This window comes from Stegodyphus dumicola, chromosome 2, assembly GCF_044657685.1.
Source record: "Stegodyphus dumicola isolate Sdum_Otavi_A_Nest chromosome 2, ASM4465768v1".
Lineage (NCBI taxonomy): Eukaryota > Metazoa > Arthropoda > Arachnida > Araneae > Eresidae > Stegodyphus > Stegodyphus dumicola.
In genome coordinates, this window is record NC_140769.1 from 254,776,754 (window position 1) to 254,831,971 (window position 55,218).

The 55,218-nt window shown below is 33.9% G+C and overlaps 1 protein-coding gene across 1 annotated transcript; it reads left to right on the forward strand.

Annotated features, from left to right (window-relative positions):
* Window positions 1-5,413: 5,413 nt before the first annotated feature.
* On the forward strand, window positions 5,414-42,325 carry LOC118196681 (uncharacterized). Its single transcript, XM_035368130.2, has 4 exons — window positions 5,414-5,559; window positions 10,199-10,285; window positions 29,902-30,022; window positions 38,232-42,325. The coding sequence occupies exon 4, from the start codon at window positions 38,299-38,301 to the stop codon at window positions 41,971-41,973; it is 3,675 nt and encodes a 1,224-aa protein (XP_035224021.2). The 5' UTR covers window positions 5,414-5,559; window positions 10,199-10,285; window positions 29,902-30,022; window positions 38,232-38,298; the 3' UTR covers window positions 41,974-42,325.
* Window positions 42,326-55,218: the final 12,893 nt, after the last annotated feature.

The following is a 55,218-nucleotide window of genomic DNA, read 5'->3' on the forward strand; positions in this document are numbered from 1 at the left end:
ATCACAATTTACGTTGAAAGCGATGGTAAAAATATACAGTTCTGTTTGAATGGCACTGAAATCTGCGTTCGAATTCAAAATGCAGTTTTTTCAAGCCATCTTCATAATTCTTATGCTTCTCTTCATTTACTGAGGGTATTGAATTTAACCTCGAGAAATGAGACAAATCGTTCTTAAGTAGATGTCCAGCAAACAGATTAAATTTGATTAAGTTTTAAGTTAGGATTAAGTTTTTTCTAAAAGAGGTCTAATTCACCTATATTGGATTCCCATACGTTTGCTTCCCGAAAAAGAGATAACGCTGGTTGGCGCATATCTACAGCTACAACTAACAAAGAACTTCCGCCTTTAACACTTGGCCGATTGAAAGCTGTCTGTGCTTGCAATTTCCATCGATTTACATTTTGTAGAACATAAATAGAGAAAGTAAAAAGATCATCAGTCCTTTAAAAAAAAGGAAGGAAAAAAATATTTAAACAAAGTAGAAAAGGAGATGGATATATACTTCTTTTAATTAGCCTCGGACCGGCAAATTAAAATTCTATCCGTGGGCCGGATAGAAACTTCCGACGAGCCGTAGTTTGCCCCTCCCTGGGCTAGACCAATAGATGACACAAACGACAGGGCCGGCGTTAGGCATTTTGCCGCTCCGTGCCATCTCGGCGGGTCATAAATTCTGTTTTTCGATGCCTGCCTAAATTCTAAAATCTTTGCTGTCCGTAAATTCTGCTTCTTAGCGCTTTTCCTAAAACTGGAAAAATTTTAAGCTGCTCAGTGCTCTAAAAAATTTTTAAATTTTGGCTGCTCTTAAATCTTTGCCAAGGCCAGCGGCAGAGACGGCATAACCGGTGTGAGCTTTTACTACTCTCATTTAACATTTTTTAAAAGGCACTTTAAAGATAACGTCATAATACTATACGTCATATGTGCTATACTATACGGTGAAACTTACCACCCTATGATACGCAGACTTTACTCTAATACTGCGTGGACCTTGGAGGCCTCTCTTTCACGCTCAGCCCCTTCACTGCAAGATTTGTATTTAACCTCACCACTGCATCTTCGTAATCATATATGAATAAAAATCTCATGACATCACTCCTTGTGAAGCAACACATTACGGGGGATAGATGTGAAAGTCCAACACCCTTTTTCTGCTATCACCAAATCCCTCCAAAGGACTTTCGACTCGTCTGTTCTTCAAATGCCCTCACTTCACCGCGATATTATACACTTACTAAAATATCGCGTATCTCCAGGATTCGAACCTCCACTCAGTGATTCGACAGCCCGCTTTGCTAACCACTATGCCGTTCAGGGCGGTGGTCAAACTACATTCCGCAAGAGGCAGAAGTATATCCTTTCCTTCCACTTCTACTTGAAATATTTTCTCTAGCCTTCTAAAATGCTCTGTGTATGTACGCAAGTAGTTTACAGAGCAGAAATGTTTCAGCCAGAAACTTCTCATTCAAATTAGTTCTGGAAGAAACGCGTTTCTCAGAAAATGTTTTCATAGCGTTGCGCGTTGTTTTATCTGACAACCCGAATATAAATATGTATTTCGTTTCAATTTGTCTTTTCCAGACGATCCACGCTAGAAACGCTGATCTGGCAATATGATTTTCAAAGATTAATGCAGCGGAATAATAGGTTGTGAAACGTGTATGAGAGAATGGATAATATTATTTACTTAGGACATCATTCAGGAAGCAAAATAGCGCAAGTTTACATGCTAGGAAATGATCTTATGAGAAAATCTTATCAGTCTACCAGGAAACAATCACTGAACGAAGGCTCGAAATTCAGCTGCATTCTTGTTATCTGTATGTGACCAAGAAAGAATATTATGGCGCATAAAAATTCTACATTTATTTAAAGTTGTGTGATTTAAAATTTTTCTCTACCTAGAAATTAATGTCTATAGAATTGGAAAAAATAATAAGAAAGAAAATATCTGCCACTGAATGCATTCTAATGATTTGCTTTTCATGTGTATTAATTTTTGAAAACGTTTTAAACCTTTTGGAGCAGCAGCTCTTGGTAACTTTTAGGCGAGCTTTCTACAATTTTTATATTCATTCTAATTAGTTTATCTTAACATGTTTTTTTCCCCAAGAAATTACAGTCATTCCAATGGCATAAGATAATGTTCAGTTCATTTAAATTTCTTTTTGATTTAGAAGTCATGAGGCTGCTAACAGTACAGGGTGTGATTTGGAAATAGTTAAAGATTTTTAAAAGCATTCTCTGAAGACTAATGTTTCCTGCTATCCGGTATGCAAAATCAAAAATTCGGCCGTCATTTGACCGAAATTGTGAAATTATTTTGAAATTGAACAAAACGAACTAAATAAAACTTTGCGATAAAAATAAAATATATCACTAAAACAACAACAACAGCGCTTAAGCATTAAATGTTTTGAAAAGTTTTTGCAACTTTTCATATTAGAGGGCGTTGTTGCGCCGAAAGAAAATATTCTGTGTGTTTATATTATGTATCTATAGGTTCGCCATTGCGATGCTACTAATACTGTAATATATCTTGTTGGTGTTTCTATTAAAATATAAACGAAATGTCGTCATCCATTTGTGTACCAAATCAACATCACCAAATTACCACAGTTCCAAACTACTCGAAACAAAAGTAGCTTTGGTATCTTCAAGTGTCGTATTCCCTTTCGAAATTCGCATTCGTATTTGGTTCGTAACAAAAGTGAGCTAGCACATATACTTGGTTATATTCATAATACGCATTGGTTTTTATAAGTTAGGAATACGACCGTCAAATCGACAAAATGAAAAAAATAATTTGTGTTTAATTAACACAAATTGCACACGAAGGTAGCAAATGTGTTTAGGCATGAAAGAAAACAAGTATTGGATCAGAAGATGAAAACAATATTTAATTTTTTTCAAATTATGTAAAAACGTCAATTTAGTTATTAACAAATATTTAAAGCTGATTCCAAGCAAACAAAACTTAGACTCCATTTACTCAAATTTTACAGTGTTTGCCTATGGTTTCAAGAGGTGATCAACTATGGCGGATGCTGCCAGTTCTTCATTAGGACAGTTTCCAGCTATCTGAAGACTGGCTGAAGGAGGCAAGTATGTAAAAACAATACACCAGAGGACATTCCAAAATTTTTTCAATAGGACTGAAGTCAGGGAATTGCGACGGCCACTCAGTGCACGGAATGCCTTCATTTCTTCGTACTTGTTAACGATGTTGGCTCAATGGGAACAAGTATTATCATCTCTAAGAAGAAAATCGGGACCAATTGCTGCAGCGCAGAATATCACTGTGAGGTTCCGATACTGTGCAGCTGTCACAGAATCGTTTTTAAGATGTGCAGCTGGGTGCAATATTCCATGGAAATTCCAGCCTACACCATTGTCTTGCCACCTACGAATGCATTACGTTCGATGATGTCCTGAGTTTGATTCCGTGTGCCTAGTTTTTCCCAGATCTTTACACTCCAGGCAAACATGGATTCCAGGGCAAATCTGGATTCGTCCGTGAACAGGACACTGCACCAGTATGAGGATAGCTTAATTGAGATGCTGACGACTTTACTTAAACCTTGTCCCTCTGAACTGGGTGGTCAGTGGAATACAAACACTTCGTATACTGACGTAAGTTGTTCTCAAGTGAAGTCTTCGGCACAATACCAGCAGATACCGAGTGGCACTGCAACCATCGATTTAACATTTGTAGGGGTCTCTCATTTATTCCGCTTGAGTAGTATACCAATATACCAATCATCAGAAGGGTTGATAACCATTAGTCGACGGGCATAGTTCTCTGGAAAACTGTTTGTTTAGTTTGTCGTCTAGACGGGATATAGTGGCTACTGTCGGTGACAGCCGAAAAGGAGCTGGGTTAGAATTCTGAAGAAGGCAGGGATGCTTGTAAGCGCACAGGGTCTGTGCGGCAAGGAGGTGATCAAAATACAAGGCGAGCCGAAATCATTTCGAGAGATTGATGGTAGGGGAAGAGAGGTGGGAGACTCTCTGACCGCATCCCTCGCAATTCCATGTTCTACCTCGGAATTCTGTCCGGGGCAGAAACTCAGCAGTTAACAAGGCTCGGCGATACCTAATATGGCTACTGGGATGTACAAATGCCGGCTTTCTTTCAACCCGTATCAGTTCGGAATAGTTATCACATTCAGGAAATTACCGAATGATCAACACCAAAGAAAATGCGACATCATATTAATTTTTCTTCTTCAATGCGTCTGACAGTCTACCAATGTTCCCTATCTGCCTTTCGTCTTATTTCAGCTACAGAAGCACGAATATAATCAAATATTATCCTACGAAAGTTATAAGCATTTAGTATCATCATTTAGAAGCCCATTATTTTCTTTCCAGTTTGATTACTTAAATTTGCAAGAAACTCGTTGGCTTTGACAATATTATCCACTGTTATGGGTGGAACTTTATTCTTTTGAGTTTTATTTTCAATGAATTCTTCTTGGTAGTTTTTGGAATGGTGGCGCGTATAGTTGGTTGACTAGGAGTGAGAGATGGTCATCTTCAATATCATCCAAGTTCACTGGGAATTTATCGATTTGGAGAATTTGAAATTTGTTGTTAATTTTAAGATTTGGTTAGTCATTTTCGATCTCAGAATATGAAGATTTTTCTTAGTTGGCCTTTCCGTTCTTTACGAAATTCACCTCTAGTTTGATTAGCTTCGCAGTATTGTTTCAGTTCGTTTATTTATTTCTGTAAGATTTTATTGATAGTTGCAGTAGCTCGAGCATTTTCTTGTTCTCTTAATTGGTTGACGACTTTGCAAGTAGCAGATGTAGTTCTTTGATTGTTTCAGCTGAAAGTCCAATATTTGTTTGGTTTATTGCATTTTCAATGTCGAGAACAACTTGCCTAGTGGAGTTAGCATTGCTCGATAAAGTTATCTTGTGACTGAGGATGTGAATGAACTGAAGATCTGATCAAGTTTGCGTGTAATCATAATCAGAAGTCTCATGTGAATGTGCAAAATCCTCCGTGTTCGTTTTATGCCCAAACACAGGATCTAACTGTATATTCAAAATGACATCAGCACAAGATGTCATGCGCAAAGAAAAAGAGAGTAAAAGAAGTTGCAGTCTATACTAGAAGACTCGAAGAAGCCTAGCAATTGAATTTCTCGCGAGACCTCTGACCGCACTCGACGCCGTGACTTGGAGAGAGCAAGCAAGAAAGAGATCCAATGAGTAATAATAGCCTGGAAGCAGACACTGCAGCTGTTACCCAAACGTAGAACGACAGATATGATGCTGTTATCCAGACATAAAAAGACAGGTGTGCTCTGAGTCTTCCATAAGGGCGAAGCGACGCAGACGATAATTCCTAGCCGGAGTAGCAGCCGAGAAGAAAACAACCTTCGCGTACGACGGCACAAGCTCGAATATTTCAGTATACAATATGTAACTTAGCCCAGTTTTTCAGAAGAATGGCAACAGCGATTAAGAATAAGTTTTTCTTATGAGCTGAATGGCAACAAATAGTAAACTAGTTTTGAAATGATACGTAATCGCCATCATTTAGGTAATGTAAATCTTTCCTTTCATTTTTCAAATATTACTTAGTTCAGTAGGCTCACATCAAATGCTAGATTTCGTCTTACATTATAGTAACAAATCAAGAAACTTAATGATAAACTGTTAATTTGAATTGCCAATAATGTAGCGAGTGATACTTTCGGTGTTCCGTATTCTGTTGTTAACTTCAAACTTCCCGAAAATTAACATTTCACGACTTCAGCTAATTTTTAAAAAGAATGTCATACTCTTTACCTTCATTACTTGTGTTAATTGTATGTATAACTTGAGTAAATTGCATGCAAATTGATTCTAATTATTAAAAACTTATATTTTCAATTGTTTTGGTTTCTTATACTTGATGTGAAAGGATAACAAAATTAAATTTATTTATTAACTTGTGTGATATACAGTAGTACTCATAATAGCTCAAAGCATGGCTAGAAGCAAGTTATATATCAGTGAAAAGGATTTATGAACATAGCTATGGGAAAATAGTAGTGTTACATGCGACTGCGACAACAAATCGAAAGTCACATGTAACACTAGTATTTTCTCATTACGCACCTACCACACGTTTTTTCCTTATGAAAAAGAAGGTAAATACACGTACGTTAACCGCCGTTATAATTACTAATACTTTTAAACTCTTTTTATAATTAGAAATTATTTATAATTAAAAGCTCTGCCAAAATGCTTGGCAGATGCATAACGGAAAACTATCGTAGCATTATCAGAACAAAAGCAATTACTCAGATGATTTAAATTTACTATAAATGGCAAATGATTCTTGCTTCCAATAAAACCTTCATAAATTTTAAAGCATGGAAATTTCTATTTATTTTGTTTTGAAGAAAAGCTACAAACAAGCTAAAAGCAAAGTAAAATTTTGCCATTATCTGATTGTCAAATGCCACTTGCATTTATCGCATGTTTTGTTTTTAAGTGTGATGAAATCCTTTCGTACCTGGCCGACATTCATAATATCAGAATAAAGTTTATGCATTAAAATATAAATACGTATTAATCCTAGTATATGGTGCACACGGGGATTTGGCGACATTATGATAAGCAGTAAACGTGTCATTTTAGTGTTGGCGACAATTTTCAAAATCGCGCTAAGCCCGTACCGTATACTAGGATTTTTCCTATAAGACAATAAATTCATTTCAAAACTTGAAAGTCTGGTACGCTTTTGTTATCGGGACTGGAATAAAAAATGTATGTATGCATGTACGTGTGTATACAAACACACATACATAGCATGTATATATATAAATGCATACATGAGCACATACCTACATACATTTCTGAATCCGGTCCCGATAATGCAAAAGTACCGAAAGTTTTAGCAAGTAGGCAAACAATGTTGATTTTGAGACGGCATTTTTTAATATTTTACGGCAGTTACGAATTTCAGTGGTAAATTTAATAAAAGCAATATTTCTTGCAATGAAATATTTTTAATGAAATAACAAATGTAAACGTTTTTCAATAAGTGTCTTTTGAACTGCCTTCATTTACTTCTGATTTAGAAAGCTATTTTTAGAGAGATGTGGTTGGTGTCTGGAGCTACGAAAGCACACATAGGAAGTTTCGATTTCATTGAACTAATCCGACACTATTGATTCATAAAAGTGAAGTTACAGAAGACTAAAGTTAGTAAATAAAATAAAAGCATTAACCTTGGTTTAATTTAGCCTAAAATTTGAGCAAGAAATGTTCGATTTAAGATCTTTATAAGCATTTAAACCATTAATATCATTAATAAAAGTCGCTCCTAATGCAGAATGTTGTTATTTTGACGAGTTTGATGTTACTCAATACTGTTTGCGCATCGCATTAAATGAATATTTTTTAATTGGTACTTCAGGATGACAGCGGCTACCTTGTTCAATCGCCAAGATCGGGAGATTAGTCGCTAAGCTTATTAAATATATTCTCCAGATTTTTAACCTGCTTCGAATTTGAGTTTCAGATTATTTTGATTTTGTTAGAAGATTCAGATATTTCATTTTCAGATTATTTTCGTTTGTTGTTCATACACATAGGAAAACACCATGCAGTCAGCCCGTTCGTCTGGAATCGAGCTCCGCTTGGCTTCTGTTGGGCCTCAAGAAAAAAGGCAAAATCTATGTATAAAAGTCTGAAGTATAAAATCTAATAAATTCAATGCGTCAAATTAAAAGTTTCGAAAAAACAAGCCGTATGCCCAGAATAACGGAAATGGTAGTAAAAGAGGCAAAGCATAATTAAATATTACATCCGGTCGAGATTCAGAATTAGTAATATATCAGACTCATTTTTATTTTTTATAAGCTGGATTGACGGCAGCACGAAATGAAAAAGGATGAAGAAAACATCTTTTAGTCCAAATGTGCAATTTGCCCAGAAAGGCTATTAGTTTCGTTTTGCCATTTTGCATTGGTTCACTTTTCAAATTGTTGCCATCAAATATTAGAGCCCTGCAGTATAGTTAAAGAAATTAAATAATGAAGAATCTGCTTGAATGTATGTATCTGGCACTGTGAAAAAAACAACGGTACCTAGAGACATCAAATTTTGAACAACGAAATTTGAATAGTCAAATTTTGAATAGTCCTCCACTCCAATATGGACGTCTGGAAGCCCAAATTTGGAGTTTATTTTATGTATATCATATTTTGTAAAACTTTAACGAATTTTGAATTAACAATCTCAACGATATCAAAGCGAGCAATGGTAACACTGGAGGGGGGGATTATCTCTAGTTTGCGTGACTGTATCGAAAATTATAAAGTTATGCTCTTTCAAAATTATTTTGGGATATTGTTTGATATTTAATAAATAAAGGTAATACACAAAATGTTAAAAAACGCCCCTCTGGGCGTGATATAAAATATGCAAGCTTTCAGATTTTTTTTAATGTTAATAGACGAACGAATTGCGTATGATGATGTGGTTTTTTTGGTTTTATTTTTTACAGGAACAATTACTGAGAAATATACTTCCGGTTAAAACTTATAAAACTCTAGGCGCATATAATATATCACCAATCTTCTTTAAAATATGTGGGACTGTTCTAAGTGTAAAAGAATAAATGTTTCAGAAAATTTTGTAATTTAATGCTAATTTCTTGACTATTTTACGAAGTTGATATTATTCTCGAATTTGTTTTATAATTATGTTAACTATTAGAAGAAGTTTTGGTACTATTCGGTTTCGAGGGCCGTAAAAAATCGCCAAACTATCGTTGATGCCAGTGCTGCCAAAAGTAATTGCGGTAACCCTAACGCAAGAAAGGAAATATAATAGTAAATAACTATCTAAATATTAATGTTTTAATTTAGATGAAAGGTTAATTTCATATAATATTTCGCTACCGAGTTATCGCTAAAGCATAATGTCATCTCGTTGGTTGTTCAAACATAATTTTCTATAATGAATGATGCCTTTTCTTTGAAAACATTTTCGGTAAAGTGCTGAATCGCCCGCTTATTTCTTTGCCGCGTTTTACAGTGGTAAAAACAATTGGAATTGTGTCAATTTTCTTTTACTTTTTAAGTGACAGCAGATCGATGTGCACATAGAAAATCAAGAGTGTCCCATTTTTGTGCAATTCTAGGATTTTTTTTAAAGTGAAAATAGGTCGATGTGCACATGGATACCGAGTATGTGCAATTCTTAAAAACGCGTCAAGCAGTGGGTGATTCTGCACTTTACCCCAAATTTTATAGAAGATTTTTCATCATAGACAATTCCCAAATTGTTAAATCCATAGGATATATATATATATATATATATATATATATATATATAAAGATTAAAAAAAAAGATTAAAAATTAAACTAGTATTTCAATTGCGTCTTAAGAAATATAGAACTATATAAACTTACGCAATCTGAAATCAGCGCGTATGCGAGATTTGGCACGCTGTTAAATGGGCGTGTTTGCTAGATTTGGCGCTTTCATCCATACATTTTCGCTGCAATTTTTTTACGGCCCTCGAAACCGAATAGTACTGAAGTGGTATATTAATGCATCCTACCCAGAGGTCTGCATTGTTCTTTGAATGGTATTACAAGAATGATTTGCTTTAATTTATTCAATTCCCATTTGCTGATAGCTTCTGTGGTAAAATCCTAGTATACGGTGCAGCCTTGGCGCGACTTTGAAAATTATCACCAACACCAAAAATGATCCAAAGAAAGTCTGTATATATATACTATACACTATATGCTATGTGTGTATATACATAGTATATATACTATATACATAGTATATACTATGTTTAACTATATATTTTCTTTGAATGACCCGTTAACTACTCATCGTATATGTCCTGTTTTTACTGCTCATCATAAAGTCGCCAAAAGTAGCCAAATCCTATTTGCACCGGATACTAGGATTAAACCGCTTCTGTTCTTTGATGGTCCTTAAAATTCCTTCCAAATACTTAATTTCCATATCCAGAATTATGTATGATTTACTATATTGCTTTACTGTTAAAATTGATTTTCATCGTGTTTTGATAAATTAGGCCTTCTCCCGTACTCGGGATTTTTTTCCTATGAAATTTTAAGAAAATTACAGAATCGAAATGTAATTAGCAAAAAATTAAATTCAAATTTAGAATAAAATTAAATTATGAATGTATTTTATTATAGGAAAATACGCGCCAAACAATTTTCTGCCGAACGATATGCACGCCAGTATTGCCTATTGACCTTATCTCTTAGATTCTTATTTTAAAGGTAAGTATTGCCGAAATATTTTTGTGCCATTCTATTTCATTCTTTGTTTACCAAAACATAAATAACCTGAGATAGGTGTTTATTATATTTAGGAATGAAATCAGTTGATAACAAAATTGTTTTTCTCGCTGGAAATATCAAGTTTTGGATTACATGATTTTCCAGAGAAAACTGTTTGCCTCGTATTGTTCCATAACAGAAAAGATCATAAATTAATATATTTTATATAAAAGTCATGATATAATTAGTTTAATAATCTAAATTATGCATTATGAAGTGAATTTCATCAATGCAGGCCATTTGAAGTTGCGTCGCCGCGCAGCGCGGAAACTTCGGATTTCAGTTTACTCGTCAGCCGCCAAAGTGCGAAGTATAATAGCCTGTTTGTATTCATTACCTGTATGACTGCAAGCAAACAGCGAATTTTAATTGTACCTTTAATAATTAATTTAATTTGAATTGTATCACCAGTTGTAACTAATAAGATAGTTACAGTAAGCTAATCTCCAGTCGTTTTAAAATGCTGTAAATATGTTCTTCGTTAAAAGTCTAACGCATATGAAAAGAAATTTGATTTTTGTGAAGAATCCACAAATATACGAATTGCATAATTCATCTGTTTCAAAAGCTTTAGATCAAGGATGTCAAACTCGTGGCCTGCGGGCCGCATGCGGCCCACAAAAAATATTTTTTGCAATATACCAATATATCGGCAAATAATAGTATATAATAATAAAATAACATATCGACGAAGAAAAAAATGAAATGTTTACTTCTAAATAATTAACGGTAATTAAAATTCATTGAAGTGGGCGTGCCTGAATTTTACAAATATTTACCAGCCAGGTTTGAAAATACTCGAAAATTCGCATATGAAATTATTTCCATGTTTGGTAGCACTTATTTTCAGTCATGAAAGGTAATAAGTCTCCTATTAGAAACCGTATTAATGAAAGTTATCACTGCAAACAAAATTTCTCCCGAAATAGGAAAGATAATAGCAGAAAAGAGATGTCAAGTATCAGGACGTAAACATTAAATTTTTCTTGTTCTTTTCTATATATATATATATATATATATATATATATATAATATATATATGTTTATTATTGTATTATTCGAATTATTCGAAATAAATCTACGTTTCTATGAATATTTTTTTTTTTTTTTTTTTTTCCTCGGCCCGTCTAAAGTTAAACCTTGTTTGTTTGGCCCAAGTGTACCTATGAGTTTGACATCCCTGCTTTAGATATATACCTAGTTCCATGAGCAATGGTTCATACAAGCATAGCTATTTTTCGGAGACCAGAATGAGAGCGCTTGCTAGGAAGCTCACGCAAAGTGCTTGAAAGTGGATAAATGTACCGATAGAGTCTTAGTGGCGTTGATTGCCGTACTCGAATCCTTGGAGAAGGCATGGATGTTTGTAAACGTATTATTTTATGTGGAGCAAGAAGGTGTGTATTTTACACAGCGAGGTGAGAGACGTTGTTGGAAAGACTTTGTATGGAAAGAGAAATTGGTAACCCTCTGACCTCCTCTCCCGAAGTAACGTCTCTGAAAATTAGATCGAAAGCTTAACAGTTGGCTAGGTTCAGCAATAGCTCGATTACCTATTGGCTTAGTTTCCTGTACTTATAACTAAGTACCAGCATGGATCTGGTATACAAATAAGAATATATATTCGCTCGGTCTCATTCGAGACTGTATTGAAATTGTTAAGAGCATTACTGACAAAGCTGGAATAACTTCCTTGTTACTTTCCTCCGACACCATGCCGTCAGCAGTTCGGCCTATATTTAGTACATTAATGTATCGAATATCTTGTTTTGTGTACTTTTACTGTATAATAATTATCTGCTTTTTAATAATACTTAATTTTTTGAATAATCCAGTTTGTATTGTGAACACTTACTTGCAGTTAAATTTATTGTCTATACCAAAATATTAAATTTTGTACCAAGAAATACCTTACATAGTTTTATTTGTACTTAAGTTGAGCAGTAACATGTATTAAATTTTTATTACTTTATGTCTTACTATTGAGCATTCTGTTATAACTGTATGTCACCAGATTTATCTGTACTAATGTATGTTTCGTAAATAAAATATTTACATATATTACATTTTATTTATTTTAATTAATTCATTTAGTACGAACATGGCATTACCTAAATGTAGTTCTATGAGCATTAATTTGCTTTCAAATTCTATTCATCGGGGTATTTCAGTATTTAATGAATCGGCCTGATTTGAAAACTTGTATTTTTTCCCATCACTTTAGTATCATAATGTACATGCTAGACACCGGTATATACACTGCGGGGGGGGAGGAAGGTGACAGTTCTGTATCTCCCGTTCTACTGGACCGATTGACGAAATCCAAATTGCGTTTTTTATGTCTCGAAAGAGCGACGTAGGATATATATTAGATTTATATATCGCATTATTCTAACATAGGAATTTCGACACAAAATCGGAATTTTTCTTAAATAACATATAAATTTTTTTCATATTTCGATTCTACGGCTCAAATTTTGCCTAGATATTAAATTTTTTAATTTTTGGTGAGAAATTTATGGAGAAATTTTAAAATTTATTTTGGCGTATTTTTTTCAGTTTGCTCCAAGAAATATTCACTTGGCGGAATTCTTAATTTATAGTAACCTACTTTCCTTTTTTTCATTTATGCACGAGAGGAAAAAAAAGGTCCATCGTTCATTCTTTCAAATAATTTTAACGAACTGCGTAAACTACATTTTCGTTATTATCGCTTATATTAAATACGCCAAATTTCCAAACGGCTAAAATGTAAATTAACGTATATCTTAGAAAATTTTGAATAAAAGAACTCTATATTTTTGCAGGTGTGCCTAGAAATGCATACACTTTAAGAAGATGTTAAACATTTTATAGGTTATAATACAAAAAGTTTTTCGAAAATTTTATAAAAAATATTTAAAAATACAAATCATAAAAAAATATGCGAATTACATTTGGATTAAGCCTAAATTTCGAATTCTGGAAGAAGGAATCAGTTAAATTAAATAAAAAAAAGAGGTATTAATAAATATATATCAAATTCAATTAACATTGAGCAGCTAAAATTTTGAGAGCTAATTTTTTAAAACCTACTGGTACGATTTTTACAAAATTCGCAGTTTGGCATAATTTGAGTCGTAGAATCGAAATATGGAAAAAAATTGGCATGTCATTTAAAAAAAAAGTCCGATTTTGTGTCAAAACACCTATATTAGGAACAGTGCTATATATGAATCTAATACATATCCTAAGTCGCGCTTTCAAGACAAGAAAATCGCAGGTTGAATTTTGTCAACCGGCCCAGTAGAACGGGAAATATAGAATTGCCCCCCTTTTTTTGCGCAATATATGTTACTACAATTAAAATTATTATTTTGCTGTACGTTAATATTTGCATGAAAGCAGGGGTTTTCATCCGCAGAGAACCCGTTGGCGCCGTTGCATTATTACTCGCCGAGCCGAGCCGTAAACGTGATATTTTGTAAACATGATTTTTAGTGAATGTAAATTCAAGTTAGCAGATAAAACAATATATTAAGCATATGGTAGTAAAAATTCACATATAATAAGCATGTAGATGTAAAACTAAAGGGTTAAACGTGATATACGAAAATAATTTTAGATGACAATAACCAATAATAAAAATAAAAGCATTACTTAATTATTTAAAATGCACATTTTTGCGGTCTATGAAAACAAATTATTTTAGATTTTGGAAACCTCATGGTTAGAGCTGTTAATAATTAAGAACACAACGTGAACAGCCGTGTTACAAATTAGCATTCACCCCTCCTTTCATCCCGAACCAAGAACCGGCATCTATCTACGAAAATATTTCTATCTATTCGTTGTTAAAAAATTCAGAAAAAATAATAATAAATAAGAGAAGAATAATATAAATCTGCAAATGCGAACAACGACAGTCTTAATTCAACAAAATAAACGCAAGAGGAATGGTTGTAAACTTCGAACAAGCGAATGGGATAAATCCGAAGGGTTACCAAGTTAGAACTATTGTCGCCAAAGTTGGCGATGTTTACATTTATCGGGTTCTCTGCGGAAGTGCTTCCGAAAGCAGTTATAAGTCTGTTGTCTTTAAGTATGTTCTATATATATATCATCTCGCATTTTCTGTTTAACAAGTTTTGCTTTCAATTTTCTTTCATTTCAAGCCTGTAATAATCTATTGTTTAGATTTATGTATATTTTAATGGGCCAGTTGTGGTTATAGGCCATGGTAACATAACCTTTCCAATTTAATAATTATACTGGTCGAGGCATATCAAAACTGCATTGGCGGTATAAGTATTAATTGCCTAGCAACATGTTTTCTTGCATTTTCCTTTTTATTATTCCACTAGTATGCCTTATAGCTACCATATTTGCTGTGTAAATAAACTACCATATTCCCCATAAATACCTCACCCCTCCAAAAAAAAATTGTCATGCCTAGTATTTTCGCGTTTGAACTGAGGTATTGTTTTTTTTGAAGTGTTTTGGTTTTAACATTTTTAATTTTTTTTTTCATTTATTGGATTCAATTTTTGGTCATTGTGAAAAATTGGTTCTAAATTTCTTACTTTATATATACATTGCAGTATATGTTTAAATTTAAACAAATTTAAATTCTTAACAAACACGTATAAAAGTAAAAAAATTTAAATTCTAAAAAAAGAAAAAAGCCAAAATAATTTAAAAAAATGTGCAAACATGTAAAATATGTAATTCTCAAACTAATCTACAATATCATTTAAATTCAGAAGCATAAGCAAATCAAGTGCAAAATCTATCCATGAAAATAAATCTACTAATTTAATAAGTTAAAATTAAATTAAACAATTTAAAAAAAAATGCATATGTGAATGACCGTAGAGTAGGCAGGAGACAGACTTATCAAGGGGAAGTTGCCTCCAAACCTAACTCTCCAATCATTCAATTCGTGTTTCGTCATTCATACAGGCAAGGGCTAAAAGTCAAAACCAAAAGTAATTCCAATAAAGTGGTACCCTTAGAAATTAACATTTAAGTATTAACATTTAAGAATTAAAGTTCAAAAAGGAAAGTCTTTTGAGTAACAAGCAAGTAAAGTCAAGAATTAAACTTTTTCTTAAAAAATTAAATTTTTTAAAAATTAATTTTTATAAAATAATTAAAAAAATCTAGAAACCAATGTATTTTAGAAATCCTTGTCTACAGAAACTTCCCCTACACGAATATGCATATCAATAAAAAGAAACTATAAAAGAACTATACAAATTCCATATAAACCAATAAGAAACAAAAAGAACTAATTCACAATTTTTAAAAAACAAATATATATTTAAAAATATAATTTCATATTTAGAAAATACTTAGATACTATATAAAAAATTAAAAAAAATTTTTTTTTTAAATATTAAAAAAAAATACTTAAAGCAAGTAAATAGTAAGTTTTAATTCTAACTTACCTACTATATGAGTGTTGGAGTCTGCAAAAGTGTTGTGAAAGAGAAGTAAGTGTGTTCTTCAAATTATATAGATGGCGCTTATGTAGGTAAAGTTGAGTGTCAAACTGTTATTTTTGTTATAGTAAACAAATTTTTGTAAACATTAATTTTAAAAATTAAATTAAATTAAAAATCCTAAAGGTAGTAATATCAATTATTTAGGGAGTGAAGTAACTGAGCTAATCAAGAGATGTAAGTTTGCTTGAAGGAAATTAAAGTGTAGTGGTATGTGAAAAAAATGTAAACTGTTTGTAATTTGAAATGTGTGTTCTGTTGAAAAATTGTGAAAATTGTTAAAAAAATTAAGTGAAAGATATTTTGTGTGAAAATTGCAAAAAATTAAAGTAATTAAGAAAAACTGAAATGTTTTAATATTAAAGTTTTAAAGTAAAATTTCCCAAAATTTTTTTGAAATGAAGTTCTTAAAAAACTTCTAATAATTCCCAGAAATTTCTCAAAAATTCTTTTATGAAGTTAAATAAAACTGAAATTTGATGAAAGAAAATATTAAAAGTTTAATGAATTTGATTTCAATTGGTATATCAAAACTTAACTAAATACTGGCTAAAGTATGGAAAATTAGAAGAAGATTAAAATCTTCACTCAATTCGGGCTATAATTGAGACTTTTGAAAAGAGTTGGCCCTTTATTAGTAAAAGGAAAGAATCCAGTATTGATTAAATATACATATTTACAAAATATTTACAATAAAAATTTACAATAATTTCTCTACTCTTTTATATCCTTCATTACCCTCCAGCTAAGGTTTAAGGTAATGTTAACATATCCAAAAGAGCCAAAAAATTATAAAGCTAAGTTAAGATATATATATATATATATAGAGTGTAGCAGTATATATACCGCCGGTAATCCTCCCACCCGAAAAAACACGAAGAAAGACAAGAAATATCAACGCCAAATTTATTTCGGAAACTACACTTAGTATCAATGTTAATCGATTTGAAATACAGCTTTCTTTGAGGTGAGGAAGACGACAAAATCAGTAATGAGTGTTAACAGTACGTTTATCAATAACCACTGCTACACTCCGCGACATTGATTGGAAGAGGCTTTGGGCGTGTTGTTGGAATAACAGCTCATGCTGCTTCCACTGGTGACAGGAAAGGACGACGAGAACATCTGGTGGCTAACAGAGGTAAGCAGAAGTACGTGCCACGTCCTCCTCTGACTAGAAGCAACTTCTTGCAGCTCCATGGGAGCATCCTTCGGAGGTTTAAAAGTACTTACGAAGTCCTTGGATTTTTTGGAAACGGTTTTTTTAGTCCTTAAGAGTTCTTAATTTCGGCCAAAAGAGTTTATAAGTTGACTTATTTGACTTTTTTCCGTCTTTTTTTTTTTTTTTTTTTTTTCCCACGACTGCCATTTTAAGTGTGAATATTTTTTGGAGATGAATTGAGAAATATGTATTTGATGGGTGAATGTTTGAACTCTTTACTACTATTTAGCACACTGGGTACTTGAGTTTCAGGCACGAGACGCTGCCTCGATTGAAACATAAACATTATTTCTCTTTTGGGAAGGAAGAGTTCATAAATATTACATAAAAAAACCTTTCCTTTTTTTTTTTCTTTGAAATAAGAGTTCTTTTACAATGCAGCGCTAAATTTGGCGACTTTTTAACATTTTGGCGATTTCAAGATCAGTTTGAATATAATTTTTTTTTTTCTGAGATTTGTGAACTTTTGGACGATTAATTTTACGGAAATAATAATATTGATAAATGTCATAAAATAATGATAGTATATTAAAATAACGTTAAAATAAAATATTTTTATTTTCTCCTTATTTTAAACTGAGATTATTTTGCATTTTTGTGAGTTCGGAATAATTTGATTTTGAAAAATAAACAAAGTAATAAATGCTGTAAATATAAAGCACAGTTTCCGAAACAGAGAATAAAACAAAAAAGCTACTGTTTTTATTTTAAAATTAATTTCATTTGTCTTCTTTTATATTTTTTATGATAAGAGTTTTTTCCCGTGCAATTGTGTCAGAATATTTAAATGTATATCAGTTTTCTCTTGAGAATTCACTTTGAACTTTTCTTTTCTGAACTTTTTTGTTCTCAGAAAATAAACTCGCTTCTGGCTTTTACAGAATTGATAGGGGCTTTAGACCTAGCGTTTTAAAATGATTTAAAGGCAAAGTTTATATACCTACAATTCCAGAAAAATGTGACGAAATGAAAAAATGTCTTCACGGTATTAACACGCAATGGACGTGTTTCATAGGTACTTTGTGATGAATTTCTTAGCTTTTAAAGAATTTTTGGAAGAACAGTCAAAACAAAATTATTTGAATATTCTCCTTTTCATCCCAGAAATCTGTCTCTTAACATGTGTTTATCTTCCCTTGATTTTTCTCATCTTTCCACTAGACACAAGCACTGAAGCAAGCATAGAAACTGAAAATCAAAAATTTACTAACGTATTCATTTTATGAGTCTCAGTGCAATATACATACCTCAGTGTCTGCCCTAAATTCCAAAGTTTTTGCCATCCTTAGGTTTTGTTGCTCGGTGCTTCATTAAATTCCAAAAATTCTGCTCCATTGGCTTTGGCGTTGTGGCCTGCATTTCAAATGTATTCTCAATGCTCACATTATTAAAGAAACAAAACTAACAGTTCCTTGTATACATTATAAGACAAGCAGTTATTTAGAATAAGAAGAGTCTTTAATTAAATCAAGAAATTCTAAAATGAAGAGGAAGAAATTGTCTTTCATTGAAGAATTAATTGACTTTTTTAAGAGAGAAAGTTATTCTTTAGAGACCTCAGAGAAAAATTAACAAATTGAGAAATGAAGCAGAGATTAGTGGGAGCACTGACTGAGTATTTATTGAAACAAATAAACTTCGAAAAATTCTAAGTAGAAGGAAATTGATGTAAAGTAGCTAAAATACTGAAAAATTTTCAATTCTAAAAGACCCATAAATATTTTAATATTTTTTGTTGCCACAAAACATAAATGCTTCTATCTTTTATGTACAATTATACGAATATCATTTTAGAGTCAATACCATAAATTATAACTGCTGTAAAATGTTCTTAGTCCTTTTTTAATGGATATATTTTAGAAATAAGAAAAGTTGTAACCATGTAAGTGTATTATGACTGAGAATAACTAGCTGCGTAATTTAATTATTTGTAAGTAACTGCTTACTCTTAAAAGTCATCTCTGTATGTTAACGTGAGGTTGTTGACTTTTTGTAATCCTTATTGTGGATGTAAGATACAAGAAATGTAACTATTAACATAAAACTTTATTCGTTATATCTAATGAGACTTAAAATAGTACAAAACAACCTATTATCCGTAGTGCTTCAGCGGCTTATTCAAACTTTATACAGCCCACCAGTAGCCGAACGGTAAAGTCGCTGAACACTGGTAGTTCGGTCCGAGGTTCGAATCCCGCGAGCGAGCTGGTTGCATGGGCGTTTTCGTGGTTTTCCCCATGTGTAACGTGTATAGGAGCCAGTTTCCCTTAGAAAGTCCTCCACGAAGGCATCCCTTCCCTTAGGCAGATAGTCCTCGAAGCTTTGCCATAATCACACACACTCAAACTTCATATTAAATACTATACACTCGTGTGCAAAAATTAAGTCGAAAAATTAGCATATCAGCTGAACGAAGAGGCAGAGCGGACAGAAAGACCAATCAGGAGATTAAGTAAGGTGATGTACGGTAGCACATGCGCAGATATGCAGGTAGACGTAATGGGGGAGTGTCTGAGTAAAGCATGTTGTCGGTGTAAGATCAGTATTTCTGGCAAAGAGATTGCACGCCGTATAGCAGTTAAAATCACACCGAGTTGCTGCCTCAGCGAGAAATGGCGAATAATCAATCTGTTAGACGACATCTGGATGCTTTTACCCGAGGTCGAATCATTGGGAAGTTGGAGGAAGGCCGCAGTGTGACAAGTGTGGCTGCAGAGTTCGGAATTGCTCACAGCATCGTTTCACGACTTTGGAGACAATTTCAAACTACAGGAACAGCTATCCGGGGTTTAGTAGTGGTCGTCCACGAGGAACCACACCCGCAAATGACCGGTATATTGCCTTACAGGCCAGAAGAAACAGGCGGCAGACAGCGGGAGAAATCGCTAGACACACGACACAGGTGACTGGGCGACCGATATCGCGTTTTACCGTGGCCAGAAGACTGCACGGTGGTGGTCTGTTTGCATGACGCCCTGTACGGTGTGTACCTCTAACGCCTGCCCATCGGAGAAGGCGTTCTCTGTGGTGCCGGGAACACCGGAATTGGAGAGACAATGAATGGGGACGAATACTCTTTACAGATGAGAGCAGATTCAGTCTGAGTAGCGATCCTCATCGCATACTCATCTGGAGAGAGCGAGGAAGCCGCAATCATCCCTCGAACATCATTGAAAGGGACAGGTATGGAGGTGGCGGTGTTCTCGTTTGGGGAAGGCATCATGCTTGGTAGTCGTACAGACCTTCACATCTTCGACGCAGGTTTAGTCAACGGGACCCGTTATTGTAACGAGATTCTTCTTCCATATGTGCGTCTTTTTAGAGGCGCTATGGGTCCGCAGTTCCTTTTCATGGATGACAATGAACCATGTCATCGCACAGTAGCTGCCGAACAGCTCTTAGAGAGTGAGGATATTGAACGTATGGATTGGCCGGCACGATCTCCGGATCTCAATCCCATCGAGCATGTATGGGATTTTCTAGGCAGACGCTTGGCAGCTCGTACCTTACCACCAGTAACGATTCCGGAGCTTCGATTGGCGCTGCAAGACGAATGGGCAGCAATGCCTCCACAACTCATTGACACCCTCATTCTCAGTATGGGCAGACGCTGTGAAACCTGCCTAGCAGTCAGGGGAGATCATATCCCCTATTAAAGACCGGATGTTTCTTGCTGGACACCCATCACAGGGATGTTTCGGCCTTCAGTCGCATTGCTCTCCATGCTACTTTTTCAATAAAACATCTTTTTATCCCTCTGATTTCTCTTTTAGTAAGTGTTGCTTACATTACTCATGTCCTTACGTATTTGGGGATCTTACGGTATTAAATGTGTTGATTTGGAAAGCTTTTGTACAAAGTTATATTGAAAAAACCGTCTCGTCCTTAATTTTTGCACACCAGTGTATATTAACTGGGTTACAACTCCAGAAATCTGCACGAAGCTATGACACCAACTTCGCCAAATAAAGTGTAGCCAACTTTCAACACTACCCAATCATATTAACGTCAGACGTTCACGTCTATTCTGATCAGTGGTTCTCTGTCTCTAAGCAAGCAACTGGAAACAACCAAGCTTCTATTATGAGTCATGTTGATTAGTACTTTTCTTCTCAACTTAACATAATCTAGACATCAAATCCGCATAAAGAATCAGTATAAAGCTAATATTTAATAAAATTAAATAAAAAGTCACTAATCTTTAAAATGTATGGGACTGTTATAAGTGTGAAATATAAATGTTTTAAGAAAAAATTATAATTTTATGCTAATTATTAAAAAAATATGAAGTTTATTTCATTCTTGAATTCATTTTATAACTAAATTAAATATTAGATTAGGTTTGATAACAATGCGTCCTACTTGCAGATGTATTATTTCAGTCTTACCATTACAAAAGTGATATTTAGAAAAGTAAAGTTTTAATGTAGAAAATTGCTTTAGTTTATTCAATTCATATTTTCTGATAGATTCTTAATTTTTTCCATCGATGACCCTTAAAAGTACTTAATTTCCACGTAATTTTCTGGATTCCTGGATTTTGTGTAATAAAGCGTCTGTGAGTGCCCACATTACTGAAGCACTGACATAAGAGAATGGCATTGGTGAGAGGATATTGATAGACGGAGTGGTCTGGGAAGACTTCTCGTTCGCAAACGCACGTTGCAATTTCCGAAATGCCAAAGTGAGAGAAATAAAGAGAAAACGGCTCGTGACAAAGTTGTTAATTTATGGGACGAACATGTGTCTTTGAAGATTGACTTTCGGGAAGAAATCGTGCGTACCCCTGGTATCATCTAAGTCCCATTCTTGTTGCCATTTCAAGGTAGCATTTTGAAGCAGCTCCCCTTGTCCATGTAATAGAGAGGTGCAGGAATATTAATTTTCTCTGCGTTTATGTTGATCCTTGCCTCTTTAGCAAGTTCATCAACTATTCATTGTATGTGCTGTAACTCTTACCGTGTTGTTGTATGTGTTGTTTGCAGAAGATGAAGTATGTTGGCAATGAATGGAGATGAGTGGTTATAATGCGTAGCCAAAGTTCATCTGGATTACACGCGGGTGCGACATGCCAGGCTAGGCGTTCTCCAATCATTGACCACACATGTTTGATGGGTGATAGATCTTGAGAGCTACCTTGCTTGGAACAGCAGCGCGTGCGGTGGGCTAAGAAGAAAGCATGAGCATTGCATACAACATGTGGCCGCGCATTGCCCTGTTGAATTCTGGCCCCAGGAAATCCCTGAAGATAAGGAGAACAGGCTGCAAAACTCAGAGATATAGCATTGGTTGGTAAGTGTACCGATAATGCGTACTAGGAGGGGTTGGGAGTGGAATTCAGTACTACTACAAAACATAACACCTGGTGCAAGACTAGTATGACGATACGTAACATAAAAATCGAGCAACCTTTCTCAACGGTGTCTCCAAACTCTAATCCGACCGTTGTGGTACTGCACGCAGAAGCGTGATCCATCCTAAAACACAACATCATGCCATTCATCTACGTTGTTGAGTGCTCCATTGCAATCGCAAACATTTGTGGTTAAAGGTAAGTAAAGCAATGGGCACTTAGCGGACGGTCCATAGAACCGTAAACGACGCCGAATTTTTCGTGCAAGATAAACAGACTGCACTCGTTGTGATATGGTTGCCGGTGTGGTATTACGCTCCGTCAGTGCCATGTGCACAATATACTTATCTTCCCGTTGAGTGGTGCGAGGAGGCGTTTGCTATTTCTCCTACCCACCGGTTGTTCCATTCTATATTCTCATGACTGTCACTTAACTACATCCGACACGATTGCCGATTTTCCGAAAAGATAATTCGTCAGCTCTGTATGCAGCGATTCTGCCTCAGTCGAACTTAGAAATCTATTTGAATGATGCTAGTGTTTTTCTGAAAGTGCACACACAAAAAACCTCCTGATAGAACAATTCATGTTATTCAAAATAGCAATCTTTCCTTTCTTTTTCTACAGATTGTAAAGAGCGCTGCAGTTGCATATGATTTGCGCGTGCCCTGAAGTCGTAATCATTTCCATATTAAATTATGGTATACCTACGATGCAAGTTTTTATGCCGTTCGGATGTTAACTTCATGATATAGCATTTTCGATGACCAGAAGGTTTATCATATATTTATTTATTTTACCGTTTCTTTACTACTACGTCTCTTCTTTTCTCAAGATAGATTCATTCGGCATCAGAATTGGTCTTTTATGACTCATGAAAATGCTTGATCTAGAAGAAATGAGTTACAAATTTTATTTAGTAAGCAGTTCATAGCACTAACAAGCAGGGCAGTGGAGTCGGTAGGGAAAATGACCGACTCCAGGAATTTTAAAGACTCCGACTCCCTCATAAATATTTGTGTAAACATACACACATGGGCCACAGATTATTTTTTTAATATAAAAGAAGTAATAGATGCTACAGAGAAAAAATGATGCCATTGCAAATTATTTATATTAATTAGCATTTATTATGAAATGGAAAAACTGGCATTAGTTATTTCTAAGAAAGAGCATAGCTTCGGCAAGATCTTCTTTGTTGGAGGACCATAGATCCGATTTGATAAACTTCAGAGCTGAGAAGAAGAGCCTTTCTACATTGATTTGAGTAGGAGGAAGAGTTGTTACTGTTAGGGCTTCTTCTTTTAGCATTTCAGGATAGATTTTATTAAGTTCTAAAAGAAGTGTCTTGCAAGAGCAATCATATTTCTCTTATTTCTTCGAAGGCCGTGTAGAAATCTTGTTTGTATTTTTTCATTTTCATATCTAAAGGCTCTTGGTTCTTTATTTTCATTCGCTTTGCCTTAGCCTTTTCAATCAGAATTATCCAAAATATTTCTCAAAATCTAATTGATCACTGAAAGACGATGACAGAGACTCAGTTGCAATGTCTGCAATGTGACAATATTCCAATTCCTCTGAAAATAATTTCATTCCTATTGAAAGTTCATAGATGGCTTTCTTTGCCTTCTTAATTTGTTCGTCATCCAACAAAATTCCGTGTTTTGGATTTACATATATGTTGAACCCAGCAAGATCTCATTATCTAGAAAACCAGTTTCTTTTTTCTTCATTGAAGAAATGACTCCTACAATTAACCCTCCATTTCAGAAAGAACAAACATCCCATTCTTCCATTCTCGTCTCCTGTCAATTCTTCAGATTGTAGTTTTTTTGTGGCTACATACGGTGTAGAAAGAAGAGATTCCCATTCTGAAAGTTCATTCCACAGTCTTTCTGTTAGTGAAACATTAAGGTTATTTACATCTTCTAAAAAAGTTCTTAATTCTAAAAACCTCTTTATAATCTAAGTCTGGTGCTAAGTGGTACTTCCTGAACAGAAAAATATCACATTTGGCACCTATGTGACAGAAAGAAAATTAGACATTTGTTGTTAAAAAGTCATATATGTTTCTAATAGCATGGCTGGTGCAGTCTTTAGCCCAGAGGGGCAATTTGCCCAGAAGGGCCATTAATTTAGTTTTGACATTTTGCTTCGGATCGCTATAAATGTCGGTTCACTTTTCAAATTGTTGCCACCAAATACTAGAGCCCTGCATTATATTTAAAGAAATTAAATAATGAAGAATCTGCATGAATATATGTATGTCTCTCGCCTCTCGCGCTATGAAAAAACAACGGTACCTAGAGACATCAAATTTTGAATAACGTAGTCCTCCACTCGAATATGGGCATCTGGAAGCCCGAATTTGGAATTTGTTTTTATTATCTATTTCATATTCTGTCAGACTTTAACGAATATTTGATTAACAAACCCAACATTTTAAAGCGAAGAATGGTAGCACTGTACGAGGGAAAAATATATATATATATATATATATATATATATATTTAGCGCGCGAGGCTGTGTATCGGAAATTCTAAAGATATGCTCTTTTAAATATGATATGATATTGCTGTTGAATTGAATTTTATGGTTTAAGCGCGAAGAACATGATAACTTAATAAATGTAATTCAAAATGATTACAGATTCAAAATGATTCAAAATGAGTACAGATTCAAAATGTCCGAAACCGTAGCGTGAGGATTTCAGACTTCTTTTAACACTCAAAACTTAAATAAACGCCCCTTCTGGCATAATTTAAAATCTGAAAGCCTTCAGATTAAAAAAAAAAAAAAAATTAAAATTGGATACAGGAGGGAAAAAAGGGAGGTATATCTATCTAACATGAGAAATATTTTTGTGATGGGCTTTCAGGCCATAATCCATAAAAATGAATTGCCATAATTGCGGAAACAAACTAGAATCTTGATCAGAATTGAAATTCGAGATTTTTTATGCTTGTGCAGCGTTTCTCAAATGTTTTCCAACTGCATACCATCTTACTCTTGTCTCCTTCGTAAAAAACTGAACTAAATGTTACTATTCCCATAAATGACGTGCATAAGCCTGCCTATTGTTCAGCAACTCTTGTACTTTGGATGTATGCTGGTAGTGAGAGATTCTACACATAAATCAAGTCGATTTCGGTCTTTTGTTTTTTGAGTTAGTGATGAAAATTCTTTCTTGCACAGATACGTAGAAGCAAATTGAATTATAATTTTCAAAGCACCATCACTGTATTCCGTTTTCGCTGGTGATGAGATCCAGTAATCATGACTCCTGCTTGAAATTTCATTTTATATCATTAGAGATTTCAGTTAACTGTTCCCTTTCATTCAGTGATAGTGTATTTTCAAAGTCGCTGTGGGAAAGATAAGGAACACAAGAAAACTTAGATTTACCACTTGGAATGTAAGCTTCAAGTTGTAACCTCTACGGTTTGAAATAGTGAGAAAATTCTCTCTTTTACACAACTCACAAATCGAGTTTGTTCTCAAACCCTTTAATTTTTCATAGGCACTGAGAACATTCAAATAATTACCATTAAACAGCGATTTAGTTCATTTCCTTTTGAGAACGTACTTAGCCACTTATCATCAGCAAGGAATGATGTAAAATCCTGTTAATTTGCTTTACAAATAACAGTACATTTTTTCAAATCTAGGGGGATGGGCCTATGCAGGTTTCGGCGGTCCGCAGAGAACATTTTGAGAAACGCTGCTTTAAATAAAGTATATAATTTAAAAACTCAGTAAAAATTTTAAAGTAAGTAAACTCACTTAAGTTTTTGAATACTAAATGCGGACCTTGCAGTTTCTGAAATATGCTACACAATGCTACGATTTTTGAAATATTTTATTCCAAAGGGAAACTCTTTAAAATAAACTACTACTACGTTTTTAAAAGTGATATTTCAGTATTTTAGGTCGACTTTTTCTACTTAATGGTCACAAAAATTGGGAATCATTCGCACCTTGTTAACAATGTCAGTAATTACTAACAGCAAAGACCTAATAAATTTAGTTATAATATTGCAACAAACGAAGAAACACAGATTCAAAATGTCCGAAACCGTAGCGTGAGGATTTCAGACTTCTTTTTTTATTGGATGAAATTGCATAAACAGATCAGAAAAACGTAAAATGTATGAAACGTATTCCAAATGAGCGCTAAACATTAAAAGGTGTTTATGCGTTTCGTCTATCAGTGGCCGAATGAGTAAGACCCAGGCTCAGCGTAATCATTTCGTGGATCTTGGATTAGTTTCGCGGATAACCTCCATGGGCCAAGATGTGTGCCAACCATCCTAAACGTTCGCCAGCTTCCCAGTAACAACCCATCACACGATCTATGAGCAACAAAAGAGCATCGACTGCAAACATGTTAAGTTCCATGAAACTCCATACAATTGTCATAGAATGCAATGCTTGCACCCCACTGTCACAACTACTGCAAACTATGTAAACTGTAACTATGCGAACTGTGCTACTTCAAACTGTGCGTACTGTGCAAACTATCTGTGTTTACCGAAACCACGAACTGTGCAAATGCGCAAACTGCGAAACTGTAGAGTGTGTAAATGTGCATCCTCCTGTATTACAAATCGCCGCCACTTACATCAGTGCAACGGCAGCCAGCTGCACCCTCCTGTTAGTCAAAATTCTCTCAACGATCTGTGAATTGCGACGTTCGCAAACAGAGGCCTCAAGCAACTGTAAACTATGTGCAAATTATGAACAACGCGAGCAAACCGCGAATTATATGCTCAAACTATACACGTGTACAAACTGTTTACCTATGTGGAACTACGTAACCGTGGACAACCTTGTGCGCAAACACTTGTGTAATCTATGCCATACGAACACCTAGCACAGAGCTAAACATCTTCCGCACCGCATCCCAATTGAGGTCATTATCCTAGGAGCTTATCTCAACACATGCCTTAATTATATTTCTATATATGTTTTAATTCTTGCTCTTTTCTATGTTCTTTTGTTTTTAATATTCTGCAACCTTTTTGTTTCCTTACCATATCTGTTCAGTCAAAGCCTCTCCAAATCTGTAAAACGAAGCACAAGTCCCTTGTTTGAATGGGATGAAATGGCGAATCATCGGCAGTTTAGAAGCAGGATGGACAATCATGGAAGGAGTAAGGTGTGTAAATATTTCAGGGCAGAATGTTACGGAAGGCAGACGCTATGGAAACAATTTCAGAACCTTGGAAGTATTATAAGGAGGCATGGACATGATCGTAAACGAATAACAATTGCTTTTCAAAATCGATATGTGGCAATAACTGCCAATCGGAACAAGACGTCTTCTGCTCGGCAGCAAAGAACAACAGAATGGGAGTGAATACCAATGGTTTCATTTTCTTTTTACTGATGAGTCGAGGTTTAGTTCAGAGTTCTCTTTTAAATGTGCTTACCTCTGGAGGGAGTCACGAATGCAAAATATTTCTTCGAACGTAATGGAACGTGACCATTTTGGTGATAGAGGTGTGATGGTATGTGGAGAAAAATGATTGCTAGACATAAGCCCATACAGGTTTTATGGGACTGGTTAAAGATACCAGGATGAGGTCTTAAAAATCTTATGTATGATTTCTCGAAAAGAGTTTGGGTACATGGATCTGATTTTACATGGATCTGATTTTTTATTAATGGAAGATAATGTTCATTCACGTCGAACAACCTCTTAGATGAATTTTTTTGAAAGGGAAGACATTGAGCGAATAACTTGACCAGCAAAAATCTCCTGATCTGAAACTGATAGAAAACTTATATGTAATTACCATGGAAAAGAGGTGGAGGCCTTCTTCTGCTAGACATGTAAATGTCCTGAAGACCACGTTGCTGGAGGAGTGGAACTGAATTCCCCAAACTGGTTAACAACGGTATTTGCCAGCATGAAAACACATTGCGATATGTGTGTACAAGTCAGGGGAGACCACATTCATATTAAATTCATAAACCGTAATTTTTTTTGTGAATTCTTCTTCTTTTTTTCCGAAATTTTCTTCTAACATATTATTATAATTTTTGTTTCATGCTAAAGCTCCGTTGTACTTACGTATTACAATGTTATGTATCATTTTGCACAAATTCATAAAATTACAATTCAGTGTCTGAGAAATCGGTGATTTCGTACATGTAAAGATAATTTTGGGCATGAGTTTATATTTTGAAACAACACACGAAGAATATTGGTTTTGAATGACGTTGTAATATTTTGAATTTATTTTGTTGAATGAAGATCCTTTTTCTAGATGTGACATTTTTTTAAGTATGCCCTGTGTTTGCCTCTTCAGGGTACAGTCTGGTCTGAGTTCCTATTTTTTTTTGAACAATAGTTTTTGTCCGCGTAGGGTTATCATCTAGTGGATGATTTTCTGGAAAGTAAGACCATTAATCGGATGACCAGCCAGGTCTCTAGGAAACAAAAACTCTGTAGAACATGTCTGGGACGTTTTTGGGAGGGCAACTACAATTCGCCTTTTCCTCCCAGTACCTTCAGAGTCCTGAAAATAGCATTTCTGTAGCAGTGGGATTGAGTACCATTGGCATTAATAAACGGCTTCATTTCTAATATGAAATCACATTGGGAGAGCTTATACGACTGCTAAGAAGGAACCATAACCCACTATCAGCCTAGACTTTCCCTAAGCCGATAAGCCTTACCTCAAGATTGTGCATCTGTACTATGACCGTTGCATGTATATTATTTTATATTATATCAGTCAATGTCCCTACCAATTTACTTAAAATATGTTAGTACTGGAGAAAATTGACAAAATATGACAATCCTCCCTTAATTTTGAACATTAGTGTAATTTATTTATGGCATGATTGTAAGGTATAAATTTAAAATAACTAATTTATTGCTGCGTTTAGACAAATGTACCATATGATATGGTTTTCGATATTATTTTTTTAATTTCTAATTTAGTAACGAAATAAGGAGAGCATTAAAACCCTCTAAGCGGCAAGACCGTATATATACGGCCTGGAATATTTTTTGTGATATCTGTAAGAACGTATATATACGTGCATATTAAAATATGTCAAAGAAATTAAGACAATATATCAAAAGTACACAAGTTCAGGTATGTAATACCAGGAGAGGTTTTACATTAAAATCAAAAAAATAATTTGTTCTCATAGCAGTTTTGGGAAATTTGTGCTTTCTTAGTGAAAAACCCTGGCCGCTCAGAGAGTTAAATTAAATGAGAAAAACTGAATGGATGTATGTTCGGGAATGTAGAAGGCATGTGAGAGACTAGGAGAATTATTTTTAGGTAGGTTAGTGTGAAATTTTAGACAGTAGTACTAAATTAGTGTTTTGAAATTAAGGTTTTAGATTTTAAACATTTTCCTTAATGATTGTTATTTTATTTTTATATTTTTACATACATATAACATTCGTTATTACTTTTGTAGCTCTTGCTGCGCCATTTATACTATTTAACGAAAACCATTAAACTTGATCTTGCAGATTTTTACTTTTGAAGCTGCATGTGTTTTTGAACACAGAGTGATTCAAATAGCTGACTCCTGATGATATGACCATTCTGAAATATAGTTTGTGTCACAGAATAAATTTGAAGTAGTGTCCAGTGAGTATTAGATACTGTTCCACATTTGATTCATTAACAGGAAGTTTTTTTAATTCTCTTGCCGGTATAGGGCAACTTTGACGACTAAAAGAAGATTTTTTCTCAAATAATTAGCAGTTTTCATTTTATCTACAATTCATGACGAAAAAATAAAATAAAAAAAAATAAATAAAACGGTCCAGTACTTAAATCGTAGCCATCTAAATGATTTTACCTCAACGAGAACACTATCATGGCAATCACCTCTTAAGGTCACCAGTATTTCTATGAACCTAACTATAAATAGGCTGATAATTATAATATTTTATAATACATTTTTATTATAAGAAACTAAACTCAGTGACCTAACAGCCTTACTGGGCCAGGGCCTGCGTGCCCGAAAATCTGCTTTCTTGACCTGGGCCCCGGGGTCTTGGACACCGGACACCATATGTCTTGAACAAGTGGTTAACTTGTCGCAAGACCCCCAGTGTTTAGTCCCCAAGCGTACTTGGTACTCATTTTATCGACCCAAATGATGGAAATCAAGGTATGAATGGCTGAGTCGACCTTGCCCAGCCAGGGAATCGAACCCCGGACCTGTGGTGCTGCTGCGCGATATGTTAGCCACTGCACCACCGGGCCTCACAAACTGTTCTTAAACATTTAAAATTTCATAGGGTAGTGTGTTTTATCTTATAGGTTCATTTATGACACAATCTGTTTTAAGTGTCCTAACGCATGGACAATGAATGTATACATTTTGGGTTATTATTTAAATGTCCAGATCTTTTTCTAAATGTTCATATTTCTGAAGTTTAAACGTTTCAAAACGTAAAGTTCATTAACGTTTTAAAGTTGTACAGCTATTAGGTTATTTTGAAGCAGGAGACGTGAAAAATAAGCAATGCCCCGCCGGGACTCGGACCTTGACCTCTCGAATACGCGCCGAGTGTGTTAACCATTACACCACGGAGGCGTACAGAATGGAGGGAGCCTTTTAATGAACGATTGGGGATTAAGGAACCCAAACACCAAATCCTGATGGTGAAAAATCATCATCCGCAGCCTTTTAGTTCGGGCGCTACTGTAGATTTATTAGGTTTATTTTAAAGCAGAAGTACATGAAAAATGTGCAATGTCTCCGTCTGGACTTGAACCTCTCGAATGCGCGCTGAGTGTGCTACTGTTACACTAAGAAGGCATGCTAGAAAATACCTTACCTTTTGAGGCGACCCCAAACAAGATCATAAGGTCTGTTTTAGACCAGGTGGATCGGGTCGTATTCCTCTCATTTGTAACCTTATATACTGCCTCTTTTAAAGAGCGACTGAGGATTAGGGAACCCAATCGCGAAATCATGGTGGTAAAGAGTCATCATCCACAGCTTTTTAGTTCGGGCGCCACTGTACAGTCATTATTTAGAAGCAGGAGTCGTGAAAAATGAGCAGTGCTCCCACCGGGTCTCAAACCTGGACCTCTCCAATATGCCCCGAGTGTGCTAACCATTACACCACGAAAGCATGCAGACAGGAGGTAGAAAATACGTTATAAAGTAGTAGTCTGGTGCTTGTTAGGCGTTCAAACCGACCTTACAAAGTAAAGAAAATACGTATTTTCTAATCAGGCACTTTAAAAGGATGCACTTAGTTATGTATTTCTCGAAAACCAACAAATGTTTATCTATAAATTGCGCCCGGATTCAGAAAGTAATCCCCTTATATTTAGTGGAGATATTTAAAGTTTTTGGGGGCTCTTACTCAACAAATAAAAAATAAATTATAATCTTAATAATTAATTAACTTTTTCTATTCATTATTGAATTGCTCATTGTAAGTACTAATTCATAACATTAAAGTGTAATAAAACCCAAAGTCAAATAGGTTCACTTCAATGACAGTCAGTAATTCTATGCTGTAATAGATTTCATGCTGGTATATGTAATTTTGTTACAAAGTGCATTAAACGTTGAAAAAGGGGGCATTTTAAGGAAGACAGAAGAAGAAGGGGTTCATCACTTAAAAAAATTACATTTTTAAAGAGTTAAACATTAGTGGCATATATTCAGTTCGTTTCAACAGTTTAGCACTTTCTTTTGGCCACAGTGACGGACCGGTAAAGCCTCACAACACTAGTAATTTGATCGGGATCAAATCACAATGAACGCACTAGCGCATTTGCGTTTTCATGGTTTTGTCGATGTGTAACGTGGTTCCAAGGCAGTTTCCCTTAGAAATTTCTCCACGAAGGCATCCTCTCCTTAGGCAGATAGCACCCGTGTACTTTGCCGCAGTCAAATAAATCACCCCAAATCTTTTCTTTTAATTTTATTTTAGATTCAACTTTCTTTCGACATATCTGAACACTTGAGTCCCACCTCACAAATTCTTAATTTATCTGTTTTGTGAAGCGCTGTCTCAATTCTATTTTCAGGTACAAATTATATAATCTATAATGCTTTTTGCCATCTCTCGTGCACTAAACTTTGGTGACAGAAAATATTGTGGTAATCAGTGTAGGAATAATTCAGAAGAAAGTAATTCTCATGGTGAGGTAAATTTGAGGATTACCAGAGAAGAAAGTAATTGTATGTTTTATCATTAAAGAAAATAACAATCTATTGCACCAGTATTAAAAATCGATCATTGTACCGTCAAAATATTAAAAATCGATCATTGTACCGTCAAAATATTAAAAATCGATCATTGTACCGTCAAAATATTAAAAATCGATCATTGTACTGTCAAAATATTAAAAATCAAAATTTGTTTTTCAAAAAATTTCAAATCAAAAATCAAAAATTATTAAAAAACAATCATTGTACCGTCAAAGTATTAAAAATCAAAAATTTTTTTCCTGGGCTTCGTTTCTATAAATAGCTGTCAAAACTTTTCATAGTGATTTTTTTTTTTTACTCATGCAAACATTTATCTAGACATTTTCTGTTAATAAGAATTCTGAAGACAGGCTTCATTGCTGATTAAACGGATAATCGGGTGTTTGTGTAAATTATTAAAAGTTCAGTAATCCCTTTTATCCAAGCGAAAGGTATATAGTACAAAGTCCGAAATCCGGACGTCCATTATCCGGAATCATCTAAAATCCGGACCTCAAAACCACCAACAAAATTTTTCTCGTAGGCTTTACGCATGCGCATTTGATTTCCACCTCCGCGCATAATAAAACATCTGGAGAGTCCCGATTCTTAATTTCACTTCGACATTAAATAAAATACCTTGTTATTGAAGAAACAATCATTTTAGCATAAATTTGTCCGATCAGTAATTTGGCTCCGTTGTTCCGCGTTTGCTTGGCACGCATCTCAAACCGAAACATTAAACAGATACATCGTTGATCTGACGCCAACCTGGCGAATCATTATTTATTGTACTTTCTCTTTCATTACGACATGTTTATCAAAGCATGACAACTTGAGTAATGACTCATGTAGCGATACCTAAACATTTTTTTATGTTAATATTTGAATAATAAAGGAGTGTGGTAACCTTTTATGTTGACATTACGCTTGGCGATGATTACAGATTTCAGTTGCGTTAAAAAATGTTGATGAGGAAAAATTTACCAAAACTTTCTTTCCATATGCTAAAAATAGATTTTGTTGATGATACTCATAGACCCAAAGATTACATTTAGATCATAAATACTTCCATTATTTCATAAATCGCGATTTCATATTTTTAATTTTATAATTTCTACATGCCATCTTACTAGTTTTAAACTGATGATCTATTATCCGGAAAAATCCCAAATTCGAAATCACCGAAGTCCCGACGAGTCCGGATTTCGGACTTTGTACTGTATAAATTATTAATTTTTGTAATCAGCAAAATATCTGTTTTGTAAGCTTTTAAGCGACAAATTGAGTTTTAAAAGTGTCTGACATGTCGCTTCCCATAAATGATTCATTCTTCATACATAAATGAATTATTTATTCTACGTTTTCTATATCCTATTTGTGCACACTGATATGATAAAATACAACTAATAAGAATAGGATAATTAATTATATTTACGATGTTAAATGAGAGGAACCTTTGTTACTGCTTTCATAAAAATCACTCGACATTCATCCGGCTTGATACTAGTATAAAAGCTAAAGGGTAACGTTCATGTTGTGTGTCAGTGTTTTCTTTATGTTCCATTTCCAGCTTTTCAACATCAAACTCTGAAAAATCGTCCCATTTCAGCCTCTCTCGATCGGGTAGGTAACAAACGTTCTCATTTCAGCCTTTTCATTCAGTGAATGAATATTTCAATATCACAAAGCGATGAGGGCTATGTTCCTAAGAAGAATGCCTTCGTGGAGTATTTTTTGAGTGAAACTGTTTCTTAGTCATGCTACACATGGGAAAAGCCATTTAAACCAACTATGTAACCAGCCATTTCAAGTGAAATCGAACCCAAAGCCGGTCGAACAACCAGTGTTCAGCTACTTTAAATTGTGGTGACCGTGATGACGAAAGTCACTTGACTGTAGAATTCTTATGAAATAATCCTCCGCCACTTTGTGTTCAAATAATGACGCTTCTCTCCTTAAGCATTGTGTACGGTGTACTAGAAGAATTTTTTTAACGCTATTTTAGTATCCGGTACTTTGCATTCAGATAATGTTTAGACGCAATAATAATATCACACTAACTGTGATATCTAATATAACGAACATGAAAATACTTTTTCTTTGATTACAATTCTGTGGTGCTATCTTGATATATGTTTCGGTTTCTAAACCATAACTGAGGCTGAAAAATCTGAGAATTGTACCCTTTTAATGAAAGCGTAAAACAAGAACTTTTCAGGATTGGATAAGTGATGCTGCTATCAAGTTTGTAATAAAAAAGTTATAATTTTACTGACTTATTTTTGAAAATGTGCGTTTCTCATGGAGGAGAAAATTGAAGCCGTTTAGAGAGGTAAGGATTTTTAACGACCATTTGAAAACAGAGTAGTTATATGGTATTCAAGTAGAAGATATACCTTTCTTTTCCAGTTTAGTTTCTCTGACCTTAAAAAGCCCTTTTTTCGATTTCCCTTGTTTCCTCCACAAAGTTTTGCAAAATTTCTTAAAGCTTGTAACTTTTATGTTTTATTTATTTATTTATTTTTTTTGGCTTCTAAATCATGCAGTTATAAGAGTGTTTTTCTCGCTAATAAACTTTCAACGGCCTAGAAGCAAAATATATTTAACATAGAGTGGGAAAGTGTCTTCAATCTACTACGCACACAGTACAACTTCGAAATGTGCTTTCTTAATGAGAATTCGAGCCCGAAGACGCAGGTAAACATGTTCACTAATTCCAGGCGCCTGGGCGGAAAGCATTCTGAATGTAACATCGTAAAAGGTACCATATCTTTTCCTGTAGCGAACATGTTGAAGAAAGAAGAACAGTGAGAAAGACTAAACCTAATCTCGATGCTTTGAGCTTAGAAAGGTCTCCGATCGCGAAGTTACCCCCAGCTAAATACTAGTGGTGTAAAAGCAGTGGAGAACTATTGTAACAGCTAGCAACTGTAGATAAACGATAAGCAATAATGATGTAGAAAGATAAACAGTTAATGGTTGGTAGAGACAATACTGAATTGAAAGCTGTGTCGCTGCTGCATCACAGTTGACAGCTGGGAGCAGAGTCTGAACACCGGTGCTGCTTAGACTATTTGGGTCTAGTCCGAATTCCGCAACTATCCGGGGAACATCTTGTGGGCCCCACAAGGTCATACATTGATCCTGTTTCATGCATAGCTCACAATACATGCTTACATAGTTCATAATATTTTCATTGTTCATAATACATACATATTTCATAATATAAACAGTACATACACAAAGTTATTCTCTACTAAAATTACAGGGAAAGCAAAAAACGAGAGAGAGGAGGAGCTGTAGGGGTTCAATAAATGTCTAAGCACTAGCTCGCTTTGGAAGTTCACTGTTTTTCTATGTTTTCCTTAGTTGACTAGGATCTATTCCGCACTGCACAAGTTTGTTCATTTTCTCCAGTTTCTGCATCATCTTGCATATTTTGATCTTTGATCAGAAACCCATACGAGATACTGCTTGTTCCGAAAGCTGCATGTGCCACTTTGCGGTTAGAGGGCATTGGGTCAATTAATGATCTGGCTTGCCCATGGCTCCACAGACATATTTATCGGTATTTGCGATTCGTCGTTCGTAGTAATAGGAGGGGAAGGGCCCGTGTAGCGTCACAAATCTCGTTTGTGGGGATGACTCAAGACGGTCGGGCGAGACTTTATTTTAACATTCCTAGGTCCTTCTGCTTTGTTGGGTAGTGTCCCAATCCCATTGCCACTGATGCTGAGCTGTTGTCCTTGTCACATGTTTTAAGGTGAGATCACGAGAATTGGTTATAACGCTTTGAGCATCGATATTGTGAGCTGTTTCTTTTGATAGCCTGTCTGCTTCCTCATTACCTTGAATGTCAGCGTGCGCCCTTATCCAAGAAATGATGGTTTTCGTTGTCGACAAACGCTTCTTCAGCATCTCCTGAATCTCCGCTATGATGGGAGAGGGATGTCTGAGATTTCGTAAGGCATATACGACCGACAGGTTGGTCTCTGCATCGCAGTAGGAAGCAGCGTGAAATCACTATCTAAAGTGAAGAAATTCAAAATGGAGACATGGAGTAGTGATGGCGAAGACGGAGCTTCTGCTCCGATCGGATTAGAGCTAATGGTGTAGCTGAAAGTAAAGTGCAATTTCATGCAGGTCAGGCATTGGGTAGGGGGCGGACTCAGAACCATAGAAATCTGGAATAGCAATGGATGAAATAGGTGGAGAAGGGGGATAATGAATATAGTAAAACTAAAAACGTTGAAACAAATTTAAGGAAATTAACAAATTTATCTCATACCGAGAGACTGAGTCTATAACGGAAAGCTGCAATACCAAAATAAGCCTTTCCCTGAGTTTGTGTCTCAAAACGTTAAAATGAAACTTGCTTTTTCTGGCATTGATTTTAATTCACCATTTGGAGAGTTAGAGCTCTACTTTAGTTACTGTAACTTGATGCTTGCTAATTGCTTGTTGCATATGGAGTGAGTAAACCTTCATGATTGTGCCTTTTGCATTGATATCGACTGTTAAAATAATCACGATTGGAAGACATTTACTTTAAGTGTCGACCTCAAGTCATTCCTTTGACAATGGAAAGCGTGTCAACATATCCTGAAAGTATAACCTTTTGAAGCTGTCAGCAATAATCCGTATCAAGAAGCCATAAGCTGAGGTGAACTTGCGGGTAAATCAAACATACAAGATTTTGTCAAGCACTTTCTAAGGAACATTTGCTTCTAATTCCTTTCTTACTGCAATTCTTAGAGCTTTACCTCACGTCGAGTAAGATTTAAATCAACAGAAGGTGATAATACCATTGTCATTGATAAAAGGCTCTGCTTATAAACAATAAACGAATTTGCACTTAGGTAAGTAATGCAAGATAACAGATTTTCTAACACCTAGGTAAGTAATTTTCTAACACCTAGGTTAAGTAATTTTCTAACATCTAGGTAAGTAATTTTCGGATAACAGATAAGAATGCAAGATTACAGCATTACTGTAATCAATTTTTTAAAAATTAATTACAGTAACGCTGCAAATGTTCAGAAAATTTATGCTTTGGATATATTTTGAACTGAATGCATTTTGAATACATCAAATAGATGTGTTCTTAAAATATTAGTTGTTAAAAAATGATTTTAAATTTTAAGGTTTATGAAGGAGTTGAAGAATGATTAAATTTCAAAGATAAAATTAAAGATCTTGCATGTTGCTAAATGACAACATTCTATGAACTGGTTACTTGCAAGGTCGCATGAAGAATAATTTAACGGTCTTATGTTTTAAGTAGTGGTGATACAAGTTTTGAGGATGGTAAATGCATGTCATTGTTATGTAAGACTAGGTATTTCTCTCGCCTTCTTCTCATGCCTTCGTGGTGCGGTGGTCTGCACACTCAGCGCGTAATTGAGAGGTCCGTGGTTTGATTCCCGGCGAAGGCGTTGCAAATTTGTCATTTCTCCTGCTTCCAAAATACCTAATGTCTCTTACAAGGCAAAGAACGTAGAGAACCAAAAATTTTGAAAGAGACTCCGTTAAATGTATTCTTAACGTTAAACTTATTAAATTACGGAGATAACTGAGATTTGTATGTTAACTATGTGCAGATTTTACTAAAAGATGTACATATTATTTCAGGTAACCTTTCATAAAGGAGCCAACACGGATTATCATTAGCTCAAGTATAGAAGTTGCTTATAACAGAATGAATCCGTCTTCTTTTATTGCATCGTCTCTAAATAGCTCCGAAGACCTGGCTTCTCAACTAATCAGTATCATTAACCTAACTGCAAATATCGTTAAATCGATACATGCATCTGAGAAAACAGAATACTATCAGGATCTGCTAAGCTTAAGTCTTCCTCAAAACCAGCTGTCTGGGAATTATAAATTGTCGAAAAGCAATGATAAGAAAGATCTAGGTTCCTTGAAGCTGAAGGATAAACCTGCCTTGTTGACTGAAAATAAAAATATTCTTTTGAATAAACTCTTAAGAAGTAACAATACTGACGAAAAAAGTGAAAAAATTAATATCGAAAAATCTGTCTGCTGTGAAAACAAAACATGCGAAGTATCACCCGTAATAATGAATGATACCAAATCATCGTTTCATTCACATTCAGAAATCGTTCCTAATGTTCAGAATATGAACCTGGAGTTATTAAACAAGAATAAAACTTCTTATAATTCAGAAAGTTTCAATCTTCCAAGCAAGGCTATGCTTTACAGTAATCAGTTAATTAAAGATTCTAGAAGTCATTTTGAAAATTCGTTACCAAATAGGCCAGTAGGTATCGCAGCTGATTGTGAAGATTCAGATTCTGATTCTATTGTTTTTATTTGCGAATCTTCTAACTCGTTTAATAATAAATTGCCTGATAACAATATGAATGCACAGAATGAAAATAATATTCAGTCTGAAGAGTTTAACAGGGCAAAACGTTTTAAGTATACAGAGCAAACTGATAAATCGGTTATAGATCCACATAAAATAACTGAGCATTTCCGTTCGAATGTAAATCAAAATGTCATACCTGAGGATGTTCTGAATTCGATTAGTTGTTTTAATGTTCACGCTAAAAATAGTATAGACAAGCTTCCTACATTATCAGAAGTCTTGAGTTACAACCATTCGGCTACAAAATATTCTGATACTGGAGATAAACACTCATACTCAGAAACTTTCAACCTTCCAAACAAAGACATGGTTTATAGTAATCAGTTAGTAAATAATTCTACAACTTCGCTACCAAATGTGCCAGTACATATTAAAGCTGATTGTGAAGATTCAAAATCTGATTCTTTTAGTTTTGCTTGCAAATCATCTAATTCATGTAGTAATAAATTGCCTGATAAAAGTATGAAAGCACAGTATGGAAATAATATTCAGGCTGAAGAAGATAACAGAGTAAAATGTTTGAAGTGTTCAGAGCAAACAAATAAATCGGTTATAAATGTGCATAAAATCGCTCGGAACTTCCGTTCGAAAATAAATGGAAATGTCGTACCTGAAGCTAATTTGAATTCAAGTACTTGTTTTAATGTTCATGCTAAAAATAGTACAGATAAGCTTCCTACATTATCAGAAGTCTTGAGTTACAACCATTTGGCTACAAAATATTCTAATACTGGAGATAAACTCTCATACTCAGAAACTTTCAATCTTCCAAGCAAAGACATGGTTTATAGTAATCAGTTAGTATATAATTCTACAAGTCATTTTAGAACTTCGCTACCAAATGTGCCAGTACATATTAAAGCTGATTGTGAAGATTCAAATTCTGATTCTTTTAGTTTTGTTTACAAATCATCTAATTCATGTAGTAATAAATTGCCTGATAAAAGTATGAATGCACAGTATGAAAATAATATTCAGGCTGAAGAAGATAACAGAGTAAAATGTTTGAAGTGTTCAGAGCTAACTGATAAATCGGTTATGAATGTGCATAAAATCGCTGAGAACTTCCGTTCGAAAATAAATGGAAATGCCGTACCTGAAGCTAATCTGAATTCAAGTACTTGTTTTAATGTTCATGCTAAAAATAGTATAGACAAGCTTCCTACATTATCAGAACTCTTGAGTTACAATCATTTGGCTACAAAGTATGCTGATATTGAAGATGCACTCTTATGTTCAGAATATTTCAATCTTCCAAGCAAGGGCATGCTTTACAGTAATCAGTTAATTAATGATTCTACAAGTCATTTTGAAAATTCACTGCCAAATGTGCCAGTATGTATTGAAGGTGATTGTGAAGAATCTGATTCTGATTCTGTTATTTTTGTTTATGAATCTAATAATAAATTGCCTGATAAAAATGTAAATGTACAGTATGAAAATAATATTCAGTCTCAAGACGATAACCGGGTAAAATGTTTTAAATCTGAAAAGCAAATTGATAAATCGGTTATAGATGCGCATAAAATTGCTGAGCATTTCCCTTCGAATATAAATCAAAATATTACACCTGAAGCTATTCATAATTGTTTTAATATTCATGATAATAATAGCATAGACAAGCTTCCTGCGTTTTCGGAAGTCTCAAGTTACAACCCTTTGGCTATAAAATATTCTGATACTGGACATAATTATTCATGCTCAGAAGCTTCTGTGCTTCAGGAAAATTGTGAAAGAGTTTCTGCTGCTGATATTGGCTTTATTCATAGTGAACTTGATACAATTAAACCATGTGAAGTAAACTGTTCTTCAGATGAAAGAATTCTAAATAAAAATATAGAACCAACTGAAATAACAGCTGTAGAGTTGCGCAAGATTATTGATATTGCTCAGAATATGTTTTTTGAAAAAAAGTCGTTAGATATCCAAAGCACTAGTAATTATTCTTATGCTGGTACTGAGTATGTGGATAGAATGAGTTCAAGCAGTGTAGAGTTACCGTATAAAGATTGTAATTCAAAGTTTCCAGATACCGATGATAAAATCTTTCATTCAGAAATGTCTGTAAATCGACAAAATAACATAACTGAAGGGCAGTCTGTGATTTCGGATGTTACAGATATAATACAAACATCATATATTGAAAATCATATCGGCCTCCAGAACAAAATTCCTTTCAGCTGTCCTGACAATGGAACTGTTTATACAAGGATGGGTATGATTCAGAGAAGGGAAGATGGAGAAAATTCAAAGAAATGCTTTAGTTATAGAGAAAAAGAAACATTGAAAAGTGCATCAGAATGGAAAAAGGTACAAAACGGGAACGCAGAAAGATTGATGTTCAATACCAAATCTAAAGGAAACTCAAAGTTGTATGAACATTTATTCAAAGAGCTTTCTTCTACACCTGAAAGTGCTTGTAATTTTGATGTTCAGAACGAAAAATGTGTCAAGTGTTGTTCTCATTTTATAAATTCCCTCAATAAAAAAACTATTTTTCATCTGCCTAAAAGCATGAAGAGATCTAAAAACGTGAAGAAGCCTAGCTCAGAAACAGTAGCCGTTCCATCCAATACCGAATCTAAGGAAGTAAAGATGAAAGGCAAGAAGTTAAATAAACGAAAAGGAAAATGCAGGACTCCTAAAATAACCATTTCTGAGCAACCTTTGTTCACACCAGATAAAGTCTTAAAGTCTATTCCTAAAATGAATACCGATGAGACTACTAAAAATTCGGATGATTACAATACAAATCGTTGTTATGGCAAAAGAGTGACGAATCGTGGAAAATTTTTAACGGAGGAAATTGTTAATACACCACCTAAAATCAAACGAGGGCAACGCAGCAATATTTCTGCAAAAAGCGTATTTACAGCAAGAGTTGATGAATATCATGCAATGGCTCAATCGCCAGAAATCGAAATTGTTTCCAGAAGAATTTTGCCAGAAAGAAAGGTAGCTGGTAAATTTTCTAGATACTGAAAGAATTAGTACAATGTAAGCAACATTATGTATATATGCTTATCACAAAATTTTGTTTCTGCATTATAATATATTTAATTTAGACTTTCATTTGCAATTTTATTCTTTTACTTCTAGTGTCAGAATAGTTTTTTCATTAGTAAACTGGCATCATTTTCATTATCGTCAAAGTTTTTCTTGACACTAATGATAAAATTCGAATGCGATTTCAGAAGATTTATTCCTAAGTAATAAAATGTACTAAATGTCTTATATAATGATTTCTTTGTACCATTTATTCTTTGTAGTAACTTTTAACATAAAACTGTTAATAAAGCTGTTTTATATCATTGAAATTTCTTGCACCTTTCAATTTGCTCAATGGTGTTTCATCAATAGACATAGTAACTTAAACTTCTTGCATAGTCTGCTAATTAAATTTTAATGCTGAAACTGTATCTGCTCTTTATTCTCATCTAGTGTGACGTATTTATTTTATAAATGTAAAGAATGAGTATGAGACATATTATAAGCATAATCCTTCGTTAAGTAGATGTCAAGAAATAAACATATACTATTTGAAAGAAATCGGAATAATGTAATGCGCTGATGCAGAATTCTGAAATACAGTTTTTGTTAAATTTCAGGTATGGTTAGTGACTAGTCTGCATTTTCCAGCCATGTTTGCCCACTACAGCTTTTTATATCTATCGATAAATCTCGTATAAAAAGTCCGGAAAACTTCCTCTTAAATAATCAGAATCAAGATTTTCAATATTAATTTTTTTTAAAAAAAGTTCTGTATTTCCATTTTTGTCAATAAATTTCCAAATACAAGTTTATTTATTTATATGAGCTACACTGGGAGTAGGATCTACAAGAATGGAGTAATAAACTACATTTTGAATTTCAGAAATTAAATATTTTTGACTCCACTATCTTTTAAATTTATAAATTTATTACATATAATGTGTGATAAATAATTTACCTGTCCAGCACATTGGATTGCTAAATTTTTGTAAATGAATTTGCAGAATGCAGTAGCGTCTAGCAAAATGCTATTGCTTCTGCTAGGTACTAGATACAATTTACTTGACCCTTTCAAAATAATAATTATAAATAAAATTTAAAAAAATTTAAGACCTGAAATTCGAGGCCCTAAGCCTGCGCTTCTTGCGAAAATCTGACACTGGATAACTATATTTTAATGTCTGTTATTGTGGTATGTATTAAAATTGCAAATTGCTAATGCATTTATAAAGCTTTATTATCCTTTTTGCACTCATGTGAATGATACACATATATTATTGTTTTAACAATAGCATTTTCTCTTCAACAAATTCAGAAGTCAAACAACAAAAATCAGCGTTATATTTTCAAATTTTCACAGGACTAGTTTCGATGGTTTTACCGAACCACCATCCTCAGTTGTAAAAACGCAAATGAATGAGATAGGATTTTTGTTGTTTGATTTCTGAATTAGTATTTGTTCAGCGTGTTATTGTGTATTAATTTTCTCTTCTATTTAGCTAAACTGGATAACGTGTAATTTAAAATTCACTTGGATTGATCAAGTTTTCAAAGGAATACTGAATTCTAGATATATTCAAAAATTAATCTTATTTTGATCTTAAAAAATCTTTTTGTAATGAAGACTTGTCAGATTCTCTATTTTAAAGCAGCGTGTAAATAATTTGTATTTATCATCGGCCAAAATTGAGTATAAATACTCGAGTGAATAATTTTTAAATGAATACTGATGTTTAAAAATATTCAGCAATTTCTCTTGTGTGTTTCAATCGTCAAAACTCCTTTTATAATGCAAAATCAATAAAAAAATCCTTTCATAATGCGAAATCAATCAAAAAAATCCTTTCATAATCTTTTCATTCTCAGATTTGCTTTAATATAAGATATGAATAATTTATATGAAAAGCATTTATCACCAGCCAAAAATAAAATGCATACTCTATTAAAGGACTTCTTTATCAAATACGTTTGCTGTTTGTATCGGTGTAGTTGTTGTAGCGAAGTCCAATACTGTGAATCCAATCAAACTATCAAAACAAAACAATCGTTGTTAAATTGGTTTTAATTATGTTTTATATTATTATAATAATTCAGAATGTTGTTTTATTTTAATGCAGTGATATTCACACACTCACATACAAGTTAGGGTTTTCGTTTCCTTGCATTTAATTATGTCAAGGTAAGAAATATTACTAGTAAGGAAGGATACAGACCTACAACACTTCATGCATTTAATTTAATTGCTAATAAGAACATGCAAATTTGTTAAAAGCGCCATACACATTCACTTCACAGGTAATTTCTGATTATATACCTCTTTAACAACAAAAGGAATATTAAAAAGTTTTAGAAATTTTAATAAACACTATTTTTTAACATAAGTTTAACACAAGCTTTTCAGTGGCTAACTAATTAAAAACTATTAAAAAGAGATAGTTTTGTTATGGGTTCTTTTGCTGGTAGCACAGACATTTGCATTCAGCATTTAATACATATTAAGAAAAACCTTTAATTTATTTTTGCAAGTTTATTAATTTGAATTTAACATTTTGTAGTTACCTGTACAATATTTAAAGATAGCATAAATATAATTTGATAAAAATAATGACTTTTGTATTTTTCTGCTGTTTTGGAGAAGATGCAGATTGTGCCTCTACGTATGTCTGTCAGCGTAAGTGAGCAAAGTACAGTGTGTAATTAACGTATGTAATATTTCTCGATTTCTTGATAAAATATTAACACGAAGAAAATTTTAAAATGCTGACTAACTGAAAAAAACTAAGGAACTGATATATTTCGATGGGAGAGGTCAGGTTTATGAGTACTTTATGTAAAAAGTCTCGGATTTATTTTTGAATTTTTCAAATTTGTCTTCATGGGTTTTGCACTAAACATTGAAATACAGACTCCAAATTTTTCCGGAATATGTAAATTTTTCTCTAATTTAACACTTGCTTGTTACAAAATAAATAACATCAAAATATTCCTTGAAATAAAATAATTCAGTCCAACAGTTTTAAATAGTAACTCGCATAATAATTTGGACACATAAAAGTTTTGTTGAGGTTCTGTGGAAGGTGACTTTGTTTTGGTCACATTTTTTGTTTTAAATGAAAATACATCGCAAGAATTGTTGTCTGTACTAGGTAAATTTTAAACTTGTTTAAAAAAATGTATTAATAGGTTCTATATCTGATGTCAATATGGTATGACACTAGAAATTAACAAGTTCTATTCGAAATTTAATTATTCATGTTATTAAAAATTATTAAAGTATTCAATAAATCTTGATGCAAAGCATTTAGTAACTACCTTTAATGTTTTAAAACGATGCAAACTGCATGAACTGTCAAAATGTACTGAAGGCTGATCTCATATCAAGCTAACAGAAAGGAAGGAATTGGAGATCTCTTTTATGAAAAATCAAACAAGACCCCAGAACTAGTAGTTAAAACTTGCAGCGGGTTTAGAAGAATGCTTTGCCATAAGAGTTGTAAGGATTGTATTGCCAGAGCATAGTTTTAGAATCACGTCTGAATACATATTGAGGAAGAGCGGTTTTTAACGGCGAAGTTCTTCGGCCTTAGTGAGAGAAATACCATTGTATTCTCGCTGCACGCGTCCGCCTTTTTAGGTTACTCTCTCGTAAGCTATTATCACGCTCGGCCGTACTTTAGGCCCTTGATATCTTTGCAGTCTATTAACGTTAAAGGGCCAACTCTGTCAGAATTTTGATAGCTTCAGCTGTATCTCTTTTTTTTAGTTAAGATTAGTTTAATTCTTAGTCTCTTAAGTTCAAGCCTAAGTATCGGCTTTTTTGTACACTCCAAGAAGGAGTTTTGTTAAACTTTAGTTTGAATAATAAAGGGTTATCTTACCCTTCTATCTTCTTGTTTCCTGTCACACGAACTCAAGCTATTATTCGCTTATCAGTTCTTAAGATTCTTCACTTCCAACAGTAACTTAGAATTACACAGTGAGGAACTCTATAGAGTAAACCCCGAAACTATTAGAATAGTCATTACAACATTTGACATAGCTGGTGTTCAGTAAGCAGAAAATGTTTCGTCACAAGAAAACAAGTAAATACGGTCGACGTTCACAGTAAGTCTATAGTAAGTAAACTTTTATAGGCATTTACGAATTATTGCAACCATGTTAGCAGAAATCGCCAAAGTTCCAGAATATGCCAACTATGGCAACCACGAGAATAACAGCTCTTCAGGCAATCATACGCGGAACATTTCTTCAGTTTTAACCTCTTACTGCACTCAATAGAGTAATTCAGATACACCTAACTAAATTATTCCCATGCACTCGAGTAACACGTTCAAAAATTGTTTTTCTTCGAGACAAGAATACTTTCTTTATTTTAATTCAAAACTGTAGCAGATATATCCGCTATAGTTTTGAATTAAAATAAAGAAAGAATTTAGAAGAGGTTTATCTGAAATAAAAAATTCCGTAAAAAAAGACAACTTTCTGAATTTTATTCGTGTATTAAGGGTTAATCATAAACGCCGCCATTTTCATGTGCATTCTTTTTCTTGTATCCCAAATTTCAACGGTTTTTGTAGATAAATCGTGATGTTTTATCGTAAGCTTTTTCTAAAGTATATGCTTATGGGAACTGCCTGGACTGTAAGAAAAATGGAGTAAAATTTCCACAGAAATGCAGTATTTTCCTGCAAAATTGTTAAAGGCAACAGTTGCTTTTGATCTGTTCCTAAAGCCAACACTACGAGATTTCTATCAGAACAAAAGCAGGTTTAATGATTGTTTAAGGAAAGGAGTTAAGTGTCTATTTAGAACGTAAAATACATCTGTAGTAATTTGTTTGTATTTAATAAATAATTATTTACGTCTATAAGTCGTTTTTTTTTCTTTCGTCTTCTCTAAAATTTGTCAAACGAAGCCAAAATTGTTACGCTAATATGTGAATATTGTTTTATTATACTAGAACATTATTATATTTGCAGAAAAGTCCATATTTAATATGGGACAAAATCATAATTAAGAAATAAAAAAAAACTGTTGCCTAATATTATTCACGAGAGTAGAGGTATAATGGTTTGAGCATGTTTCGCTGTGTCTGGAATAAGAAATGTAGTGTTTATTAAAAATAATAAGGAGTTGTATAAGCACATAAACATTTTTAATGAAACCATAAAAGATCTTACAAAAAAAAATTTGAATGCAAAATACATTCGAGTTCTATTTGGATAATGATCCTAAACATGCAGGCATATATGATAGTTTCTAATTAATATACTACTGATCTGAAGTTATAAAAACTCCTACGTATTCTGTGAACCCATCGAACATATATGGAGCCGGCTTAAAGGAATAAGTAAACATGACATTTCTACGAAAGATCTATTAAAAACAATTCTTACGAAGAAATGGAAAAATGGAACTTTCTTACTCCAAAGAATAAGTTACATCTAAAGCACATAGAAAGTGTAATTTTAATCACAAATTATCTAACGAAGTATTGGATGTTGCTTTATTATCATATTTTTATTAAATTGTTTGTTTAAACTGTCCGCGTACGTACACGAATTCATTTACAGAATCTTTTGAATGAACTCCTTTTTTTTTTCAACCTTTGGAATAACTTATTCGAAAACAAGCGTGTTTAAAAATTGACCAATCTTATATCGGAAAAGAAAACATAATTTCGTTAATATTGGGAAATAAATCTGAAAAACGCAAGTGTACGAAAACAAATGAACAAATTCTGTAAGTAAATTAACAATTTACTAATATGTACGCATGAAAAAAAAACGATTAATAAAATCGGACAAATAACATTTGTTTTATTACAATATGCAAAAGGTAACAGCTGCCAATCCGAACGGCTTGAGTATTGCAGTAAAATTTATCAAAAAATGAAAAATGCAATACATAAGAACTTCTATATATTAATAGTTCCTGAAACTGAAGATGATACTATACAACAGAAGACTAGCACTACGTTAATATATTAATTTAATAGAAACTATTTGATAGAAATAACGTGTTGTACTATGTAAGCAAGTAAAACTCATCAGATAATCTTTACGCACAACATACTTCTCAAAGTGCTTATATAAACAGCACATTTCTAAATCAATGAATCAACATTTTCTATATACACAAATTCCTTAAAGCCGGAGTGATTCGGTAAAACATCCGAAATAATATGTACTTCGCTTGATACTAAGATACCTCGTCAAACAACTTCTAAAGAGATGCTCTGATGATTCGAAGCTGTGCACGAGAACTTATCCCCGGCGCTGTCAAAAAGACCGACTCCATTTCGAGATCTAGTCAGCAAATATGAGCTATTAGAAAGGGCAAATTGATTAAAACTTCGAATAGACTGACCTTATTTATGAACTCATTGATTGTTATGTTTATTTCCAATTTTTATTTTATTTATTGCAACAAGTTTATTAATGTTTTCCTTTATGTTTGACTGGACCTTCGTCTGCCTTTCAAATGTACCGGAAAAATGCCTGAAAAACTGCGCAGAGTATGTTACCTTTATTTATTAAATATCACGTTCTTCGCACTTAAAGCATAAAATTCAGTTCAAGAGCAAAATCTATAGAATCTGAGCATATCTATAGAATTTCCGATACAGAGTCTCGCGCGTTGGAGATAAAAAAATGTTTTTTTTTTTTCTGTACAACGTTGCCATTGCTCGCTTTGAACTCCCTGAGTTTGTTAATCAAAAATTCGTTAAAGTTTTAGAAAATATGAAATTGATAATAAAACAAATTTCAATTTTGGGCTTCCACATGCCCATATTCGCAGTAGGATTGATTACGTCACATTCAAAATTATGTATCGTTGTTTTATCACAGTGCAAGAAATATACATACATTTATGCAGATTTTTCATTATTTAATTTCTTCAAATATAATGGAGAACTCTAACATTTGGTGGCAACAGTTTAGAAAGTGAAACAACGCTTGTAGTGAATCGACGCAAAATCGCAAATCGGGTGGAAAAATGTATATAATAAAATTACAACGAAATAAGCAATATAACTTAATAAAAATATTAATTATACTAATAAATAAATTAACGAACTTCCTGTTGCATTTTCTAAACAAACGTATAGTATCCAAGACAAACGTTAAATTTAAAAACTGCGCAGAATTATCGCCCTCATTTTTTCAAGTGGCAACAGTGTTGATTTTCAACAGTCGGCCATTTAGTATACATCTGAATGAAAAACTGTTGCCAAAACCAAAATCGCTTCGAGGTGCACTGGCTCTTGTCTAGATGTACCTATATACCAAATTTCGTAGCCCTGGGTCTATTAGCTTAGGCGCAGCACGAACGAAAAGACACACAGACTCTTTCTTGTATTGTATGTAGAGATTTTTCGACTGTTGGTAACCAGAATCAAAGGTGGGAGGTTGAGCTATTCTCATGGTTCAGATGGCGGGTTATTCTACCTCCATGATCTATTTACTGCTTTTGACTATGGAGGTGTGGCACACAGAAGTTATTATCGTTTGATTTTAGCATTCGTTTCTTTAAGTAAGATATAATCGCCTTGAAAGTAAAACTGCTATGAGAGTTTTCCTCGCTGAGAAGTAAGTAATGTAATTCATCTCTGAAATGTTCGAGTTTTTTCCTGTAAAATAAAATGCAATAAATGTTGTGTCATAAGTGTGGATCGTAATCTCGTCTATGACTTCAGAATGGCACTGGCGTCGATGGAAAGACCTGTAAGTTAAATTATATTTATTCATAATTACGAGTTTTGGAATTTTCTGACGGGGCATCCATATTACGGCCATTTTTCAAATTCTTTCTTTGCGTAAAATACCTTTTTTCCTGTAAAAACACTATAGCTTCATTTCCAGTTGATGATAGATTGAAAATAGTAAGCGTGATAAATATTTGCAGTAAAAAACTGCTGTAATTTAAAAGCGAAATTTTCACTATCTGAAAGAACGTGAACATCAAGCACGCATGAAAAACCGGTATATTTTAAAATACGTAAGAAGAGATCCTTAACAGTTAAAGCGCTATATTTTGAAAGCGGCAATTTTCATTATGTGAAGAAACGTGAATTAAGACCACGGGGGAAAAAATCGTTATATTTTAAAAAAGGTGGAAGTTGGAAGAAAGGATTACGGTAGCCATAAACGCTGCTGCAGAAGACGAGTGCTATTATGATTTCTAATATAAGAAAGGCTGGATTGATTGTAAGTATACACAAATGTTACATTATTGTTATTGTTATTACTATTTGCGTTTGATTTTACCGTGGAAGGTATATTTATAAAAAATCAAGGCTCTAGCGTAGAATTGGGTGCCCCTTCGATTAGCGATAATTTTTTAAAAATTTTGGCGATGAAATCTCACTTCTGGTTATCATGATAGTTTTAACTTTGTTTTAGCTTCTTGATTTTATTTAAATGAAAACAGATTGATGTGTACATGGGCAAATTTAAGGCAGTGCAAAATGCCTACAATTCTAGAATGTTTTTTTAAGTGAAAACAGATCGGTGTGTACATGGGCACAGAATTTGTGCAACTCCTTGACTTTTGGTTTTGTGTAGCGGCCATCTTAAAATTTTGCCTTCTTGGCCCCGATCTTGGTGTCAAAAAAGAATCGCCAAAAAAAAAAAAAAAAAAAAAAAAAGGGGGGGGGGCACCCAATTGTAAACTTTTGCCAAAATCGGAAGGAGAAGGAGGACTTTTGACGTTAGGCAGATTCATTTCTAAGAAACTAAGAAATCATTTTCCAAGAAAATCATTAAATTGATGGAATGTTTTAAAACTACTACGATTTAGTATCAAGTTTAGTATCAGGCGAAGTAGCCCCTCCGCTCCATAAGTCCGCCATAATATTATGTAGATTATAAAGATTTTTGGATTTGAAGAGGCGAATTTACGTTCCTTATTTACGGACTATATGGTGTAACGGTATCTTTATAAAAATACCACCATTGGAAGCTAGTCTTCTTTGATAAAAGCTATTCTTCTTGGATAAGCAACTTTTTGTAATATTTTGCTAAGCGTATGCTCTTTGTTAGCTATGTGTGCATGAATCGCTGAAGATGGGTGGTTCGATGAAGATTCAAATTGCAAAGAATGATTTCTAAATCATCTACTAACTGGCTACTTGCAAGGTCTCATGAAGGATAAATTAATGGTCTTATGTTTAGAGTAACGGTAATATAAGTTTTGAGGATGGTTAATAATTTTAATGTAATGTACCATTGTAATGCAATGTAAAGAAGACAGCGACCCAAAGATTTTGAAAAGGGCTTTGCTAAATACAGGATGATCAGCGAATAAGCCCTGATTTCAAAATTAAATATCTCTACAACAAAGATCGATAGAATTATGCGGTAAACTGTACGTTTATTAGCAAAACTGTAAAAATGGTGTACAAAAGTTTAGAAAATTTAGTTACGAAAACCGTTAATAGATGGCGCTGTGCGCTGAAAACTCTTTTCCTTAAAGGAGTCTAGAAAAAAACAATAAAGTGAAGCGGGAGTAGCGGGATTGTTTCGATAGGCAGTGTCTTTCAATGCATCCCACAGAAAGAAGTCACAAGGACTCAGATCGGGAGAATATGGAGGCCAAGCAATTCCTGTGTCAGTAAATTGCGGATAATCTAACGCAATTACTCTATTCCCAAAGTGTTCATGAAGAAAGCGAAAAATGTTATCTGTTCGATGTGGTCGAGACTCATCTTGCATGAACCAGTCGACACCTGATCCATCCTCCAACGCTAGTTGAGTGCTCACAAACTGTTCCAAAATCGTAACGTAACTTTCAGTAGTTATCGTTTCTCGTACGAGAAAGGGTCTGATAATGCCTCTGGTGCATACTGCAGCCCATGCAGTAACTTTAGGCGAATGCAGTGCTTTCTCGTCACACAAGAGAGGATTTTCGGAACCCAAATTTCTCCAGATTTGTTTATTAACGATTTCATTCAAATGAAAATGTGCCTCATCTGTGAACCAGATGCAGCTCACATCAAATCTGTCGTTGTCGATCATTGTTAGAATCTGATTCGCAAAGTCAACACTTTGTTGCACACCTTTCATGGTGACTTTGGATTTTGGATGGAAACATCCATAGGCTATTTTTTAATATTTTTTTGCATGCTCGTGTACTTTAAACCTGTCTCTGATGCAATCCGTCGGATGCTTTTCCTAGGATTTTGTTGAACAATTCCAGAAACTTTGGCTGCATTTTCAGGAGTGACTACAGTTTGCCTAGGCCCAACATTTCCCTTTCGATCATCAGCCACACTGCCAGTCTGTTCGAATTTCGCGAAGAGCATGCGAATGGTTTTCGCGTCGGTTTCAACTGGAACATTGAATCGGTTTTGAAAACTGCGACGTGTTGCCGTAAGACTGTGCTCTAATTGGTGAAATTCCAGAACCAAAACAAAAAAAACGTTGTTCAATGGAATACATTATTTCACTTTCTAGGCTAGCCTCTTTTCACTAGCCAACAGTCGTACTGATCACTTTCGACTTCGATGCACATTTTAAAGGCTAGTGATAGGTCGTTGCGATTACAGCGCCCTCTGTTAACGATTTTCGTAACTAAATTTTCTAAATTTTTGTACACCATTTTTACAATTTTGCTAATAAACGTACATTTTACCGCATAATTCTATCGATCTTTGTTGTCGATCTTTGTTGTTAATCAGTTAATTGTAGAGATATTTAATTTTGAAATCCGGGCTTATTCGCTGATCACCCTGTATGTTCTTAACGTTAAAATTCCATATGAAATTAAATTTGAAAGATAATTGAGATTTGCATTATAAATGTATGGACCTGTTAATAAAAATATGCATATTATTTCAGGTATTCTTTGGTAGAGGAGTTATCACGAATTCTTATTCACTCAAAAATGAATACGTCTTATTTAACTGCATAATCTTTGAACAACCCAGGAGACATGAACATGACCTTTTAAATACTCAGTATCATTAACGATACTACAAATATCATTAAATCGATATTTGCACCTAAGCAAACAAATTACTATTAAAGTCTGTTAAGCTTTAAGACTTTCTCAAAGTCACCTGCCTGGAAATTATAAATCGTTGAAAAGCAATGATAGCAATGAGCTAAATTCGTTGAAGATGAATCATAAAAGTGACTTCTTCGTTGAAGATAAAAATATTTTGAATAAAAATTTAAAAAGTAACAATATTGATAAAATGAATGAAAATAATAGTAATATAACAGTTCTAAAGAAGAAAGAAGGAAGTACGTCTCACACCTTTCACCTTTAAAAAAGAAGAAAAGAATGTGAATGAAGTTTCTCCCATCTACTATTCTGAACAAAATAATAATGCTTACTAGCAAAGAAGCTAATTTTAGAATATCGGTATGAAAAAATGAATTATAGCTATACAGATTTTGATGAAAATATGAAATGGTCGGTTAATAATACTGTAAATGGGCATAACAAGACAGAAGAATTGGTTTGTAGTGAAAACAAAAAATGTGAAATATCACTCTCAACAGCAAAAAATACCAAATTTTCACTTGATTCAGGTTTAGAAATCGCTCCTAGTATTGAGACTGTGAACCTGAAATTATCAAACAAGAATAAAGTGTCCTGTAATTCAGAAAGATTCAATTTTACAAGCAAATACATGCTTTATAGTAATCAGTTAATTAATGATTCTACAAAAATTCTACATTTTGAAAATTCATCACCAAATGTGCATGCAGATATTGACGCTGGCTACGAAGATTCCAATTCTGATTCTGTTATTTTTGTTTATGAATCTTCTCCTTCATGTAGTAATAAATTATCTGACAATAATGCGAATGCACAATATGAAAATAATATTCATGCTGAAGAATATAACAGAGTAAAATGTTTTAAGTCTTCACAGCCAACTGACAAATCGGTTATAGATGAGTATAAAATCGCGAAACGTGTCCCTTCGAATATATTAAATCAAAATATCACACCTGAAGCTACTACTAATAGTTTTGATATTCATACTAATAATAGCATAGGCAAGCTTCCTAAGTTTTCGGAAGTTTTAAGTTACAACCCTGTGGGTACAAAATATTCTGATACTGAAGGTAATTAATTACTCATGCTCAGAAGCTTCTGTGCTTCAGGAAAATTATGAAAGAGTTTCTGCTGCTGATATTGGCATTATTCATAGTGAACTTGATACAAATAAACCATGTGAAGTAAACTGTTCCTCAGATGAAAGAATTCTAAATAAAAATATAGAACAAACTGAAATAACAGTTCTAGAGTTGCGCAAGATTATTGATATTGCTCAGAATATGTTTTTTGAAAAAAAGTTGTTAGATATCCAAAGCACTAGTAATTATTCTTATACTGGTACTGATTACGTGGATAGAATGAGTTCAAGCAGTGTAGATTTACCGTATAAGGACTGTGATTTAAGGTTTCCAGATACCGATGATAAAATCTTTCTTTCAGAAATGTCTGTAAATCGACAAAATAACATAACTGAAGGACAGTCTGAGATTTCGGATGTTACAGATATAAGAAAAACATCATACATTGAAACTCGTAACGGTCTGCAGAACAAAATTCTTTTCAGCTGTCCTGACAATGGAACTGATTATACAAGGATGGGTATGATTCAGAGAAGGGAAGATGGAGAAAATTCAAAGAAATGGTTTAGTTATAGAGAAAAAGAAACATTGAAAAGTGCATCAGAATGGAAAAAGGTACAAAACGGGAATGCAGAAAGATTGATGTTCAATACCGAATCTAAAGGAAAAACAAATTTGTATCAACATTCATTCAAAGAGCTTTCTTCTACACCTGAAAGTGCATGTAATTGTGATGTTCAGAACGAAAAAAGTGTCAAGTCTTGTTCTCATTTTATAAATTCACTCAATAATGATCTCTGTGATTATGTTACTTTTGTTTGTGAATCTTCTCCTTCATGTAGTAATAAATTGTATTACAATGATGGGAATGCACAGTATGAAAATAATGTTCTGTCTCAAGACGAGAACAGCAGAAATTACTTTAAGCATTCAGAGCAAACTGATAAATCGGTTACAGATGCGCCTAAAATCACTGAACATTTCCGTTTAAATACCAATTAAAATATCATACCTGAAGCTATTCAGAATTTCAGTAATTATTTGAACGTTCATGCGAATAATAGTATAGACAAGCTTCCTACGTTATCGGAACTCTTGAGTTTCAAGCATGTGGCTACAAATTATTCTGGTACTGGAGATA

What these genes read in the sequence shown, in the direction of transcription:
- LOC118196681 (XM_035368130.2), top strand. Translation starts at nt 38,299, where the DNA reads ATGAATCCGTCTTCTTTTATTGCATCGTCTCTAAATAGCTCCGAAGAC.